This window comes from Urocitellus parryii, chromosome 8 (assembly GCF_045843805.1).
Source record: "Urocitellus parryii isolate mUroPar1 chromosome 8, mUroPar1.hap1, whole genome shotgun sequence".
NCBI lineage: Eukaryota > Metazoa > Chordata > Mammalia > Rodentia > Sciuridae > Urocitellus > Urocitellus parryii.
In genome coordinates, this window is record NC_135538.1 from 152,121,644 (window position 1) to 152,193,272 (window position 71,629).

General features: G+C 41.9%; 3 protein-coding genes across 3 annotated transcripts; 1 reads left to right on the forward strand and 2 right to left on the reverse strand.

Moving 5' to 3' along the window:
* Positions 1 to 13,025: 13,025 nt before the first annotated feature.
* On the reverse strand, positions 13,026 to 28,665 carry Tdp2 (tyrosyl-DNA phosphodiesterase 2). Its single transcript, XM_026407699.2, has 7 exons — positions 28,503 to 28,665; positions 28,341 to 28,426; positions 22,298 to 22,471; positions 21,459 to 21,550; positions 18,412 to 18,530; positions 16,922 to 17,092; positions 13,026 to 14,611 (listed from the first exon to the last, which is right to left on the reverse strand). The coding sequence occupies exons 1-7, from the start codon at positions 28,656 to 28,658 to the stop codon at positions 14,330 to 14,332; spliced, it is 1,080 nt and encodes a 359-aa protein (XP_026263484.2). The 5' UTR covers positions 28,659 to 28,665; the 3' UTR covers positions 13,026 to 14,329.
* Positions 28,666 to 28,907: 242 nt separating this feature from the next.
* Positions 28,908 to 46,367, forward strand: Acot13 (acyl-CoA thioesterase 13). The gene is made up of 3 exons (XM_026407701.2): positions 28,908 to 28,990; positions 39,377 to 39,561; positions 42,710 to 46,367. The coding sequence occupies exons 1-3, from the start codon at positions 28,910 to 28,912 to the stop codon at positions 42,864 to 42,866; spliced, it is 423 nt and encodes a 140-aa protein (XP_026263486.2). The 5' UTR covers positions 28,908 to 28,909; the 3' UTR covers positions 42,867 to 46,367.
* On the reverse strand, positions 45,936 to 57,206 carry C8H6orf62 (chromosome 8 C6orf62 homolog). The gene is made up of 5 exons (XM_026407700.2): positions 55,594 to 57,206; positions 53,883 to 54,059; positions 52,614 to 52,736; positions 49,247 to 49,381; positions 45,936 to 46,632 (listed from the first exon to the last, which is right to left on the reverse strand). Exons 1-5 carry the CDS (start codon positions 55,720 to 55,722, stop codon positions 46,507 to 46,509), a joined length of 690 nt encoding a protein of 229 aa, XP_026263485.1. The 5' UTR covers positions 55,723 to 57,206; the 3' UTR covers positions 45,936 to 46,506.
* Between the last annotated feature and the right edge of the window lie 14,423 nt (positions 57,207 to 71,629).

Genomic DNA, 71,629 nt, shown 5'->3' on the forward strand with positions numbered 1-71,629 from the left:
AGAAGAGCCTTAATCTAACAGTGCATTAATCCACTGCTAGAGATTAACTGAGTGAAACCATAGGCAGGTAGGGTGTGGCTGGATGAGGTAGGTGGATGGGGTTTCTCTCTCCTCACCCCCTTCTCTCTCTCCCCCACGCCCTCTCTCCTCCTATCTCCCCCTCCCTCCCTTTCTCTCTCTCCCCAGTTTCCCCCTTTCTCTCCCCCCCCAATCTCTCCCTCCTCCCTTCCTTTCTCTCTCTCTTTCCAGCCCTCTCTCCTCTCTTCCTGGCACTGTCAGTCCAGAGCAGCTTTCCTCCTCCACACCCTTCCACCACGGTGCTTGGCCTCATCTTGGGCCCAGAACAGTGGAGCCTGCTGTGGGCCAAGACCTCTAAAACCATGAGTGCCAAATAAACTTTTTCACCTCTAAAAGTGTTCTTGTCAGGTCTTTTCGTCATAGCAGTGAAAACCTGACTAAGCAGACTTATGGTGACCAATGGTGATATGGCCAGGCAATGAAATGTTATGCTGATGCATATACATATTGGTGTCATTGAAATCTCTGGATATTATTTGCGGAAAAGACAAGCAACATGGGTGAGCACGGTGAATCAAGCCCTTGTTCTGCTCTGGGCTTCCGAGCCACGCAGGGAGCAGCAGGCCCACCATGGCTGCTGAAAAGGTGCATGGAGCTGGAGGACCTGGGGGGCTGGAGCTTCAGGCTCTGGCCTGAGGCTCTGCGAGCAGCGAGCAGCGGCTGAGGCCAGCGGTGAGCTGCCCCAGGCAGGCCCAGCCCACTGGGGAACTGCCAGCAGATAGAATGGGGGCAGAGCCCAGTGAGGATAGGTCAGACTCCAGGGCTAACAATAGTGTTGATACTTCCAAGACCTAATTAGCATACATTTGGACTAATAGCATGACTAAGAGCTATATAAACCCCTAAACTAGCACACTCTACCTACAACTTGCTGTCTTGAGTTTTGTTTTTTTTCTTTGCACTTAAATAAATTCTTTTACATCGCTCTTTCTTCTGTGGTTTTCATTCTTTGAATTCCGGAGACCAGAACCCAGAAAGAAGCTGGCAGTGAGCGCTACAACACAGGAGGGCAGAGACCCTCCGAGCTCACCAGCTGGCATCCCCCTGCTAACACGAGAACGGCTTTCTGCCAGCTGCAGAGGCCTGCAGCTTACACAGACCCACCTGGCAGCAGAAGGGAGATCAAGATTCATTTCAAACTCTGATTTCAAAGGCTTGCCACCTCAGTGAGGAAGAGAGGTAGATGCTTGTTTTTACAGAACCTATTTGAAAAACAAAATTCATGAAAGAATACATAATTAAGAAACGCAAAGAAGGAAAAGGAGGCCCGGTCAGGTGAGAGCCAAGGGAGCAGACCTTTCTGTGTTCATGTCCACTCTGGATGACGTGGTGCTAACCAGCGGTGTTGCTAGTTAGTCACTTAAAAGCACACAGGGCTATGAATCAGGAATTTGGTGCCCATTTCCAGACTACCCAACACTTCCAGCTCCTCCTGTGGTTACCGGCCTCTGGTTTTTAACGCATCGCATCTACGCACAGCTTTTTCTTGGGCTTTCCATTTCATTCATCCTCCTATCCCTCTTACCACGCATTCTGGTTTGGATCTTTAATGTCCCCTGAAAACCTCGTGGGTTAGGCAAAGCAGGGTATGGCTGGAGGAGGTAGGTCACCAGGGGTGTGGCCTGGGGCTAATGTCTGTCCTGACCCCACCTTGCCACTGTCCTTCCTGGGGGCCAGGAGCTGAGCAGTGTCATGCTCCACACCTTCCCACCAGGACCTTCTTCCTCACCAGGGGCCAGCAGTAACAGGGTTGGCTGGCCAGGGCGGAAACCTCCGAAACCCTGAGCCCCAAATGGCTGTTCCTCGACTGGTTGTTCTTGTCAGGCGTTTTGGTCACAGTGAGGCAAAGCTGATCGACACTAAGAGGACCCAGCAGCCGCACACTGTGCTCCCCGCTGCGCACACAGTACAGCCACCAGGTCACGCCACCTGCTGCCAGCGTCCCCAGACATCCTTCTCACCTCACGGAAAAACATGACCATAGTGTGTTTCTCCTCCAACAGCACGATGAACAGCAGCTTCTAAGCTAGGAGAGGAGGCAGGAAAGTCTGAGAAGCAGTGGTCAAAGAGAGTAACTTTCCAGATTCTTTCACAGAAGACATTGTGGACATAAGAAAAACTTTTATGCCCTTTTGAATTGTTGTTCAAATATAAATATTGACCAAATGGATTGGCATCAAGTTGAGGATATGAAAAAGGCCCAATTAAACATGCAAAGGATTTGGCACGATTCCCTTGAGAGGTTCTTAGAGATGCAGTGTACTCAAGGACCTTAAAATTTTGAGATAGTAAAGGGCTGATCCAGTAAAGATATTTAAACAACCCAAAACTGCCATAGGACTGGGGGTCTGGCCCAGTAGGACAGCACTCGCCTCCTATGCACAAGGCCCTGACTTTGGTGACCGGCACCACAGAAAAAATATTCAAATAATGCCAAGTGTGGTGGTGGATACCTGGAATCCCAGCTATTCAAGAGGATGCAAGTTTGAGGCCAGCCTTGAAATTAGTGAGACCCTCTCTCTCAAAGTAAAAACCGAAAAGGGATGGAATGGGGGGCTGGGATTGTGGCTCTGTGGTAGAGTGCTTGCCTAGCATGTGTGAGGCACTGGGTTCCATCCTCACACCACCGCATATAAATAAATGAATAAAATAAAGATATTGTGTCCGTTTACAACTAAAAAATATTTTTTAAAAAAAGGATGGAATGTACTTCAGTGGCATAAAACCCGGGTTCAACCCCAGTACTGCAAAAAAAGAACCATCACCACAATTAAAAATATACGTGTATGTGTATACATATATATGTGTAAATTACAACCATTTCATTAAAAAGTTGATTATCTTAGTACCATAAATGTCAGAAGGATATAATCTTATAATAATGGACAACTGTCGCAATTTGCTAATTTGTCTAAATTTGTTGAACTTAGCCTTGTTAATAACTAGCATATGCATACATACCTTTATATAACGAGTCATGAGATCGTCTGGTTGTGTGAATGATCCAGGAGCAGAACACTTGATACCCTAATGTCCCTGATATATAACTACCTGGAAAGCACAGGTTACAAAATGAAGAAACAATAAGTCTAGATTTCTGTATTAAAGTCTAGGTTTCTGTATTAAAATGGTAACATAGCCAAATCTGGAGATTGCTGGGAAAATACAATGAACATGCTTTTAAATATGGAACTCAATCACAGGTGAATAAAGGAGACCCCAGACAGAGGCCAGAACCAAAGCGGGAGCCGGCAGCGGTGGAAAGCGGGCATTGAGGCAGCAGCTTCCAGAGACATGTTCCACCCCTGCTCCCAGGACAGGAGCCAAGGTGAGGTGCTGCTGTGAAGCGTCCCATAGAGCCAGAACCTTTATAAGGTAGAACCTTGTGTGACGAAGTGCAGACTAGAAAAGAAAAACACGTGGCCCCCAGGCTGTGTGGAGGAAAAGTCTCCCCGGGAGATGGCGACTGCCACAGGCTTGCTTCACACTATGGTGGGCCGACTCCCCCAAAGGAGAAATTACCTTCAAGTGGTCCTGAGAGGCCCCAGGGACCCAGAAGAGGCAATTATAAATCTTTCCTGGATTGAGAAACCCTCTTCTTGACCAAGAAAGAACTGGACAAACCGGAAGTTTCAATTGAAATTGCAAGACACATGGGCACGTGCCAAAAGGCAAGAAAGAAGACAGGACAATTAGGTCCTAGAGCCTTTTAGATAATGGATTCTGACACACAAAAATGACAGAGTGCTTGAAATGTTCAAGAGGTAAAAGGAGTTGTGAAGTAAAAGATTTTTCCAGAAAAAAGAAAAATTCTGTAAGATTTGAAAAATAACCAAGTACAACTAAAAATAAAGTTTTGCTATCTAAGGCCCATGGATGGGTTAAACAGTGGACTGGACGTACTGAGAGAATTTGTGAATTTGTGTATATATATATATATATATATATATATATATATTTTTTTTTTTTTAAGAGAGAGAGAGAGAGAGAATTTTTTTTAATATTTATTTTTTAGTTTTTGGCAGACCAACATCTTTGTTTGTATGTGGTGCTAAGGATTGAACCCGGGCCGCACGCATGCCAGGCGAGCGCGCTACCGCTTGAGCCACATCCCCAGCCCCAGAATTTGTGAATTTAGAAAGTCACACTGAGCAAAGGCTGGAGGAGAACAGGGGGGAGTCACAAGCAGGCCGAGAGGAAAGAGCCCCAGGCCGGGAGTGAGAAGGGCAGGCCGGGAACGGACACCACAGGCAAGCCAGGGCCACGTTGGGGAGGGCAGCCCACCGGAGGCCAGTGTCGCCACTGCAAGGGACAGGTGGCTTTCCCCTGGGATGGGACAACTGAGCAACCATGAGAACAGGGCCACATCGTCCAAAATGGAGAATAATGCCAGAGATACTCGAGCAGAGCTGCTGGGCAGCCACAGTGTATGTGCTCACAAGTTCAGGGGAGAACGGGCTGGAAATATGAACAGAGACAGTGTTCAAAGCCCCAACACAGGTCCATACCACCAAGGGAGCCAGGCAAGATGGAGAAGGAAGGAGAAGGGTGCCTGGAGCGGGAGAGGGGATGTTCGAGAGGCAGGACTGCCATAAAGAACATTTCTCTGCTTGCCTGGCACGCATAAGGTCCTGGGTTTAATCCCCAGGAAGGGAAGAAAAGGAAACAAGGAAGAAAGAAAGAGGGGAGAGAGGGAGTGAATTCTTGCCTAGTTAGATGGACCTACAAGGAAGCTTTACTGTGCAAGAGAAGAAACTTAAAATAGTGTCTCCTGATCTCGAGGTGCCACATTCTGTTGGCAGCAGGAGTGTAAATCACACAAGGTAGCAATTCCCTGCTGCTTCAGCCAGAGCAAACCAAATATAGCTCCTGCCTGACTGAAAAGACCCACTAACAAAATGACAGCCCTGTGGACTCCGATTGTTGTTAACGGCAATCCTGCCAGATCAGTCTGGCCTAAAATCCTGCTCTGTATTTTCTTGGTCAATAATTTTGCCAGGGTTGGTAGGGAGTAGGGAGTAAAGCCTCCGGAATTCAACATCCAACATGCAGAAATATGCAAAGTGACTTCACAGGTTGGTACAGTTGTTTTTCACTGCACAGAGCTCCATTTTAATCTTAGGAAGATCCTAAACATGAGGGCTCTTCAGCTTTTACCTGAAGGAAACGCTGTCAAACCACAGTGGGTTTTACTTCTGTCTTCAATCTTTTCTTAGAGACAACTGTATTATTCTGCTGTCTGCCCCAACAAGATCTTGCAGACAAAGTGGGTGGCTGACACAGCTCCACTTAGTTGGTGTGGCCCAGCAGCCTGGAGGCTGGGAGGCCCCCTTGAGCTCTGAAGCCACCATTCCCCGTGTCCCCTGTCATATGGACACTCATCCTATGGGAGCATGGGCTCACCTCACAGTTTCATTTAACCTTAATACAGTGAGGGCTGAGACTTGACCCCTGGTCCATGACAGCACCCATCCATTACTGTAGGCAGCCTTTCTCCTGCCAATTCTACAGTAATTCTTTTCAAAGCAAGAAACAGGGCTGGGGATGTGGCTCAAGCGGTAGCACGCTCGATCCTCAACACCACAGACAAACCAAGATGTTGTGTCCGCTGAAGACTAAAAAGAATAAATATTGAAAAATTCTCTCTGTCTCTCTCAAAAAAAAAAAAAAAGGCAAGAAACAGAAGCGCTGTGACATCAGCTAGGTGGGCACAAAGAAAAGGTGAGAAGCATGCAATTATGTCCACCTCCTCTTCTAAGGAGTCTTCTCAGATGCTCCCACCCTCCCATCCATTACGTCTCTACAGACCCACACTTCCAGGTGCAGATGTGAAAGTCGGAGAAGAGATGGGGTGGTACTGATGAAAAGGACGAGAAGAAACCTGTTCCCTAGCCGAAGAAAGCATAGGCTTCAGGAGTCAGCGCTGGAGAAGGCCAAGCCCTGAGCCATGAATGCAGTGTCTCTAGAAGACAGAAAACTGAGCAAGACATACTGAAAAAATGTAAGGAGTAATCATTGGGGTGAGGCACCAAACGAAAACCAGACCTCAACTGAAGCCAGATAACTTCCTTCGAGAGATTTACCTGCATAAGGCCCCAGAAACAAAGGGGAGTCAGCGGAGCTTGAGGATGCACAACTCTGCCCTGGTATGCAATACTCTAGTCCAATCCACCTTGCCCCTGAGCAGAGGTGTCCTTCCAGTGACCAAGGGGGTCCCGACCCACACCTTGCCAAGGCCGTTGTTGTCAAACTGTGCCTGCTCACGCTCCTTCCCCTGGGCAGCCTGCCCCTGGAGAATGGTATGGAAAAGGAGCAGTTCACAGTCCCAGCTACTCTGCAAGCCAAGGCGGGGGATGGTTAGTTCCAGGCCATCCTGGACAACTTAATGAGGCCCTGCCTCTAAATGAAAAATAAAAAGGGCTGGGGATATAGCTCAGGGGTAGAGCATGCCCCTGGAGCTCAATCCACAGTACCAAGAAAGAAGAAGGTGTACAAATTGTATTGCCAGACCTACCAAAACCAAAGAAAAAGCATCATGATGAACATTAAAATGTAAATTTTACTGCAGTTGAAGGTGCAGTCACTTGAAAATGGTCAGGGAACAGTAACTAGCCAGTGTGCAAGTTCCTTATGCCCATATTCATACCTGTCTACCTTCTTCCCCACTCCCCTGCTGCTGGTACTTGACAAAGGGGTTTTTGTAGATATAATTAAAGTTACTAATCAACTGGATGAAGAGAGGGAGACTCTGAGCAGTTCTGACCTATCAGACCTGCCTTTCAGGAGCAGACTTGTCTCACCTGGAGACGGAAGGGGACGTGAAGGAGAAGGTAACTGAGGAGAGAAATACAGTCAGTGCTCCATGTCCTTGGGCTCCATGCCAAGTGCAGGCAGGACAATGCCACATAATAGCCATTTATAGTAATCAAAATACGGACAGGTATGAATATGGGCATAAGGAATACCACTATTGTGTAAATTGTAATGCACCAATTAAAAAAAACAATTATTTCCATAGCATTTCCATCATATTAGAAATTATAAGCAACCTAGAGATGAAGGAAGGCATATGGGAGAATTGCTAGGTTCCATGTGAATACTATCTCCTCACTCAGGGCACTGTAGAGTAGTGTATCTGTAGGGGCCCAGGAACTAATCCCTCAGGGACATTGAGGGATGATTATTCCACTGAAGAACCTGAGAGCAGCCTAAGGGGGCTGAGAGCACCCCTCACCCCCACCAACAGCTGGCCAGAAACAGGAGCATCTGGCACCTAGAATTTGAATATTGTGTAGATTTAAGATGGGGTAGAAGATACTGAATTAACAAAACATTTTGGTCTTCTGGTAAATATAATTATACTGAAAAGATGGTAAAGATGACTTATATTGAAAATAAGACATCTTAATTTATTTTGGAAAATTTTGAAGAAAACCAAGCTGTGTTGACAGGATAGTGCAATACTCCCTATGCTTGGTCTCCAGGATGAAAGCAAAAATATGGTAAGGTATGCTGATATAATCAATCCTAGAAAACAGGATCATTTTCCTAGAAGGGGAAGCCCATACTACACTATCACCACATGAAAAAACACATAGTATGTTAGGAGCCACAGCAAAAATATTGATACAGGCACCTTTGGATTTTATGACTGCCAGCCAGCAATTCACATTCATATGGTAATTGGACTCATGCTGTCTAGCTGGGCCCATTTTCAGGACTCAGGTTACTCATGTCACTCTTGTAATGGGAGAGTTCCCATTGGTTGGGAAAGGATGGTAGGAGGGTGTTCCGGGGGAAGGGGAAACCCCCCGGCTCAGGTAGAACACACACGTGGCGGACCCACCTGTTAGGGGACGCACACGGCCTCTCTCTAAATAAAACTTTGTCTCAGTTTGACTGGCTTGTGTTTTTGTGCCCAACCGGGCTTGTTGCAAGATTGCAAGCCCGCGTGCACTGACAGCTCAGCAGGGAATCGCTCAGCAGGGGTGCCGCAGGCAGTGCTCGGCAGCAGGAGCGGGGACTCAGCCCGCCCGGGGCCGGGCAGTTTGCGGCAATAGTAGACTCTAATGCTTAAAATTTGTGGTGGCAACACTGGAGTTCATTTGCCCTTAATACTTATTATTATTTTTAAGAATATTTTTTTAGTTGTAAATCGACACAATACCTTTATTTATTTTATTTATTTATTTTTATGTGATAGGGGGATCAAACCCAGTGCTTTATACATGCTAGGCAAGCACTCTGCCACTGAGCCACAACTCCGTCCCCTTAATACTTACTATTCTGGCACTTTATAGCATGGAATTACAATCATTTTGAAAATTTGTCTTGAAGTCTAAGTTACCCTCTTATTCTAGCTACACTGCTAAATTAAACAGGTTATACTGAAATCCCTTGCTTTTTATTTTTTTATTGATTTTATTTTTTTTGAAAACACAACAGCGGAATGTATTACAATTCTTATTACATAGAGGACAATTTTTTATCTTTGTATAAAGTCCTTGCTCTTTTGAACTTACGGAAAAGAATGACCACTGAGATGAAAGTACTGAAACGCTCCAACAGGAAAAATAGCTCTACAATATTATCTGAAAGGAAACAGACCTAAAACTCCAACATTCAACCTCTACCATCTAAAGCCTTACTCTGAAACTCACATACTGTCAAAAGACTGCAAGATAGGGAGCTGAGGTGGTGGCTTAGTGGTAGGGCGCTCACCTAGCACATGTGAGGCCCTAGGTTGGATCCTCAGCACTACATATAAATAAATAAAGATATTGTGTCCAAGTACAACTAAAAAATAAACATTTAAAAGACTGCAAGATAATACAAAACCAGACGTTATTTTATTTTGGCTCAATCAAAATCATTGCTTAATAGAAATAAATGAGAAGATAATTTTTTGTCATTGAATCCACAGATTAAAAAGAAAACAAATAGAATAATAATCTCCCCATTATTCCAAGCAAAGCTCTTACCTGGATGTCAAATTGCCATGCCTTTATGACTATCATGATTGTCAAAAGATCTTAAAAGTGAAATTTTATGTATTTTCTTATGATTTGACTTTCAAAATATATTTTAAATTAATCAAAATAATTTTTTAGTGCTAAATTATTTTGAAGATATAGAAAATATTTTCTGAAAAACAAAAACCTATCTTAAAAATTACAACCTTTTCAGTAAAATGTTACTGCATGACTGAATGCCAGGCAACTAGAGCTCTAACATATATTCTTTTTTTTTTTTTTTTTTAGACTGGGGTGGAGTGATTCTTCTACACTGCCCAGGCTAACTATGTGCCATTGCACCCTATTTTACTCAATTCTCACAGGAATTCTACTGAGTAGATCTTATTATTTTCTCTGTTTTATAGATGAGGAAATGGAGGCTGAGAGAAGTTATGGAATTTCCTATGACACTGCAACAAGCAACAGAGCCACAGAAGAACATAGGCCATCTCTCTCATCTGGCATCTGCATCATTCTTCCCCAGAAAAGGACACACCTGGTTCTGCATATTGACTTAGAATTATTCTGTTTGACCAGGGGGAAAAATGAAGTCAAAAGAAAATGTAACAGAAAGCCCATTCTTTTATATATCAATAACTTACTGAAGTTTCTCTTGACTATTTTTAATACACAAAGATATTATCATGTGCTGTGGCACATACCTGTGATCACAGTTACTCAAGAGGCTGAGGCAGGAGGATCACAAGTTTGAGGCCAGCCTGGGCAACCTGGAGACAGCTTGTCTCAAAAAATAGAAAGGGCTGGAGACATGGCTCAGTATACAGCACTGCTGGGGTTCAACCTCCAATACCAATATATATATTTTGATATGTATATGTGGGATATATGTATGTCTGTGAGTGTGTTGAGTGTGAATGTGTCTTATTTTTGATATTCTAGGGAAGTTAAGGCTCTACCTCTGCATTTTACTTGATGTAAAGTTGTGATGAGTTGTTCTAAAATGTCTTCATACGTTTACATTTTTTTTTTTCAATTTACAGGGGAATTGGCTTTCTCTATGACTCTGAAGTCTATAACTGAATTGATACCTCCACCTTTCCTCATTGGCATTAGAAGTAAGGTAAAATAATAAGCACAAAATTAAATTTCACATTTGGCATAACTTCAGTAGTATCCATGACTGACTGTGGTCTTTTAATAAACAAATTGAAGCATTTGAACAGTGAGCATGCTTTTCAGAAGTAAAGAAATAAACATTGACATTCACTTCGAAAAATCCATGTTTTCTTGGGGGGTTGTTGACAATTTTCTTTATTATCATCATCATCATCATCAAAAACATCACCACCAAACACAAGAAATAGAACTGAGTATCAATAAGTGGGATGCCATCAAACTAATGAGCTCTGCACAGCAAAGAATAATCAAGAGCATGAAGAGGGGGCTTATAGATTGGGGGGATCCTGGCCAACTATTCCTCCCCTAGGGATTTATATCCAGAATATATAAAGGTCTCAACAAACTTAACCTCCCACAAATAATTAAATGAATAACTCAATCAATAAATGGGCAAAAGAACTAAACAAAAACTTCTCAAAAAAATAAACATAAATGGCCAACAAATATATGAAAAAAGTTCAACATCTCTTATAATTAGGGAAATTTTTTAAAAAAACCTACACTAAGATCTCATTCTAATCAGAATGACAATGATCAAGAAAAGTAATAATACACATTGGCGAGGTTCTGGGGGAAAAGGTACACTTGTACATTGTTGGTGGGACTGCAGATTAGTATAACCATTCTGGAAAGCAGCGTGAAGAGTCCTCAAAAAGCTAGGGATGGAACCACCATATGACCTAGCTCTCCCACTCCATGGTATTTTCCCCAAAGATCTAAAACTGCATCCTATAGTGATAAAGCCACCTCAATGTTTATAGCACCACAATTTACAGTAGCTAAGTTACGGAATCAACCCAGGTGCCCATCGATAAGTGAATGGATTAAGAAACCTTGGTGTTTATATATACAATAGAGTTCTACTCAGCCATAAAGAATGAAATTATGGCATTTACCAGTAAATGGATGGAAATGGAGAAAATCATGCTAAGTCAAATAAGCCAAACTCAGAAACTCAAGGGTCAAATTTTTTTTTCTCTCAAATGCATAAGCTAGAGAAAAATAAAGGAAAGTGGGAGGGAAAGATAGGATATTATAAAGATCAAGGGAAATATCAGTAATGTGGAAGGAGATTGAGAGGCAGGTTAGAGGGATGAAGGGGGGGCAATGCAGAATGAATTCATAAAACACCACCTTCTGTGCATTTAGTGCCACAGGGAATTCCCCCTTTATTTTATAAGTAAAAGGAACCAATTAAGTATAAATAAATAGCTGAGCAAAAGGCAATCTAGTAGAGGAAGGAGAACCAGGAGGGGAGGGAGGACAGCAGGAAAAGGGGCGGGGAAAGGGGGAACATGAAAAAATCCAACTTTTCTATTCAAGCCCTGGGAAAAACACTAACATTTCAATCACAAACAAGAATGTTTAGATGAGCAAACCAGCAATAAAAATGTGCATGGATATAATATTCTTTCCTCTCCCCCTATAGGAAAACAAATGATCTCAAGAATGATGATTCATAATTTCAGGTTTGTGCTGATTAATTTTTTTACATTCTTTGCAGGGAATTCAAAGAGTAGGAGAGACAGTCTTCAGCAGGGTTTAAGCTTCAAATCACAATATGGAATAATGACCATGCATTTAGTAAATGAGAGCAAATACCGCATAAATAGCATTGAACGAAGTTTAAAGACAATGATACTTCAAATCCAAGAAATGCAATTTTCGAGGTTGGGAAAAACACTCAGTTTCCCGACTCCACCCTGAGAAACAGCCAGTCATCGCAGCGACCCCGGAAACGCCTTCTTTCGGTGTCTGGAAGAAGCCATCTCCCCAACCCTGGGCGCCTGGGGCTGGCCGCCCTCCCCGCGCCTCCACCCGCAGGCTGGGAAGAAGGGTACCATCTGGCGTGGCTGCCCCCAACTCTGAGCTCCGCTCCGCCTGCCGGAGCCTGGGTCGCGCCTTACCTGCTCCTCTCCCGGCCCCAGACACACCCCGGCAGCCCGGCTCGCACCTGTCAAGGTACCTCCCTGCTGGGTCGCGCCCTACCTGCTCCTTTCCCGGCCCCAGACACACCCCGGCAGCCCGGCTCGCACCTGTCAAGGTACCTCCGAGCAGGGATAAGCGCTGCTCGGTGGTCGCACCAGCGGTGACAGATGCAGGCTCCGCTGCCTCGCGGTTGCCACGGCGACGCTGGCGCCTGCGCAGCAGCAGAGTCCCTGCCCGCCCAGGAGGTGCATCCCACAGCGCAGGGGACCCAGCGGTGCAGAGTGGCCCCTGCTTCCCGCCTCCTTCCCTCCCCACCGCGGCTCCTTCCTGAAGAACAGCTGCCACGTGCCTTCAGAGGCTGGGGCCCAGCACCAGGGTCAAAGGCCTGGAAACTGCCCCTCTCTCCAGCCCAGCCTCTGGGGACCCACTGGGTCACGGTGCAAGCTGACGACTTGCAGCTTTCGGGCGGCGGATGGAAACTCTGATACTCAAATAACTGAAGAGATGGGACGGTTAATGGTTTGATTTACTACACATTGATACATGCATCCATTTACCACCAGCTATCCTTCAAGATATACTGTCTCAATTAAAAAGATTAAAAATGAGTGATTTGCTTATTCCTACTCACTTCACTACAGCTTCTTTTTTAGATTTGTTCATTATGAGCAGCAAACAGGTACTTCACGCGGATTCGTGTGTTATGTAAAAAAAATGATACTTGCAGAGTTTTAAAACAATCTGATCATCCTTTAATATACCACACAGCACATTTTACCATTTTAAAAAAAGTTGTGATATGCTTCTAAATTAATTTCAAGTGAATAAGAAATTTATCCCAGATCCATTCTTTTTTCCCACAGAAATGAACCATTAACTCCATAATATATGCTACTAAAATATTACACACCAACTTTCACTTGTGATTAACATGTAAAACTCCTTTCCAGAGTCATTGCAAAGGGAACATCACATCAATCAAATAGGTGTTTCAGTTAACTTTGGCACCACTGATGAAAATAGGTCCTGTAACTTCTCATTCTAGTTTTTCCCACGGCATTTTTATGTTCTAAGAAAGAAAATTATTCTTGATGATTCCTTGAGGGGGAGGAAACAAAGGAAGCTGTTTTCTTTCATAAAAGGTCGAAGTAACAGCAGTGGAGGCAGAAATAGGGAACACAGAAACATACTAAACTATAAACACAAAATTCTTTATTTACAGTATATTTCTCTTGGGGTCACCCCCCTACATACATACACAGACAAACTTTAAAGCACATTTTAAACTTAAAAAAAAAAGAAAGAAAAAAATACTCTTAATTCACTTATAAGATAGAGCTATTTTACAATAAGTAGCAAAACTAAAAGGTTATTTCTCTTTATGTATTTATTTTTCTCTTAGGAAAAAGGATCCATGCTGTTATAAATCTGATTTTAATCATTATCAAGACTAATTTTGCCTTTGTTAGCAACATACCTACACCATTAATCAGAAAAAAGTTAAGAAATTTTAAATCATAAGACTTCATTTATAGCTTACAAATTATGTACTATTTAAGTTCGATGCAGGACAGCTGTCACTAACAACAGAGGAGTGTGGCTTTTTCTTTTGAGATTATCTAAACTTGTGAAATATGATAAGAGATCCAGGTCCAGGAACTAAGTAATCTGTTTTTTCTTTCAGTGACTTTTAAAAATTATTACTATTTTGGTGCCTGATTGAAAAACACTATAAAGGTTAGTCCCGAGACAAGGTGGCCCCTGGTGGGAATCCATCTGGAAGCTATGAACACTGACAGAGCTCCCACAGAATTTATGCCCTTTCACTAAATGACCTCACATTCTGAACACAGGCATGTTTACATTAAACATACATTATTATTATTATTATTATTACTGTGTGTGTGTGTGTGGTGCTAGGGATTGAACCCAGGACCTCATGCATGCAAGACAAGCACTCTACCAATTGAGCTATATCCCCAGCCTCAGACATTAATATTTAACTCAGAATTCTGAGAACATAATCTATAAAATCTTTTTTTTATGAAACAATTTTCCAGTATATTAATTCCTCTATATGAAACCTACCTTTCCAGATAGGTAGAAACGATACCTGCAAAAAGTTCAGAAGTCTACTCAAAACATTTAAACTCACATGTGAAAACATTTCACAATATCACATCTAAGTTGCATAGAAGACCCCAGTGATCACTAGGAAATCTACCACAGTCCAGTTTCTCCAACCCAAGGAGGTCCAAACTTCGGGGAATAATGTGGCCCTCTTCTGCTGCTGCTCTGAAAAATATCCGATCAAAACGAAGCTTACAAGCGGCAGATATTCCAAGATTGGAGTTCATCTGTGTGTCCCAAGTGTACTGGCAATGCTTAGGTTTGCCCAAAAACTCCCACACATCCAAGATGTTGTCAGGTAACCCACCACATTTAGTGACCTGAAAAGAAGAAGAAGAAAAAAAAAAAAAGGATGATGATTCACTCTGTTTTTTTTTTTATTTAAAAAAATGTTTGCTATTATCATATCTATGTGTAACATTTTAAACCAGAATGCCAAAAATGATTTGTTAATGCTTAATGTGATATAACTAGAAACATAATAAGAAGCATAATGCTACAGGGTAACACATAGGTAATATATAAATATTGAGAGAGCTACAGAGGTTCAAAATTTGTCCCTTCTCTTCTGCCATGAATACTAATTCTGGGTGTCAGATAAAACACAGAAGGCTGAACACTAAGGCTTTAGTTATTGCTGTTAGTTTTTGAAAACTGAACTTACATGAGAAGAAGGAAAAAACTACTACACTACAAATTTAGACATAGAGCATTTATATTTTAAGTGTACTAACAAAATTGAGCTTTCTCCCATTCAAATCCAGGATTTAAAAATTTTTTGTGGCCTGGGCATAGCTCAGTAATAGAGTATATGTTTGCATGTTTGAGGCCCTGGGTTCAGTTCCCAGCACCAAATAAACAAACACAAAATAAAGTTGTATCTGTTTATAGTAGAATCTGTACTACACAAAGTTTATCACTCTAGCCATTTTTAAGATTAAGATATTAAGTATATTCACACTGTTGTGCAACCATCACCACCACCCATCTCTAGACCCTCTCCTCTGTATGAAACTTTATATCCATTAATAACACCAATTCACCATTTCTGTGTCCTCCCAGTCCTTGGCAGTTGTTATTCTACTGTTTTTCATGTAAGAGAAATAGCATAATATTTTGAACTGCGTGGATTGGCTTCATTCAGTTAGAATAATTTAAGATTTATTAGCGTGTGGCATGTGTCAAACTTTTTTTTTTTTTTAATTTTATTTTTGTGGCACTGGGGATTGAATCTGAGCTACCACCGAGTTATATCTGAAGCACCCCTATCCTTTTCTGAGATAGGATCTTACCAAGTTGCCAAGGCTGGCCTTGAATTTGCAACCTCCTGCCTCAGCCTCCTGAGTCACTGAGATTACAAGTGTGAACCACCACCATTAGCTAAAATTTCCTTCCTTTTTAAGCCTCAATAATATTACACTATATGTATATATTACATACAATTACACTTGGGTTGCTTGTACTTTTTTTTTAGTATTTATTTTTTAGTTGTAGGTGGACACAACATCTTTATTATTTATCTTTATGTGGTGCTGGGGAATGAACCCAAGGCCTTGCCTGTGCTAGGCGAGCGCTCTACCACTAAGCCACAACCCCAGCCCTGCTTGTACCTTTTAGGGACTGTGAATAACACTGCTGTGAACAAGGGCATACAAATATCTGTATAAGTCCTTACCTTTCACTTCTTCTTGGTGAATATCTAGAAGCAGAATTCTAGACCAGATAATAATTCTTTTTGTTGTTGTTGTTTAAGTTTTTATTTTTTAGTTGTAGATGGACACAATACCTTTATTTAGTTATATGAGATGCTGAGGATTGAACCCAGTGCCTCACATGTGCAAGGCAAGTGCTCTATCACTGAGCCACAATCCCAGCCCCAGAGATCATATAATAATTCTACATTTAATTTTTTGAGGTCCTAAAAAATCCCTATGTATCTCAACTAAACTGAGGGGACAGAAACTTTTAGTCCTGGACACAGTGACGGCAGGAAAAGGGAGTAAATATATTGATAATTATTATGACATATCAATATAAAGATTTTTGTCTAGAAATATACCATTACATTTTGTTAATTATTAGTGTGACTGAATATCTTTCATGGTTTTAAAATCTCAAATTTCTAAGTATGCAGAATAAAACTTGACAAAATTGGGGGGATGGGGATGTAGCTCAGTGGTAGAGCACTTGCCTTCCATGTGTGAGGCCCTGGATTCAATTCCCAGAACCACTGGATACATAAATAAAATAAAAAAAGAATTTCAGAAGACAGAGGGTTAAGTAATATGGTCAAACTTTTCAGTAGGAATGATGCAAATAAACTTAACCTTTTCTAAATTCCTCTAAACATTTTCTCTATATGCCTCTTATTAAATCCCATATATACATTTGTTTCATGTTATCTATTTCACATGCTACATTTTTTTTTCGCTAATAAGAGTCTCTCCTACCCCTAGGTATGTATATATTCAGCAAAGGCTAAAAAAGTATTTTCTGCCTTGCATTTACAAGGTTATGTATACACTTTGAGTGATCAAAGGTCCTAGTTTCAACCGCTTTGATCAAAGGAACCTAAATTAGCTTCCATAGCAATAACTTCTTCACAGACACTGGACTGACTGGTTACTCACTTCCTGATCCCGTAAGTTTGTATCTCCTGCAAATATAACCGTGGCTGACTCTGGAGCCTCTTGCATTTTCTTTAATACTATTTGTAACTGACTCATTCGTTCCTTGGCATGTCCTCTGGTGCTCTCCAAATGGGAAGTCATAAGGTAAAGGTCATTTTCAGACAAACTCACCTGCAACAAGATGCATAATTATTAAAATGACCAATGATCACTAATGCTGAACGATGGTAACAAAATTGCACACTATTCAATCAACTGGTAAATATTTTACTACTCCTCTTGATTAAAGGAGTATTCAGTACTAACCCTGGCACCAAGAAGGCTGTGTAGCAAGCACATGCTACCTGCACTTCCCCACGGCCTCCAGGCCACCATCATTAGTTCTCTCCTCTAGATGCCTACTGCACACTGCACAGGCTTCTGTTAAAGCCTCCAGACTAAATTAAGACAGAAATTTCTCTCCAAAGCTGTGAATTATTTTCAAGCACAAATGGTTCTTATTTATTGTTATATTATTTAGGACCTGGCACACAGGTACCCAAAAAATGACACTCAAGCTGGGTGTAGTGGTGCACACCTATATAATTCCAGTAATTTAGGAGGCTAAGACAGGAGGATCACAAATTCAAGGCCAGCCTGGGAAACTTAGATACACCCTGTCTCAAAATTAGGGGCAGTGGGGAGAAGGGTGTGTGTGTGTGTTGGTGTGCTGAGGATATTGCTCAACGATACAGCACTCCTGGTTTGATCCCTAGTACTGAAAAATAAATAAAAAGTCACTTAATTGACTGAGAACCATTTACCTTTTGCATTTAAGATATTAACAACATAGGATCTGATATTAAAGTTTGCAGAACCAAGTATAATTCTTTCATATAGGATTCATGCCCTTCTATAATCTGGACCATGCTTACTTGTCAACCTCCTGTACGATACTGACTTCATGCCTCTGCACCCAAATGCAGAGAAGGCTTGTCCATACCTGTACACAAACACCTCTTGTAACTCCTAAGTGTCTGTACATGGTGATTTCCCCACCTGTACAATAAGGCTAATAGTCATTTCTCCTTTCTCTTAATTTACACATAATACCACTTATACCTCTTTATTCACTATATACACAATCTCTCCCTCACTAATCTATCAACTGTATAAAAGCAAGACCTATTTGATCACTTTTATAAGCCTCACAAACAACAACAGAGTCAAATAGAATTACATTGAGTATAAACGGTTTTTAGGAAGTAAATGTACAATGTTAGAAAACTCTCAAATATTTTTAGGAAAACATCTAACAGGTTAAGAATTCTATTTTTACATGCCTATCTATAATTCAACAAAGTTTTTTAAGACTACTTAAAAGACTATATATATAAGGAGCAAATTTTTCTGTAGTGGTTTAAAAAATGTTTTCTAAAAATACACAACATCATGGGATTGCTTTTAAAAATTCTTAAAAAAAAAAACAAACTTAAATTTAAATGACTTACATGAACACACAAAAGGTTCCTCATCATTTTGGTACCTGGAAAAGGAATAATCTCTTGGCTTTTTAATTTCACTCTTGATTTCTTCAACATTATAGCTGTGAAATATCCCTCTTCATGACCTTCAAATGTGTGAGGGGAAAATTCAGTTTATACAAGTTTCTTTACTGAAGATTTTATAACAAAAGGTAACATATTTAAATGGATCTAAATCTTTAAACTTCTTCAAAATAGCTCACGGCCAATCAAGCCTATGTTTACCTGTCCCATCCCAAAGTTTAATCAGAAGCATGGAAGATATAAAAAAAAAATAAAAATAAACAGAGATGGGGATGTAGTTCAGGTAGTATAAGAAGAGAAGCACAGCAAATTAAAGTTTCCAACAGCAGAAAAGAGAAAGCACAGAAACAAGTGGTAAATGGTTTATCAGCACAGCGGGGAACCAGTTGAGTGCAGATAGAGGACCACCAAGGAGAAGCAAGCAGGCTTGTTCCAGCAAAGTGTGGAAACAGGACTGGATCATAAAGCTACTACAGAAGACAGGTGCTGAGCTCAGGCCAGGAGGCCAGGAGAAGGACTGACTACGGGGCTAAACACATCCCAAAGGTCTTCCACAGCTCTGGGCAGCCAGTGGCCCCCACTCTAATAGGAGACTAGAGATCACCAGCTGTTACGGGAGGGGTGAGAGGAGAATGAGTGAGGTGTGGACTAGAAATAAGGATAAAGTGAAGGTGTGTCTACTCAAGAGAGGGTGCCTCAGCTGCTCCCTCCCACTGACCACCTACTAGCAAGAAGGCAATAGAAGCACACCACCAACACCAGAAGACAGAGCTAAGGAATTTATTCCTCTTATTTTGTTTTTCTTGAGATGGAGGTCTCAGGTCCAGCTATGTTGACTAGCCTAATCTTGAATTCCTGGACCTAAGCAATCCTCCTGCCTCAGCTGGAACTACAGGCATGTGCTACACACAATCCTGGCTTAAGAAGAATTTTTTCTTAAAACAACTGAATGGTTTCAGGTTAAAGGCTTCTACACACTGACACACAGACAATCGGGGATCTCCCTCAACTCAACAAGCAACTGGCTCTAAAATGAACGAATGCTTCCCTCACCTCTGGTGAGGTGTACTACCCAAACTTGCCCAGAAATATTAAGTTGCAATCGGTTCTTTAGTACCTTGCATTTAACTGTATCAAGAGCCAAGGATTCCTCGACATTTAAGTATCAGGTCTAAGGTAACATGACTGACACAAAAATAGATGATCAAAAGAGATGAGAAGGAAGTGAAGGCACACAGATTAAAACCTAAAACCAACAACAAGAAGAAAGAAGGCTCTTAGAAATAAGCTGCAGTATTCATTAATCAAGAAGAAACATAAGGGGCTGGGGCTGTAGCTCAGCGGGAGAGCACTTGCCTAGCATGTGTGAGGCACTGGGCTTGATCCTTGGCACCACATAAAAATCAATAAAAAACAAAAACAAAATAAAGGTATAGTGTTCATTTTTACAACTAAAAAAGAAAGAAAGAAAGTATATAAGAGAACTGTTCAGTGAAGAGAAAGCCTATAAAATTAAAATAAATATATCCCAAAAGTTAAGATAGTTGCATCACCTCCATTGTAAACTAGAAGACACTGAGGCAGTATCTTCAAAATTCATGGGGAAATGACTTTCCTACCTAGAAATCTACATCCATTTAAAATTATCAACCAACTACATGAGGCTAGAACAAAGGCATTTTCAATATTCTAGGATTTAAAAACTTCACTACTCAATGTACTACTTCTTTTTTTTTTTTTTTAAAGAGAGTGAGGGGGGGGGGACAGAGAGAGAGAATTTTAATATTTATTTATTTTTTCTTAGTTCTTGGCAGACACAACATCTTTGTATGTGGTGCTGAGGATCGAACCCGGGCCGCACGCACGCTAGGCGAGCGCGCTACCACTTGAGCCACATCCCCAGCCCAATGTACTACTTCTTAAAAAGTAATTCAAGGGATCGGCTCCCCCAAAAAATGAAGAAGTAAACTGAGGAACAGCAAGGCATGAGATTCAGAAAACAAGAAATCCAAAATAAGAGAGACATGAAGAATCCCCCAAGAACATGCCAAAAAGAAGCCCACAAAGAGGAACAAACAGAGATTGAGAGACTCTTTTCCTTTACAGTCATGGATTCAAGAATAAACTAAAATTAAATACTGCATACTAAGTAAAAGCAAAAATTAAAAACAACAACAACAACAAAAAAAAACAGAAAACACTGAATATCAAAACCAGGAGATATGGCCAAGTGCTACGATAAACATACTTAGCAAAAACAAAATAAATGGAAAATTTTAAAAAATCAAATTATTCAGGGCAAAAAGACAAGGGGGACAAAAAAAAGAATAAAGACTCTGAAAAAGCATAACCACAATGTAACTATCATGCTTAAAATGACTAATAACTATGCTCAGGGGGGCAGCTCAAGTGGCAGAGCACATGTTCAGCACAGACAGGCCCTGGTGATAATCCAGCACACACAATTTAACTGAATTCCACCAAAAACACAGCCAGTGTTTCAAATTGTAGCACATTACATTTTTCAAAAAAATGAGACATTTCAAATACTTTTTCACATTTGTTAACCCTAAACATTATGTAATATTCTCCTATAATTCTTTTAGTAATCTTGTACCTTTTTTCCCTGAAACTTATATTTGTGCTTTTTCTTCTCTATACTCAATTAGATTAACTTAAACTTTGCTCTATCTCTTTAATCTATTTTTTTTTGGGGGGGGGGCGGGCAAGGGGAGGTACTGGGGATTGAACCAAGGGTGCTTAATCACTAAGGCACATCCCCAGCCCTTTTCATTTTTAAATTTTGAGACAGGGTCTCACTAAGTTGCTTAGGACTTTGCTAAAATGCTGAGGCTGGCCTCAAACTTATGATCCTCCTCTCTCAGTCTCCCAAATTGCTGAGATTATAAATGATTATAAAGATGTGCCACCCTGCTCAGCTCTTTCATCTGTTTTTCAAAGAAAAAGACAAATAACAGGAAAAGTGTTACCTGTAATAATTTTGTAACTCCTTGCTCTCTTCTTTAGATAGCTATAATATGGGGGAATAACTTCCTGTAGAAATATTACATCTGGGCTGTACCTAATTAGAAACATCAATTGAATGTAAATACTAGGTATACCATTCATTTTCAGCTACCTCAATGAAAGAAACTCCACAGTGTAAGAAATGTAAAACTGTTACCCTCTAGGGCACTTAATATCCAACATTTATACTGACCTTTGAGTCATGATAAAATGAGAAAGACTTATGTTACTTAACACTCAGCACTATTATGATCAAATTAAAAAGAACAAAGGCCAGGGATGTAGCTCTGAGTCAGAGCACTTGCCCGGCTTGTGTGAGGCCCTGGATATAATCCCTAGCACCATAAAAACAAAAATCTACCACCAAAACACACTGAATGACTGAAAGTAGAAACCACCATATTGAGAGCCTATAATGATCTTGCCCTTTAACAGATGCTTTCAATGTTATCTCTGTTGATTCTCTTAAAATAGTGAGAAAACTAAACTCCAGAAAACTTAAGTGGTTTGTCCAAGTCACTAAACTGGTACAGGGTAAAAACAGATCTTCTGAATTTTAATTTCACAGTAGTTATAGTAATTACACACAAAGTTCACTGTGTAAAATAATTCTAGAAGGCTTCTAACAAAAATTGATATTTCCTATCTGTCCCACCTCAAGATGCTACTCTTGGAGGCAATCACCTCACAAGTTTCTCCTGTGAACCTAAATCTAATTCTAAAGCCCACAACACTGAGCTGTCATTCCATAGCTATATAAGACACATTGTCACAGTAAATGATCAACAAAAGTAATACTTACAAAGTTAAGTAGGAACACACCCCACGAGCCCTCTCCTGCAGACTGTTTAGATCCAATCCATCAATATTCCACGTAATGAGAGAGAACATGCTGCCATCTTCTTGCTGAGTATTTTCAGATGGGTTGATTTTTGAACTAGTGGAATCAGTTGTTTCTTCACTGGTTAGGTCAACACTAGCAAAGATCAGATAATACACAACTTTGCAAATAATCTATATATTAAAAATTCTTTTGTATTTATAGCCCTTATTTTGCAGATATAGACTAAAAATACCTAACTAGAAAATTCAAAATGTCCTCCCAGACGGAAACACTTCTTGTTCCAAGCATTTCAGATAAAGGGTACTCAGCCTATAATTAATTAATTATCATTTATTTTGTGGTGCTGGGGATTGAACCCAGGGCCTTATGCATTCGAGGCAAGCACTCCACCAACTGAGCTATAGTCCACCTTTATTTATTTATAGGAAAAAAAAGTTTTCTAGCTTTGCCAGCAAAAGAGCAGCACAGGCAATTCCGGTCCCAGAGGCTGTGATTCTGCCCACCAGGAGGAACGGGGGGGGGGGGGGGGGGGGGGGGGGGGGGGCTTTTAAAGAGGTGATTCAAAGGCTACATTCCAGTGCTCTGACTGCATTTGAATTTCACTTGTTAATTTGAGAGGGTCATTTCTGAGATTTCTGGTACCATCCCCAAAGTCTGAATTACTTTGTTCCTGTGGTGGGTGAGTGCTCGAGGACAGATAACCCTGCCTAGGATGGGGAAGAAAGGTAACCCTGTTTCCTCCAAGATTAGGGAGGAGCAGGCAAAGAGGAAGAAAAAAAAAAAAACATGTCCATTTAAAAAATAAGTCACAGTGGCAGAGTAACAAGGGCTAATTCAAAGAATAAAGTGGACCACTGTTAGATTTCTACATTCTATTTCTACGAAGAAATCTCTAATAAGCTACTCCTGCTGAGGCAAGGTTTCGGGGATTAACCCGTAAGTGAAATTTAAGAAAGCCCTAAAAATATCTATTCATAGAAGACTAAATGTTAAATGACTGAGGAAAAATAGATTCTGTGTTATCCAAATGTTTGCTCACTTACATAGTTATAACCAATTCAATATCCTTCAGGTGTCATTAAAATAATTTTTTAAGAGGGCTGGTGATGTAGCTCAGGGGTAGCATGCTTGCCTAGCATGTGCAAAGTCCTGGATTGGGGCCCCACATCATACATGCGCATAAAACAACCAGAGCCTCAAATTAGACTAGGAAATGTAAGAGTTCCAAATTTATTTGGATTATGTCATTTAAAGTAAGAGCTCACTGTTTTAGAGTAGAAAAACAACTGCAAATCCTTTTCTATTTCCTTAGTTGAGTGGGGAAGTCTAGTATTCCTCCCCTTGAATTGGACTTTAGTGACTTGACGAATAGAGGACAGTACAGTGGAAGGGATATGCTGGGACTTCTGAGGCTTGGTCATAAGCCCTGCAGCTTCCACTCAGGCCTTTTGGAACCTTGAGCTGCCCCTTAGAGGCCGGACTACCTTAAGACTGCCACGAGAGGCCATATTTAAGTTCTCCAGTCCATAGTTCTACCCAAACTCTATTGCACCCACATAAAGGCCCCAAATAAATGAGTGGAGAGAGAAAACATTAAAGATGACTGCTAAGGGGCTGAGGTGTGGCTCAGAGGTAGAACACTCGCCTAGCATGTGAGGCCCTGGGTTCGAACCTTAGCACCACATATAAATAAATAATATTAAAAAAAAGATGACTGCTAAGTATTTATAAACTATAAGTTCAAGAAATCTATAGTTTTAATTAACTTAATGCCGACTGCTATGGCTTAGATGTTGTTTGTTAAGCATATATTCATGTGTTTGAGGCTTGGTCCCCGGGGCGGCAGTACTGGGATTTTTAAGGAGTGGGCCATTGTGGAAGTACTTAGGTCAGTGGGATTCCTGTCCTTAGAAGGAATAATGGATTCAGGGAGCAAGTTCTCACAAGAATGGGTTCTTTAAAAAAAACCCTGAGCCTACCGAGTCACTCTCTGGCTTCCTATGTCAAGATGTGATTGGTCCGCCTGCATGTACTCCTGTCATCCATGTGCCATAACAGGCCCTCTCCAGAGCCTGTGCCCTGTTGTTTAGACTTTCAGATTCCAAAACTGTGAGCTGAAAAAAACACTTTTTCTTTATAAGTAGCCTAACTTGCCTTTGCTCTGGAATCACTCATTTCTAAGAGACCCTTGTTCCTTTTTAGTGAAGAACTGTGTTTAGAAGCCAACATCTATCTTGGTGCCAGATGAACTTAATGACAATTTTGAAACAAATTATAAATCTTTTAAGTTGTCTTTTTTATACATCACATTTGAGAGCATAAAAAAAAATGTGTAAGTGCAAAACTTTCCTTTGAGTTTTATCCTCCCCAAAAGCTCTTTCTTCCTCAATAATTATTTACTATTGTATATTTTTTCAAAGTCTTATTGCAAAAGAGAAAAAGCTAAATGATTCTAGTATTTTGTCAAGAATGTTAGCACCTTCCTCTTTCATTGGAAGCATTTAAAAAAAAAAAAGGCAGGAATATCAGCCCTTCACTTTTGTCTAATTTTTTCATCCACAGTTATATATTTTGAAATGTGTATAGTACTGAACTGGGCTGCATAAATGACAGTGATCCCATAAGATTATAATGGAGCTGAAAAATTCCTATCATTTAGTTACCCTGTAGCCATCTTAAATTTATTTTTAAAATTTTTTTAGTTGTAGATGGACAAAATATCTGTATTTTTTAAAATTCATTTTTATGTGGTGCTGAGGATTGAATCCAGTGCCTCATGCATGCGAGGCAAGCGCTCTACCACTGAGCTACAGCCCCAGCCCCAGCCATCTTAAATTTAACATCACATTACTTGGGTGTTTGGGGGTGATGCTGGTATAAACAAACAGTACACTCAGTCATGTAAAAGTACTACATCATACAGCTATGTAAGGTAAATTAAATACTTGATCATTGTTTTAGTCAGCTTTCTCACTGCTGTGACTAAAGGATCTGATCAGCACAGAACCCAGGGGTGCTCTACCACTGAGTCACATCCCCACCCCTTTCTATTTTTTTGAGTCAGGGTCTTGCACTAAATTGTAGAAGCTGTCCTCAAACTTAGAATCCTATTTCAAGTTGCTAGGATTACAAGTGTGCACCACCGTGCCCAATCTTCCCTTCAAAGTTTAAAGATGACTACCTGTAACTACTTAATACAAAATGTAAGCACTCTTTCTACTCTCCTCAATGGAAGACAATCCAAAGTCCCAATAGATGGGATTGTCATGGAGTGCTGTCATGAATAAAGCACAATAGTGTTCTTAATCAGAGCTGACATTTACTGACCTCTTCCTAAGTGCCAGGCCTATTCCAAGGGTCTTATATCTATTAACTCATTCAATCCTTAGAACAACCCCAATGAGGTAGGTACTATTACTCACCTCAAGAGAAAGGTTATCAGTTACTAAATGGCACAGGTGGATTTATATCTTTGCATTTTGGCTCCAGAATTTATGATCTTATTTACTGCACTATTAGTTCTTCTCCTTGTTTCACTGTAATCCAACACCATGTGTGTAATTTATGCATAAATATCCATAATAAGTTCCATAAGTATCCATAATACTTAATGTGGGAAAAGTACCTAAAGAACTGCAATAAAAACTTCCATTCAGAAAAATGGAGAGAGAAACAAACTCCAAAACTAGTGTTGAACAGAAATAATAAGGAACTGAACTTGACTTCCTCTCTAAGTAGTAAATGCTTTAGTCTATTTGATGCCTTAGGTTCTATGTTTGAGAACAGAGTTCCTCAGCTTTAAATCACCTGAGGTCTTGTCAAAATGCAGATTATGATTCAGCAGGTTTGGGAGGGGACCTGAGATTTGGCATGTCTAACAAATCCCCAGGCAGTGTCATGCTGTTGGTTAGGAGTAAGAACGCTGTTAACAGAAATATGCAAGAGGCAGGCTCTACATCAGAATCAACAGAGCTGCTTAAAAAAAAAAAAAAAAGCTCTTACCTCGAATGTGTGAGGCACTGGGTTCGATCCTCAGCACCACATAAATAAATAAAATAAAGATATTGTGTCCATCTACAACTAAAAAATATTTTTAAAAAGTCGATAAGGAATAAATAGGTCCCACTTCACACTAATTAAGCTCTCTATGGAGTGAGGCCCCAGGACAAAAATTTTTTTTTTAACTCCCCAGGTAATTTTAATCAGTAGCTAAGATTCAACACAGCACACCTGGTTTTAAGAAAAATTTTCCTTGTCTCTCCTGAGACACACTAAATATAGATTCTAATGTAGAGGCTAAATCACTTTAGTGTTGTTTGTTTTTGCTAATATCTTAGGAATTTACTGAAGGTTCTACCCACTGCTTTAACATAATCAAAGCCCTTGTGCAGCGGCTTCAATTTTTCTGGTCACAAAATCTTCCTAAAGCCAACATCAAAAAATCTAATCAGGTCATGATACATGAATATTTACGAATTAGAAACACCCGGAAGCTTGACCTTTCTCCATTTTCCTCAGGAGAGCTGAGAAAACTAAAGCCGCAGTCTTCTCAGTAGTTGCTCAGAGGTTTAAGAGACAACAGACTACAGCCTTATAACTTTTTCCCCCCGCCAAGGTACCATTCTAGAGTAGGGGACTTCTAATAGCTCCAATGTCACACTACTCAACTCAGTACATTTTTTGTGAGGACCTATATCAAGGAGTTCACTTACTTTGTTTTGATTTATCAGTCTGTTACAAACAACAGACAATGACTCAGAAAAGAGTCTGCACTGTGACTAGCCAACAGTACAGGCTATCCATAAAGTGGTAAGAACTTCATAATTCAACACACACTAGCTGAGACTATTACCTGCCAAATATTGTGTCATATTTTTGAGAAATCAATAGTAAATAAAACAGATATGTCTTTACCAAACGTGTAGTGGAGTAAAAGATATAAAATACTGAATCACAGTTAAGAGTATGGAGCAACTTATGACAAGGATCACCCAAGATGCTATATACAAGTACCTAAAACAGGAAGCTTATCCAGACTTGAAAGGTCAGGGAATTTTCAGCAGGTATCATGCCTAAACTGAGTCCTCTAAGATAAGTATTAGTAAGCAAGGAAGGAAAAATAGAAAGTCTCAAGCAAAGGTAATAAAGAAAAACAAAAATGGCCCAATGGAATAAATGAAAGTTTGATGTCTGAAATTCTTCCCGTAATAGGAAAAAGAGGGTGGCAGATGAACATCCTGGAATGATAGGCAGAGTGACAATGGAACTTATAAGGCAAATGGGCTTTATTTTATGAGCAATAAAGCAGGAACTGGGGACAGGTCACTTAAATAAAAGGAGTGTGGATTAAAACCACCACCAAAACCTACCGTTCTGGTTGGCCAGCAGAGAGCAAATAAAGAGAAAACGAGGTGACTTCAAGTTACCATTCTTGGGAGGGAGGAGAGTAGCAGGGTTTGAACCCAGGAGCGCTGGTGTGACCCGGGGCCTGGCTAAGTTGCTGAGGCTGGCTTTGAACTGGCGATCCTTGCCTCGGCCTCCCGAGCTGCTGGGATTCCAGGTGTGCATCACTACACCTGGCAAGTTACCATTTTTTGAAAGAGGATCTAACCTCATTCCTTTCCAATTTCGTACAATTCAGGTGAAACTGTCATCAGAGCCAGGCGCAGTGGCGCAGGCCCGTCAGCCGAGCTTGCGGACAGCGGGTAACAGGCGGCCGCAGTCTCCCAACAGGGATGCAGGACGCAGGCCCGTCATCCCGGCGGCTCGGGAGGCGGAGGCAGGAGGACGGCGAGTTCGAAGCCAGCCTCAGCGATGGCGAGGCGCTGAGCAACTCGGGGAGACCCTGCCTCTAGGTAAAATACGACAGAGGGCTGGGACGTGGCTCCGTGGTCGAGTGCCCCCGCGTTCAATCCCCAGAACCAAAAAAATAAGTAAGTAAATAAATAAATATGCAGGGAGGTAGCTCGGGACGCCCGCCCCCGGCCGCCCGCCCCCTCACCAGGCCGCGGGCGGCGACGCCTCCCCGGGGCGGCCCTCCTCGGCGCTCTCCTCCACCGGCGGCTCGAAGTAGGAGTTCAGCGCTCTCTGAAAGGCAAAGGCACAGGCTGCAGCGGGGGCGCCGCGGCACGGCGAGGCGCGGGGCGCGGGCGGCCGAGCGTACTTCCATCTCCCAGTCGTTCTCGGCCAGGTAGCACTGGGCCACGCCGGCGTCGCAGCGCGCCACCGAGGCGAAGTCCTCGCACAGAAGCTGCCGCTGCCTCTTCCCCTCGGGTTCCCCCTCGTCCGGCGCCACTACCACGCTGTCCTCCCGCTCCATCACTCGCGCCACCCGTCGCCCGTGCGCGCTCTGCGCAGGCGCCCGACGCGCCGGTGCTCCCAGTCAGCAGTCCGGCCGGAAACGCGCTCGGCTCTCCGCGGCCCGCGGCCAGGTGGACACCACGCGCCTGCGCGTTCGGTCCACAGCGCAGCGGGCGGGGCCCCTGCCCCCCGCGCTGCCCTTGGCTCCAGGGAACGTCTCGTCCGAGGTCGGGGCGTGCGTGGCACCCGGAGGCTCGCAGTGCGTGCACGATGAGCGGCCTGATGCAGAACGCGCGGGAAGTGATGAAGGCCCTGTTGAGGTCGCCCGGCTTCGACCGAGTTTTGGAAAAGGTATCGAGGCGGAGCGACAGGCGGGTGGAGCCCGGGGCGTGCGCGGCGAGCCCCGCAGCTGCACGGGTCCGAGCGGCCGCGGCCGGGGTGGCGCGCACGACGGGCGCAGGGAGGCGGCTGGAGCCGGGCGGAGCGCAGACGCAGGCGGAAGTCGCCCTCTGCTGGGTCCGGCGGACGTCACAGAGGCGCTCCGGCCCGGCCAGGCGCTTCGCCCACCCCGGGGGCTGCGTTCCGCCGAGCTGCCCGCGCCGCGTGCGGAGACGGGGAGCCGCGGGAGGCGCGCCGCCCGGCCCGGCCGGCCCTGCCCGCTCGCCCGCGCGGTCTCCGGCGTCCGGCTCGCAGTGCGGACCCCGCTTACAGTGGGCGCGGGTCACCTGCTGCTGTCAGTTGGAAGAACCCGACCCAAGAACTTTTTGAGTCTTTCCTGAATTAAATGCACCGTGTTTTTCTGGTTGGCATAGGGTACTGGGGAACTTGGAAATGACTTGGAAGTGGAGTTTAAATACTGACCAGCTGCAGCCCTTCCTGGGTCTCCGGAACACACTCCTCAGATGGTATTTAACAGTGTGAATAACTTCACTTTCGTGAAAAACAGGGAGTCATACCAGGACAAATGCATTTAATGTTTTCAAGTAGAAAACGCTATAAAATCCAAGGGCATGTTATTTGACAGTGATTTTTGGAAAGATGGGTTATCTAAAAGATGATGTATTGACTTAAAAAGAAATTCGAATTGCTTAATAATCTGTAGCAGGGCTGGGGATGTAGTGGTAGAGCACTTGCCCAGCTTGTGAGAGCCTGGGTTGAATCTTTAGCACTACAACAAAACAAAACAAACAAAAAAAACAAGCCCTTGATATGCCTGTTGAACCAGGGGTTCCCAGAAGTTGGGTATGCCCAGTATTCACTGTGTATAAACTAACACGGTCGGATAGCAATGTGATGCAGGCCACAAATGCTAATGTTATTATAAATTGTAAAATAGGCACTTTTTAAGAAGCTAAAAGAAATAGGTAAAAGTGAATCCTGTTAAGTATTGAATTTTTCACATGTAATCTTTGAAATCCAATATGAACTTTACACTTCAACATGAACTTCTCAATTCAGACCAGACACATGCTCAGTACTGATATGTGGCTATTCAACCACACAAGTACTGTAATAGCTGTTCTGTGTTTGCTAATTTGATCTAAAAGAGGATTTGCAGTTGTTTATATTTCATGTGGGCAGAGTTGCTAGGGTTAAAGTATAAATTTATGTGTAGTAAATCATAAATCTAGTTGTGGACATGGTCCCTTTCCTTTTATTGTAAAATTTAAAGTCATTACCTGGACGCAAGTGGTTCTTGCTCCCCAATGTACATTTACAATGTCTAGACATATTTTTGATCATCACAATTTGGATGTAGTGGCGTCTAATGGATAGAGGCCCAGGATAGTGGTAAATATCCTACCCCATAACAAAGAATTGCCCAGTCCAAATGTCCATAGTGCAGTATTGAGAAACCTTGACTTAGAACATTCTCCTGGGGCAGCCCTAAGTAAATTTCTAGTCTGTTCTTTCTAACTATGCGTCTTTGCACTGAACTTTTGAGTTTGTTCAGACCATGGTATCTGCACATCTTGTCATGGAACAGAACATGATCCTTCTTTAAACCTCTGGTTTACGATTTTTCTTATATTAAGGATTGGGGTGTGACTCAGTGGGAGAATGTGCAAGACCCTAGGTTCAATCCCCAGCACCCCACCAAAAAAATAAAACATAAAGGAAACCTTGACATTAAATTCTGTCCGTTAACTGTATGGTTTTTGTCGCTTCACTGGACCCTTGTTATTTTATGAGAAAATCATTCCTTCTGGTTATTTAAATGTGACCAGAGATTTTTCTGGGAAGAAATGCTCACTTTTAAATGCAAGTTTCTAAAATTCACATTGTTAAAATTATTAAGTTGGTGTAAGGATGTATATGGTTCCCCTAGAAACGGGTTCTAACTGCGTTGCTTTTGCAAAGATGAGAAGGGACACTGTCTCTGAGATTAAGAAACAAGTGAGATGTGAAGACTGTGGTTCAAGCTTCCCCATCATCCACTCCCACTTGTATGCTCACTGGTTGACCAAATACCCCCATAGACCCAATGTATTGCTTCATCCAAACAATTTTGGGGTGGCGCACACCTGTAATCCTGGTAGCTCGGCAGGCAGAGGCAGGATTTTCTTCCTGGTTGTGTGAGAGTTTTATTCTGAGTGCTAACTTTTGGCAGGCTCTTTTAATGATTTTATTTTTTTTTTTCATTCCTGGGGATTGAACTCTAGAACACTTTACCACTGAACTGCATTCCTATCTCTTTAATTTTTGAGACAGGGTCTCTCTAAATTGCCCAGGCTGTCTTGAAACTTGCAGCCCTACTGCCTCCATCTCCTTAGCAGCTGGATCACAGACCTCTGCCTGGCTGTTAAGTCAGTGAATCAAGTAGAACAACAATTAAAATTTGACTAATGATATTCCAAAGGCAGTTTGGGGTTTGGACAGATGTTTTGACCCAGTATCTGTAATCCAGTAAATGATGGTGATTTTCTATTCTTTCACAAATGATTTGTTGAAGGTACTTTCCCATCACTAATGGGATAGCATTAAGGCAATGCTTGAGTCTGTATTAGAACTTCTTTATTTTGTTTTATTCTTGTGTTTGTTTTGTTTTTGGTACTGGGGATGGACCTCAGGGGCACTGTATCACTGAGCTGTATCCCCAGCCCTTTTATCTATCTATCTATCTATCTATCTATCTATCTATCTATCTATTTATTTATTACTTTGCCCAGGGTCTCACTAAGTTGCTCAAGGCCTCACTAAGTTACTGAGGCTGGCAATTCTCAAACTTGGCAATTCTCCTGCCTCAGTCTCCTGAGGTACATGTGCCACCATGCTTGACTAGCTTGTTCTCTTTTTTAAAAATTTTGTTCTATCAATGTTTACACCCACAAAAACCCAACTTAAACCCTGATACAGAACAATTTAGCAGTCAAAATAAATGTCCTCCTATTCTAAAGATCACTTTCAAATCAATCAACAAATTAAATGCTGTGGGATTATAAAGAGATACCAACCATACTTCCTTGCCCCCTAGGAATTTATAACCTAGGAAGGAGAAAAGTATATTCCAAGGAGGTTCCATCCAGTGCACTGTGACAAAATAAAAGCTCCATGAATAAGTATTGATGTGTCCTTTCTTTAAAAACAGGAAACGGGGCGGGGGGGGGAGGTGTTGTCAGCAGGATGGCACTTGCCTGTGATCCCCTCTATTCCAGAGGCTGAGGCAGGGGGATCACAAGTTCATGGCCAGGATGGGCAACTTAGCAAGAACCCTGTCTCAAAAAAATAAAAAGGACTGAGGATGTGGCTCAGTGGTAGAGCGATCCCCAGTAGGGGGTGTGTGCGCCTACACACACACTCTTACACAATTTGTAAAATACACATAAAATTTGGCCTCAGAAATTTTGTGACCTGAGAGCTCTAATAGAAACTTATGTATTTAAAAATTAAGAAGCCAGGCACAGAGGCACATGCCCTGTAATCCCAGCCCTCAGGAAGCTAAGGCAACTTAGCGAGATCCTGTCTCAAAATAATCAGAAGGGCTGGGGATCTTGCTCAGTGGTAGAGTCCAGTCCCCAGTAGTGAAAAGGAAAACCAGAATGCTAAACTTTTTATTCAACTACCAGAGGAGGTCTAGGACTTTCTGGCCTGTGGTGAGCAGAGGTTGTTTGAACTTTTTTGTTGCTGTTTGGTTTGTGGCTTTACCATAAAACACTTGACCTGTGCCCTGGCCTGTTGTACCAGGTTTGCAGCCCAGGCATCAGCCCTTCCTGGGAAGTACTCTGTATTCAGGTACTTGGTTGGAAACATCAGTTGGCTGCAGAAAAACAACCTTACACTTTCCTGGAAGGGAAACTGGAGGTGTGCATGGATGTGGCATTCTGAGTGCGGAAGAGTGGGACGAGGACCAGGAACGATCTCCGCCAGCTCCTCTTCTCCAGGTTCAGACCACTGAGGGTGGTCTTGCTGCCTTGAGTGATGTGAGGAGCCCTCCCTGTGCTGGGTGCAGTCTGCCACTTGTCTGCCTGCAGGTGCAATACGGTGACTGCTTTGTTCCTCGGGGCACCGCTACCTCTGTGCCAGCGGGACGGGCAGTGTGTTCCTCCAGCTGGCGGGACTTCAGGGATGTCGAGTCCGCCCCTCTGCCCTCCTGGGGCTCTGTTTTGTACCTGGCACTGGGTGCGGCCTTGTTGCCTTCGACCTCCTCAACACCTGACTCATCTGGGGATCCTTTGCCTGCCCCAGTTGCCTGCCACTTTCACTTTTTTCTTCCGAAGTCCTTTTCAGGGACACTTGCTGTCACTGAGAACGCCTCCCTGGCAGCTCCTGGTTCCTCTCCCGATCCACTTGTACACCTTGACCAACGTGTGAGACAGGACGCACTGTGTGTTGCCTGGCCTGGCATCCCCTCCACACAGAGCTCTTCGGGAACAAGTTGTGGTAAGAGCCTGATAAGCATCTGTCAAAGGGACTGCAGTGCCCTTGGAAGGGCTGGTTGGTGGCTTGCCTTCCACATGCAAGAGTCTCCTGTGGTTTGTTCAGTCTGTGGCTGAAGCCACTAAGTGTTGGGCATATTTTTATAGAATTTGTAATAGAATGCCCTTCAGATGGGAATGTATTCATTTAACAAACATTGGAGTGCCTACTATGTGCCAGGCACCGTGCTAAGCTCTGGAGATAGATCAGGGGACAAAACTGATAAGAATCCTTACACTTATGAAACTTATATTTTAGTGGAACAAATAAACCATCAAGCAAAACAAGAAAATACGTATGTTAGATGGTGGCCAGTGCTAGAAAATAAAGCAGACAGAATAGGGAGTATTGGTGCAAAAGAGTTTAAAGTTTTTTTATCCTGAAGTATTTGTGCCTGTGGAGTTCTGTCCCTCTCCCTCCCTCTTATCTTGCTCTGTTGTCCAGGCTCCCTGACTCCTGGACTGAAGTTGCCCTCCTGCCTCAGCCTCCCAAGTATCGGGACTACCGGTGCACCCACCATGCCCTCTAGCATTCATTTTTTTGAGAGTTCGATTTTAAATAATATCATCTGGGAAGATGTCACATGAAATAGTGACATTTCAATCAAAACCTGAGCATGTCACGAATGTCGAAGGGGGGGGGACCTTCCAGGAAGGGAAGAGCCATTGTGAAGTCCTAGAGACTTTAAAGCTCTGTGCTTGCAGTGTTTGAGGGGTTGTGAGGGGCTGGCTGTAGCTCAGGGGTAGAGCACTTGCCTAATGTGTGTGAGGCCCTGGGTTCCATCCGCAGCACCACGTACACACAGAAGTGTTTCTCAGGGAGGCTAACTTGAGGGAGCACTGGAAACTCGCGAGGGGCAAGTTGCAGAGGAGATGAGATCAAGTTAAGACTTTGCAGGTCACAAAAGGGACTTGACTTTTTCTTTAATGAAATGACTCTCCATTAGAAAGGTTTTAAGAGTGACATAATTTGATTTGTATTTTTAAAAAAGCACTCTTGTTGCTAATATTGAGAATAGACATAAGGGGGTAAGGGCAGAAGTAGGAAGATAAGTTGGGACGCAATTGCAACAACTTAAAAGAGGGACGGCAGTGGCTGGGACCAGAGTGGAATCAGTGAGCAGCCTAAGGCAGTGACTGGGATTCAGGATGGCTTTTCTCATTATCTGAATTGCTCATGACAAGGGACACTTACTAGGTTTACCACTTGTCTCCACTTCCCAGAGTTCATGTTATATACATTGTGATTGTTAATATCAGGGGACTCTGCTGTCTGTCTGGTGGCTGGGACTTTTACACTTGCAGACTTGGAGGTCTTCTCAAAAAGGACATGAACCACCAAGTACAAGTTGGGAGATCTGAAAGGATCATAGTTGTCTCCATAGTTTCCTTGGATATTCCGTTTGTTCAAGTGTTTTAAGCTAAGCAAAGTGAAAAAAAAATAATAAACTAAGCAAAGTGAAAGTTCCAATTGCAAGGATAAGAGCAGGCAGGCAGAAGTCATTTCCATAGTCCTAGCACTTGGGGTAGTCGTGGATACTTATTGAGCACTCTGACCAGACCCCACATTCATCCTTTATTTTCCCTACATGGTTTCTTTTGAACCTGTGTGGTATGCTCTTCTTGCTATGACTGCTTTACACATGAGAAACCAGAAGCTTAGCTTCCCTAAGGTCTTAGAGCCACTAAGGGATCTACACCCAAGTGTTCTGTTCCGTGGCTCCTGCCGGCAACTGTGTAGAAAGCTCGTCCCGTATCCTGAGTGACTTGGGTGCCAAGTGTTCACTGAGATCATTGTGCAAAGTCAACGATAAATTAACCCCGGAGACTCCTAGTAATTAATTGGCACCAAGACTCCCTACAGAATGAGAGCCAGCAAAGGAGAACGTGGAGTGGTGAATGGAGGAGGAGAAGACCCAGAGGAGTGGTGTATTTACATGCATTTACAGTCCTGCAAATTGGCTTTAAGGAATTCCTCAGGGAGAATTTTAAGCTTTACGGAGCTCTGTGAAGGCAGTGCTGCGATTATTATCTCCACTTCAAAGACGGGCATACCTCAGTTGTGAGTTTTGCCTAAATCTACTCTTTTTTTTTAAAATATTTTATTTATTTTTTAATATTTATTTATTTAATTTTCGGCGGAAACAACATCTTTATTTGTATGTGGTGCTCTTAACCATTAAGCTCCAGCCATCAGAGTGATTAAATGAAGACATACATTTATTTTGAAGCCCGTTCTGGGCTGATGGTGGCATGGCTGGACACAGTGGTTTTGTAGCATGTGCCCTCATAGAGTTCCCTTAGCCTGACTCCATCTATTCTTTTTTTTTTTTTTTTTTTAAGAGAGAGTGAGAGAGGGGGGGGAGGGAGAGAGAGAGAGAGAGAGAGAGAGAGAGAGAGAATGAGAATTCTTAATATTTATTTTTTAGTTCTCGGCGGACACAACATCTTTGTTTGTATGTGGTGCTGAGGATCCAACCCGGGCCGCACGCATGCCAGGCGAGCGCGCTACCGCTTGAGCCACATCCCCAGCCCCTCCATCTATTCTTGTAGCTGTAGCCACCCAGTCACACAGCCGCCCCTGTCTTGACACCTTCCACTTCCTGTGTGAAGGCACATTCGTGCATTGTCCTCAGACACACCTCCTGGCATCTGCAGTGCCATGCAAAAATCAGCATCCATCCATCGTCAGGGCACATTGCTTGAGAATGGCCCCTTTCACAGATGCACACAAAATTCTCACCTGCTGAGACCACCTGCTCTCTGGGCTTTGTGTGGTCTTTCCTGTTCAGTCTCTTCTCTCGTTTTTACACACACATTCTCATGCCACATTCCTGTCCTTGAGGCCCATCACACACAGACACCCTTGCTGAGCAGAGCTGTAGTCCTTCTCTGTTGGCCAGAGGTGGTGGCCATGAGCTGTGCACAGCAGCAGCAGTCGCAGTGATGGTGGCGACTCTCAGGATGATCCGAAATGCCAAGGCCTGAGCAGAATTCTCAGTTCTGGACAGACCTTTGTGTAAGGGATTAACAGCATCTTGGGCCGGGGGCATGGCTCGGGTGGAGTGCCAGTCTAGCATGCACAAGGCCCTGGGTTCCATCCCCAGTGCCATAAAAAGAGATCTTCATGGCTGTCATCAGGCAGCCCTTCTCACTCTCCTTACTGAAAAAGCGAGAAAGGGGAACTGTCACCTGGAGTGTGTCTGTTTGTAATGGCACTTGGGTCCAGATGTTGGAGACGGGGAAGGTAAACTCATGTGGATGCATGAGGTGCAGAGCAGCAGCACACTGGCAGCCGTGAGAGAAGGGCAGCTGGCTGCTTGTGCAGTAATTTCCAAGGTGAACTATGCCAAGGCTCCACTGCTTCCCACATGATGAGTCAGTCAGGACCAGCAGCAGAGAGGGGAGGCTAGCCTGAGACTGAAGGGTAGGCATCACTAGCTGCTTTGTGATCTGTAAGACAGATGATGAAGGGGTCTACTTCACAGATTTGCAGGACTGAGACGATGCATGTAAACTTGCTCACCTGTCCTCTAACAGTTGTTCAGCTGCTAACTGAAGACAAGTGTTGCACCTTAAACTGACAGGCTGAGTTTTTTCTTTCCAGTTTCCTCTCTCAACCCCTTTCTTCGTGAAAGAGCTCTGCGTGAGCCTGTCCCCACAAGTCTACTTTTTACCTCTGGGGGCTGGGTAGGACATTCCTTCGTTGTCCATTTAATCCCTCTATTTTACTTAGGGAAACAAGCATTGGCAATAATGAAAGCATGTCTTTGCCATGTCAGACTAACCAGTATAAAATCGTTTCCATTTAATGTAAATTTTAAACTAGTTTTGAGTGTTGGCATGTTCTTTGGCCTTTAGCTGAGAAAAAGAAAATTTTACACTGAACCCTACAGGAGAAAATGAAAGACGGTCAGTTATTTCACTAGTCATCCCAGCAGTCAAGAGAGCAAATGAACTCTCAGAACAAAGCTCTGCTGGCACAGGGGCCTCAAAGACACTAAACCGCTTGGTGTCTGAGGCTCTCATTTGTATTCCCTGACTTCCTGGTTTCCCCCTTTACCTGGCTCCTGCCTGCCAGGATTCCAGTGTTCTCCCAGAAGCCTTGGTTAATGCCTCTTCCCCAGAACATACGTGTATAAATGAGATATCTTGAAAGAAAACAAAGGCTGGCGGACCTTACTAATGTTAGATATCTTTACTTCAAGAAACAGGACTCATTCTGCAATAAGTTCCTCCGTTGCAGTGTTTTATGTATTTGCTGTTATTTAGACCCAACCCTCTGAGAACAGGGATTCAATCTCATTTGTTGTTGCCAGTGCCAGACTTCAAGACCCACGTAGTGCTGGGGCACCTCCCTATCATGCATGAGGCCTGGGTTCAATCCCTAATGCTGCTAAAAATAAAGTAGAAATGGTTGAAGACTGTTTCCTCCTTGTTCTACCTTGGTGTATGGTATTAGTTTATGAGGACATCTTGTGGCTAGACCACTTACTGCGGTAAACATTTTCCATTTATCTGTTGTGTAAAACATGACACGGTATTGTTTGGAATGATTTGTTTGTCTTCCTTCATGTCCTCTTATAGAATACACAGCAAGACCAGTAAAGTTGAATCATATCTTCCTGGAGGGAGTCAGAAAGGCTTCTGTGTGTCTCCAGAAGAGTAACTAAAGGGACATGAAGTTATGTGTGTCATATATTGCTGGTCTTGAAAATAACCCATAAAGAATATAATACCTAAATGGCAGTTACCCTTCCTTATTATAGTCTGGTCCCCTGTCACATGACATTTCATTCAACAGCAGTAGCACATACTGATGGTCCCAAGAGTTCATAATAGTGCTAAAAACTTCCTGTTGCCTAGTAAAGGCATAGCTGAAGAAGTGAGAAGAAAACTGCAGAATAAAAAGAACCCCCAAAAATTCAACAAGGGGTTTAGCAGCTTTTGCACACCCCAAAAAAGTCCTTAAAAAGTTTGAAAACAGTGATCCCAACACCAAAAAGTTTTCATGGGTAGAGAGGAATGTCTGTGCTACATTATCTGCTTACAGTCAGTGATGAAAAGCCAAGCAAGGCAACAAGGACCTCTTTATGGCATCATGCTCTTTGGTAACACCTTTTCATTGTGGTGCTTTATGTAGGATAGGACATAAAAAGCAGTCATTTAATTTGGTTGGGTTCTACTGTTAAACTTTTATATTAAAATGGGTATGTGGAATAAGCTTCTAAAACTCATTAAATTACTGAATTTCTTCCAGCTTGACTTTCAGGTTGTTTCGAACGATTAAGTCATTTGAAAATCACCCTGCTTGTGCAAAAATTAAGGAACACCTAACTAAAAATGTGTTATTGAAAGATCACAGGTACCAGGTGGCTTGGTTGATGCAAAAATCAGACCATTAAGAGAAGTCAGGTGTTCCACATAAGGATGAAAAGTTTAGCCTTAATGTTTGAATTATGAAGGCGTGAAGATTAGCAGAAACTATTCACTCAACATACTTTTTCTTTTTAAAATTTTTTTTATTTTTTTTGTTTTAGGTGGACACAATATCTTTACTTTTTAATTTTTATGTGGTGCTGAGGATCAAACCCAGTGCCTTGCGCATGCCAGGTGAATGCACTACCATTTGAGCCACATCCCCACCCACCTTTTTCTTTAAAGACAACTTGCACAAGTATTTATTTATATCATAGATTGACAAATTGAATTCCTGAGACAGTCTTTTTTGGAGGAGATTCAGTTTAATCCAGTGATTGTTTTTAAATTTTTCGTATACCACAGAATGAATGTCCACTTTTTTTTTTTTAAACACATTTAGGTGACTCTCGTCTCTGCTGCTCCTGAGAAAGTGATTTGTGAAATGAAAGTAGAAGAGCAGCATGCTAATAAAATGGGCACACTCCATGGTGGTTTGACAGCCACCTTAATAGACAGCATATCAACTATGGCTTTGCTGTGCTCAGAAAGGGGTCTGCCTGGAGTCAGCGTTGACATGAACATAACGTACGTATACAAACTACCCCAGAGGCCTTTTGCTTTGATAAATCACTTCAAACCATTAAGACACTGTTTGTAATACTAATGAAGTATGAAATTCAGTTAAACGCAACTAGAGATTTTCCCTAAAATGTTATGTGGCCTTAAAAACTAGAACTAAAACACAATTAATTTCAAGTATAGTTACCTTGATGTTTTGAGATTGGTTCCAGGACTCTGCTCAGATCCCTCATATGAAAAGTCATTTTTATTTGGACACAGTGGCACACGACTATAATCCCAGCTACTCAGAGGCTAAGGCAGGAGGGATGGCACGTTTGAGACCAACCGTGGCAACTTAGCAAGACACTGTCTCAAAAACTAAAAAGGGCTGGGAGGTAGCTCAGTGGTAAAGCTCCCCTGGGTTCAATCCCTCATATTAGAAAAAATAAAAATGACAACTTTATGTATAATCTATACGTTTCCATGCATTCCGAATCATCTCTAGATCACTTATAAGACCTAAATAAATGCAAAATGGCATGTAAATAGTTGTTGTGCTGTATTGTTTGGGAAATAAGATGTGTGTTCAGTACAGACACAACTTTTTCTTCAAACACCTTCAATCCACAGGTGGTTAAGTCTGAGGGTGGGGAAGCTACAGACAGAGAGGGCCAGCTGTACAGTCAATAGTCAAAGGTAAATGACCCCAAACATCCAAACAGCACACAACTTCTAATATTCTCCTAGTGGGGAAAAAAGTGACACACTCAACGGTTTGTTTCATACAGTCCTTAAAGTACTACTGGTATTGCTGCAAACATTTTTATATGTATTGAGTACATACATAAAGAAAAATCTGAATAAAATTAAAAGCAAAGTTGAACCTTCCACATGTGTGTGGTGAGCTTGTCATGAGGTGAACTATAGTGTCAGCAGCAATCCTGGATCTCATGACCTGAAACCTGCACAGCAGAACCAGAGAAGCAGGCCCTAGATGTCTGTCACTCCATGTTGTGAAAATGCCTTCAGGGACCCAGCTACCAAATGTGAAACATTCAGTTTTCCAACATGAACTAGTAATGTCAGTCCTGTTCAATAAAGAGCAGGGCCCAGGATAGTTTGAAGACAACTGGGCTTTCTCTACTGAAGCAACAGAAAATGTATTGAGAAGAAAGGCAGGTATTAGGGTGAAAGCCAATGTCCACCAGACATAAAAGTAATGGAAATAAGTAGGTTATTGGGTCTTAAGTAATTTATGTCTTTTATTAGTTTCCTTATGACTCAAGTTAATTTGCCTTTATTATGGGGATAAGTTGAGGGTGCAATAAGCAAGCGACAGGACAAGATGCAGACTAGTGTTCTTGTGAAATTAAGATGTGCAGGGAAAAAAAGGCTTTCCCTGTGAATGGGTTCGGCAGTCCTTCTCCATGGGGCGGGGCGGGGGGGGGGAGGCCAGTTGCTGACAGTGCTTTTCCATAGTGTTTTATTAAAACAGAGATCTTCAGAGCTAGTAAGCATGAGACACTGGGTTCGATCCCTGGCACCACATGCAGATAAATGAAATAAAGTCATTGTTTCCATCTACAACTAAAAAAAAAAAAAAAAAAATCAGACCAGCACTGCATTTTATAATCTTCTAAGATATTGTGGCTTTCTCAACTCTATAGAGTTTTAACAAGGCAGACAGCTCTGGCCTTCTGGGTATGTGTGGTCAGAAGCCTTGAACACCATCCAGAGCTGCCTAAACTTTAAAAATTGATTCACTTGAAACTAAAGTAGGACATAGTCTCAAAGGTTGTAGGTATTTCAAAAGTAGTCACTGAACACTTCTTCATGAATCATTCTCATACTACCACTAAACACGATACCAAATTAAGTTCTACATTACACAAACCAAGGATGTCTGTTTTAGACCATGACTGGTAGAAAACTGGCATTGCAGGACAATGAAAGAAGAAATTCTAAGGTACGAGCACTGTTGAAATGTCAGTTTCCAGATCCCCCAGGACTAATGCTTGCTGATCCAGCCTTACAAGGAGTTGCTTGCCTTCACTTAGTTTCATTTAAATTAATGGCTAGTAGCCAGAGCTCTTAATTTATAGAAGTTTAGGGGAAATAATTAAAAGAAAACAGTAAATTACTACTAAGCACTCCGTTTTCATTTCTTTAAATTGAGATCATGAATTCAAGACTAGCTTGTTTTTTCCAGCAATGAACTCTCAACTTTCTTATACTTCCCAGCCACAAACACGTAAGACTTTGTTTTGAATTTGGCAAAAACATGTAGTCTCTTCTACAGCTCCTTGTTCTATAAAAACCCAGACACACGAAAGTAAATTGTAAGGGTTTCCCTTTAAAAACATTAGCTTTACCAGGGCCCTCAACCCTATTTTTTAGGGAACTACAATAATTGAATTAAAGGAACTTGTCATCACAACTGGGAAGGTAGTGTATTTCAGGAACTGTGTAGCCAGCCTGTCACAGGTCCCCTGCAGATTCAGCCAGCCTCAGCTGGAAAAACGTTTAAAACTATCTGTACTGGACACATGCAGACCTTTCTCTTGTCGCTGTTCCCTAAACAATATACTGCAACAACCTATTACGTGGCATTTGCATGTATTAGGTACCCTAAGCCATCAAGAGGTTTACAGCTATGTACCTGTTATATATGGACGTGAGCACTCATGGATTTTGGTATCTTAAGGGTACAGGCACTGATCCCTCATGGATGCCAAGCCATAATTAATCATACTTCATTACCAGGACTGTAAGGTCCTTGTTTATTCCTTGTAGTTCTTATATTAACTCTACATTTTAAAAGCTAAATATAAGATGTAGACACCAATTGATATTTCACATAGGAAATTACGCAGATGGAATGAAAGCTAGAGGAAATCTTTCATTAGCCTGAATAAGTATGAAGTAAAAAACTTAAAGGAAAAATAGGGCAAGAACATCCTCAATATTTATGGGAGAAGAAAGGTGTGGATTAAGGAATGAGTATGATAGAACCTGCTTAGGTAGCAGCCATTCAAACTTGATAGCACAGAAAGCTTAGCAATTATTCCTAAACTATTAGGAGTAAAGTTACACAGGAAGGTTGTTATGAGCTTGTCACAAATTTTCCTTTTTAAAAATTATTTGCTATTAACTAAATTTGTTTCCTTTTAAGGTACATGTCACCTGCTAAAATAGGAGAAGAAATAGTGATTACAGCACAAATTCTGAAGCAAGGAAGAACACTTGCATTTGCTTCTGTGGATCTGACCAACAAGGCCACAGGAAAATTAATAGCACAAGGCAGGCATACGAAACACCTGGGAAACTAGAGACCCGCAGGTGCCCGAAGATACCCAACAGTGAACACCAAGTGTGAACTTGAACAAATTTTTCAAAATAAATTATCAGAACCACAAAGTAGCTTAAGACATTTTCTTTGGGTGAAAGACCTAGAGACCAAGTAGGGTAAAGCTGGGGTTGTCTTGGTTTTTCATTTTAAACATCTTCAGAATTTTTTATTCATATGCATGATAATTGTATTTAAAAAGTTAGCTCAAAGCAAAGAAGCAAGCAGAGCTACTTGAAGGCAAGATTAAAGTCTAATATTCAGCTAAGTGAGAAAAATTAATGGTGTCGCATCTGTTTGGGCTTCTGTAACACACTATAGGCTAAGTAGCTCATAGGCAGAAATTTCTTACCATTCTAGAGGCTGAGAGTCCAGTCAACAGTCCAGCAGGTTTTCCAGTGAGGGCTTGCTTCCTGATTTAGTGTCTTCTAGCTATATTCTCAATGTGGTACAGAAGGCAGCTCTCCAGGGTTTCTTAAAAGGGCACCATAGCTGTACCCACTAAAGATCCCACCTCCTAGTACCATCACTTAGGAGGGTGTGGTTTTAATGGGACACATTGTGGAGTTAGGTCTTCCCCAACTGTAAAATGCCTTTTTTTTTATGTGGGATTATGGAATTTCAAAATAGGTGAACTCTGGATTGGAAAAATTAAATTATCATACTGCATGGCCTTAAATAGTTAAGATTGAAGCAAAGACATTAGCAAGATAGGAAATGGTCCATATAGTTCTCTCTGATAATTTATTATAGGGCTGGCAACTTTTTTTTTTATAAAAGGGGAAAAAAACATACTATCAGCCCCTTTGGATCTCCCTGTCTATAGTAATATCCCTAGGTCACAAAACTCAGTCTATTTCTCAAAAGTTCTGTGTACTATGGCACCCTAATATTTGATTTCTACATTGGTCTTAGGGAACATTTCATGACTAAAGATGGAAAAGAAGCACTTTAAATCAGCAAACAGTCAAGCTGGCTATCCTTTTCCTGTACTGGAATGCATGCTGATCTGTTCATAGGACACAGACTCCCTGCTGGCAGTGAGCAGGCTAAAGACCTGGGTCTCCATTGCCAGTGCTTCCTACTAAAAGGAACCTGTGGCTCCTTGGAGAATAACTGATTCTGGTGCTGGGAAAACACATGTCCCAAGATCTTAACCTGAAAGTAAGGATTATTCAAGAAAATAAGAGGCAGTCACAAACTGTGCATGGGGTTTAGGAGTTTGAGTCCATAGCTTTGGACAATAATGGCAGAGGCTCCTTACAATAAAACAATGGAAAACATGGAGGGAGGGTAGATTTAGAAAAATCACCTCTTGGAACCTTCATAAGATCAACTTGGTTTGGCAGCAAGAATCAGAGGTGAAGTGCTAGGAGGATCATTTGCATAACTCCACATAGGTCGCAAGTAGTGAGCACACAATGCAGAAGTGGGAAAGCACTGAAGTCAACACCACCAAGAGACAGATGTGTGCCTCCAGATACCAAATGGAGGAGGACACAGGCCTGTCATCTAGCCACAGGCAAACTATGTCAATGGCAAAACATACCACAGTTTATGTGAAAGTCAAAACCAAGACCATGAACAAAGGAGGCCAAGTCACTGTGCTAAAAGGACACCAAGGCTATGGCAACCAAATGCAATTACCTTGTAACATAAAGGGGATTTAAAACTATCAAAAATACTGACAGCAAAACAAGAATATGGATGGTAAAGTATATCAGTGCTACATTTCTTGAGATTGGTGATTTTACTATGCATAACACCTTGACCAACAACCAAAATAACTCAAAATGTTAATGATCACAAATATATACACAAAAGAGAAAACAAATATGGCAAGATGATAAAATGGAGTACTGGTTACACAGGAACTTTCTGTATTTATTCCAAAATAAAATGACTGCTGAATTGCCTACTATGTTGAACAAGTGTAACTTAACATATGATTAAGGCCTAGGGCTCTGGAGATCAACAGTCTAATTTAAATCTTTCACTCTTAGGATGCAAGCTTGGGCAAATTACTAACCTCTGCATCTGTTTCTATTCAGAATTAACAGGTTAAGATACGAACCTAATTCAAAGTGTTATTTCAAATGGATTCTAACTTTTAACTGATCAGAGAACATGTGAATGCACTTTGAAATTAAGAATGGTGTTTTTTTTTTTCATGAAGCAAGTGTAACGGCAGACTATGAACTTTTGAAAGCTAACCAAATATCTTTGATTTCTATTCTTGTTGAAATTACAAATTGCCAGGGTTTTTCTTAATTGTTCAGTTATGGACCATAAAATAATCCCCTAAGAGGGTCAGTAACATCTACTCAGTGACTTGGGATAATAAAGTTACCACTTCAAGCTTTGTGTATTCACCTGAATAGTCAGGGAACTTTCACCTATTTTATTTAGGTTTTCATTTTCTTCAAATTCCAACCAGAAGCTAAATACAATTGGAAATGGTAAGCACTAGTTTTACTCCAAAGGAGTAGGATCATTCAGATTTACTCCAATAAAAGTATGCAACCCTTAAGCAAAGCTTTTCTTCATTTAAAAGAAAAAAAAAACAAAGGAAAAAAAAAAAAACTATACAGTAGTCTTTCCTCATGTTCATTGCACAAAATGAGTTCTACTAGAACTTTGACACTCTGGTCATTTTTACAATTTTAAATCCCAACTTTAAAAAATGTTTTCCTATTCCAAAAATCCCTCATAACTTTTTCTTTAGGATGGTGTAGAAACCAGTATTTCTGCACAATTTATTGGAATTTTCTTTGTAATTAAAATCTCTTCTCTTTAACACCAAAAAACAAAACAAAAACCAAAAGTAAAGTCCTCTACCTATCACGGTTTCTGCAGCTATGAATGTATTTCTCAGTTTTATAGCTGCTTTTAGCTACTTCAGACTCCAGATCTGCTTTAATGAGTATAAATGCATCCACACTCAGCAGAATACTTTTATAACAGCAACTTGGGGAAAGAGATCTGGGAAAAAAATACATGTATTTATGAGTACCAAGAAACATAAACATGGCCCAGTAAAATGAGGCAAGAATGCCTATAATGAGATGCTTTTTTCATTTAAGATTTCTTTCCCACGGTTGTACTTTAAACAACCACTTCTGGTCATTAGAATGAATCTGATAGTGCTCTGGAACAATGGTGATCATAGCAAAGCTATTAAGTTTTTTTCAACGTTACTTATACCTGTTACATTCATTTCTCACCCTCTCAATACTGATGACAGATGTCAAAGAGGCAAAACCAGCACAAATGGGAAGACCATCAAAAAATGAGTATCACCTTGTGCTTTCAGATACATTTAAGCATGTCAGTGTACAACAGTCCTTCACTTCACATTTTTAGTAAGATGCTGATGCAGTGCAGCAAGTATGCAAAGCATCTTCTTTCACACAGTCCGTGCAGAAGACATCTAATTTTTTTTTAAGTTCTGAGATACAAATGATTAAAAAAAAAAAAAATCCAGGATGAACGAGTTTCAAAATGCATAGTGTTCTGTGCATGAGTCCATTTTCTTCAAACTCTGAAAAAATAAAGTGGTAAGAAAACAAGAAAAACAATTGCTGCTGCATTCTCTAATCTTCTTCATTTTGCTGGTCGGCCCTTTATTCTGGCATGTAAGGACGGAGGTGATCCTCTATGGTGCCAACTGCCCAATGGGTGAGCTGTTCCTGTGGCAGGTAGAGGCAGATGCTGCATAACTTGAAGATTGTAGCTTTGTTTTTTGGAGTCTAGGAAGGAAAAATTTTTTAATATTTTTAGTAAGACTTGTATCTAATTATTATTTGAAGGTTAAATTTAGGGAGAACCTATGGCACAGTAAAAGCCTTCAGAATAAGTGATAAATTACCATTTTAGCTAGTCTAGCAATCTAGTAAGGGAGATCATCTTTCCATACAAGGCACCAAAAAAAAAAAAAAAAGTAAAGATTATTGTAAACTAAATGCATAGAAAATTTATGCAGAATTAAATTATAAAGTTATTAAGTCAACCAAAGGCTGCTTGCTAAAAGAAATTAATGTTAAAGGCATTTCATGGAAACAGATCAGACTTCTAGTCATGTTTTTGTGTATAGGGAGTCAGGAGGAGTTGAAGCCAGGGAGATAATTAGACATGGGTTAAGCTCTAAGCATATCCTCTGAGGTTAGGGACCGGAAAGCCAAAGTGTGACCAAGTAAATCAAACTCTTTTCTTTTTTTTAATAGTATTTACCACTCAATCATCTAACTTATGGATAACATGTACTATGTGCTAGAAAGCCAGTAACTATGGCCAACTAGTAAAACTGGCTGAAGCCATTTACTGGCTAACTATGGCCAGTAAATGGAAGATAGGATCTAAATAAAACTGATTGCAAAGTTCATCTTTTTACTGAAGCATCTAAGACCGACTTGCTCATGAGGCAGTCTATTTATGTCAATGAATGTATTATATGTATATAAACTAGTTCATTTTGTAGATCTTTTGAGGTGCTAGGGATTGGAAACGGGGCCTTGTGTATACTAATGAGCACTGCAGAGCTACACTCTGGTCCCTCAGTTAATTATGAAGCTCACAGGAAGCTTATGAAAATTATTTGCTCAACCGAAAGAACATGTTCACATAAGTTTATTTGTCCAAAATCACATAGCCAGCAAGTGGCTGCTCTAAGAATCCACCAACTCCAAGGAATGAGAAGTTGTGCTCCATTTGTGCACTATGTCAAAATGCATTCTACTGCAAAATAAATTAATTACAAAAAGGAATAAAAAGAATCCTCCAACTCTAGGCCTGTACCTTTCTATCACCTGGCCATCCAAGATTATCCTTTGGTTAACCCTTGTTACTTATGAAAAAAATGCACAAGCAAGATGATTTTGATCAATTTATTTGATTTATTTCCTTAGCTATAATTAGGGGAGTTAATACCGATATTCTCAGGATTATCGAGAGTTAAATGAGTTCATCCATGTACAGCTCTTAGTGTAGAGCTGGGCACAAAGTGTTTTGGGCCACTATCGTTTCAATTTCCTTTACAAATTAATGCTGTAGTTAATTCTTCTAAAAGGCAAATGTGGCCACACACATGTTCAGCTTATGAAGATCAAGAACAGAATCTGAATGGAGGAAGAGGACTAAGAGCATCAAAGACCAAGTTTGTTGACAACCATTCCCGTTTCCTGGGACTGAAGAGTTTCCAGGACTTGAGACTTTCAGTACTATACTGGGATACTCTATGCAATACGAGACAGTCACCTACCTACAACCCAAATTTGGTTTATAAAGTTAAATTTTTCATCAGGATTCAAGCTGCTTAATTCATAGAAAAGATGTGTCCTTGACTCCTAACAGGAAATAATTTATTATAATAAGTAGCATCCCAAAGTCATGGCTGTATAGTGCTAATTTTTCTTAATACATTCACATGAAAATGAAGTTTGGTTCCTCTATACTAGCTATTACAGCTTCTGTGAGAAAAATCTGTGCTTTAGAGTCCACTATAATTCAGGAACTTTTAAAACTGAATAAAACTAGCAAAACTGCCTGCTATACAGAAGACTTCCTCAACAAATAATTTAAAGGACACATAAACAATAAAAAAGGAAAAATAAAAGAGTCAAGCGTCCACCAATATTAACTTTCCTTTTAATTCCCAGTTCTTTGATTTGCTCCTGTACCATATACTTACTTGATGTTCTGTAAGCTAAAAAGCACATATTGAATCTTCCCAAGCAGCCTGTTAGCTCCTCAGAGACATGCTGTGATTTGACATTGTATTTTTCAGTTTGCACACATTCTCTCTTACATAAACATATGGTCTGCAATGTAATGAGTACTAAAACATACTTTACTTACATCACCTTCTCCATTATGTCTTCTCTAGTGCCCTACCTTAAAAATTTGAGCCACAGTTTATCTTTTCTTTTTCTCTTGCACTAATTTTTTTAATATAGAATGTACCTCATCCTTTTAGATCTTTATTTTAAAAGGCCTACATCATCAGTACTTCTCAAAATAGTGTTAGGAATCACTTGAAAATGCAGATTCTGATTAAGCAGGAGTAGAGTAGGGACTGAGAGTCTATATTTTAATAAGTTCCTAGGTAATACTCACCTGTTGACCATATACCCTACATTGATCTTTGCGTAAGAACTTTCAAAATAGTTCACCAGGAAGTTCTAATATACAGCACAATTTAGGAACTTCTAGAATAAGTAGTACAGTATTTGTTTCTTGTTTTTAAAATAACTTCAAAAACAAGGCAGTGTTGAGATGGCAAAGCAATTAAGTATCTTATTTAGAAAACAGTTTTAATAACCAACAAAGCCTTTCATGAGTTCCAAAGTTGTTCTCAAATTACCTTACCTGCAAGTGCTGTCTGTCAATGAAGAGAAACATTGACTGGTTGGGATTGTTGACAACAATTCCAGTCTTGTCCTTGCGGCTCAGTACATGCAGAAACTGTTTCTCATAGTCACCGTGATGAAACTCAAATTTGGCCTAGTTAAAACATACAAATGTTTATTTTTTTATTTATTTTTTATTAGTTGTTCAAAACATTACAAAGCTCTTGACATATCATATTTCACACACTTGATTCAAGTGGGTTATGAACTCCCATTTTTACCCCGTATACAGACTGCAGAATCACATCGGTTACACATCCACGTTTTTACATACTGCCATACTAGTGTCTGTTGTATTCTGCTGCCCTTCCTATCCTCTACTATCCCCCCTCCCCTCCCCTCCCATCTTCTCTCTCTACCCCATCTACTGTAATTCATTTCTCTTGTTTTTCTTTTCCCTTTTCCCTCACTTCCTCTTATATGTAATTTTGTATAACAATGAGGGTCCATACAAATGTTTATGTAACTACAAATGTTAAGACTATCTGAAACACTTGCTGAACTCATTCCCACATACCTGTGCTGTCCAATATATAGCCAACAGCCACACATGGCTACTTAAACTAAGATATATTAGCCACATTTGGCTACTGGCCACTACTTTGAACAATCTCAGACAAAAGACATTTCCTTCAATGTAGAAAGTTCTACTGGACAGTACTATTATATAATTTGATCTTCAAAGAAGCTCTGCATCAACATGACTAAATCCTAATAACGATCTTAAAGCGAGGTTTCATAAAAATCTTACTTGCAAACCTACTTGGCCCAAGGCTCACACCACAGTACTTTAAACTCCAATGACCCTTGGGAGACAAACTCTAATTGCTCTTAGGATTACAAGTTCAAGCCCAGCCTCGGCAAAAAAGCAAGGCCCTAAAAAATTTAGTGAGACAACACCTCAAAAAATAAAAAGGGTTAGGGGATGTGGCCCAGTGGTAAAGCTTCCCTGGGTTTAATCCCCACTACAAAAAAAAAAAAAAAAAGGGAAAGAAAAAAAATCTGTCTTTCTATCCCAGCTGTGTATCTCAGCAGTTATGTAACTGTTTCTAAGTATTCTAAACTTCTGTTTCCTCATTTGTAAGGCTCTAACCCATTTTACTCAAAGACAGTCAAGGAGCGTTAACTGAAATGTGATGCCCAGGTGTGAAATACACTTCCACTTCTCACACAGATGGACTTCTGAGGGTGTATAAACCCCTTCAATATTTTTTCACTTGGTACTGGGAATGGAAACCAGGACTTCATGAATGCTAGGCAAACACTCTACCAGGCTGGTAGAGTGCTTGCCTCACATGCACAGGGTCCTGGGTTCAATTCCCAGCACCACCAAAAAAAAAAAAAAAAATTCATTAAGAATATTCTTTCAATCTTAATGTGAGGAAGAAAAAACTTCATCCTTCCACAAAATGTATCTGGGCAACAAGAAGGGACAAATGATGAGTGAAAAAGACCAAATGGAGAATTCAAGAAACTATGAAACCTTTGATGATCTCTGTAAATAATACTGAAGTGTAAAAAGTTGTTCCTTTTTGCATTTCCTGAAGAACTAAGTATTTATATTTAAGGCCTTCCTTTCTAGATATTCACATACAGCCCACCCTCTGTATTCATGAATTTCCATGTCTGCAAATTCAACCATTCCAGATAAAAAAATATTTGGGAGTTCAACTTAGTGAGACCTTGTCCCAAAAAATAAAAGGTAAAAATGGCTGGGAATGTGGCTCAGTGATTAAGCACTCCTGGGTTCAATCCCTGATACCACCCCCAATCCCCCCACCAAAAAAGATAAATTAGATATCTTTCAGAGGTACTGTGATGGGCTGGGCATGCAGCTCAGAGGTAGAGCACTTGCCTTACATATGCAAAGCCCCTAGGCTGGATTGCGAGCATTACAAAAATCAAAAAGAAAAAACACTGTGCACAATAAGGAGACCTTCCTTTCTTCCAATCGGAAATCAAGAACTAAAGAACAAAAACTGGCCTGGGAATATGGCTTGGTGGTTGCATGCTTGCCTACCATGTGCAAGGAAGGCCCTGGGTTCAACTGCCCACACCTCGAGGAAGAATAAAAAACAAAAACCCTACCAACACCTCTGACGAGCGGTTAGAATTGAGGCACACTGCTCTGCAACTACACACATTCCTTCTCTATTCTGATTCTCATCCTTTTTATATTCAACTTATATTCTCTAGCATATTCATCTCACTCAGATACTATCTATTAAAAACAACTAAATATGATATTTGTTACCATACTTAAACTATGACCTATCTATAAAAATTATTATGAAATGAATCTTAGATGTATAGTTATATTATCATGGAAGTAGATGAGTATAACAACTTCTACAGTCTATTCACACACAAAAGCACTACAAAGACACAAATATTTTAAAGTGACAAAATAATTTTCATATTCCTAAATATTCAGCTTTTAGAATAAACCTTCCACTATTAAGTTTAGTATACTTAAAATGGTTCCTGAAATGCCATTCTTTGACTGTGAAAGCATGCTCACTGTAGAAAATTATGGAGATGTACCCACCTGGTTTACCACAAATCATAATTAATATTTTTGCAGACTTTCTATGTCTACAAGAAAGTAGGACCAACACATAAGTGTCTTGAACTAACATTAGAAATTGTCTAATACACCAAATGACAGAAGTCAGCACAATGTTAAGGTCAATTAAAACCTAATACTAGGGGGCAAGGAGTGTAGAATACATGAATTAGGGCCCTGTTTCAACTTCTAACACCAAAAACAATACTAAACTTATTTCTCTCCTGTATAGTTTCAGATACACATCAGTTTCTAGAACACTTTTTTTTAAAAACCCATTTTAGGAGTATGCACGATGCGGGTCAGATATTCTGAAGCTCATCCATCAGCTCCCTCTGTAAATAAAATGTCTACCTTAAAAGATTTTCTCTGTCCAGACATGGTGGCAAATGCCAATAATCCCAGAAATTCAAGGGGCTGAGGCAGGAGAATTTGAGGTCAGCCTTGGCCACTAAGTGAGACCTTGTCTCAAAAAATAAGGGCAAGGGGTGTAACTCAGTGGTAATGTATGCCTGTGTTCAAACCTCAGTACCATGGAGAGGAAGACTTTCTCTGTCCACAATTTCAAAGATATATTAGACAAAATAACCTCAATCTCAAAGGGTCCAAAACTTCAAATACTTTCCTTCTCTTACATCATAATAGTCAAAAGAACAGGAAGGACTCATGAAATAAAACTATTAGGAAGTATATACGCAAAGAATTTCTCAAGTCAGACCTTACTCAACAGTTTTAACTTGTTAATTTTAGAATAAAATACCTGAACAGGCCTAAAAGGCTCATCAGATTCCTTCCATCTGGAAAACAGGAGACAGACAATTTTCTCAATATCATTCCGAGGCCAAAGAATGAAATCCATCTCCTGAGTACAGCCAATTACATCCTATAAAATAACAATTTTTTTTCTTTTAAAAGAAACAAAACCGTAACAAGCAACAATTATAAGTTTGACTACAAAAACACTGTACAAAAGGCCTATCATACCATTTTATATCTTAAGAGATAACAGTAATAGGCCTACACAATCTGAATAGATAGCTCATGACCCAATTTCAATTTTTATCTTGTGTTGTCCACACATTCAGTTCAATGTTCCTCATATAAAGTCCCAGATTCAGCAGTGCATGACATAAACCCATTTAACAAAGGTATCTTCAAACTCCTAATATTAATCAGTTAAAATGCTATTTTTTTTGTTAGGTTTGACAGCGAACCACTTTTCTTCATTCCTGCTCCTACTCTCCATTGACACAGCTGTTGTTTCCATCTCCATGCCTATTCTCCATTATCATAGCCAGTATATGTACTCTCAAAGGCCCAAGAACCTCTTACAGGTTATCTCTAATCTCTACCATTCCCACACCCCAACTAATTGTGGGTATCTCTTGCTAAAGTATGCTCAGATTAACTTTCATTGTATTACCCAAGTTTAGAAGGTTGGCAGGAGAACTACTAAATTTCCTATTTAAGAGAAACCCAAAACAGTATTCTTCTCAATAACCGTGTACACCCTGAACAGCATAATACCACATAAGCAGTTATTCATCTTTTATCTGAAGTCAACTTGGACTAGATTTAAAGCATCTTCAACTCATGCTGGACTGTCATCATTGACATTACCTGAACTTTGTCTTGTTTGGTTAATTTATTATTCACTTTTATCCCTTTCCCCTATTGTCAAGCTGTTTTATATTAATATATTCAGTGTTTATCATATAGTTTTTATATATGTTCTTATAAACTATATGTGAAAGAATAAATTAATTGTAGTAAACCTATAGATGGTATTATTCTTTTCTCTTTTTTCTCTTGGCCCTTTGATTTTATGCATGCACATCTAGTCAATTGCTTTTAAGTTATACTTATTACAATTCATAATTATAAGAAATACTTTTACTAAAAAAACATACTTGGTAAAAAGAAGAAATCCATCACAATAGTCACTACCCATTTTCAGGGGGGAAAAATGCAAGTTTAACTCACAAACCTTACCTCACCCACTAGGTCACAACTTGACAACAGAACTCACCCTTCTCATAGACTGGTAACGAGGAGCATGGAGCTGTACCACATCCTTTTGTAAAAGCTCTATGGAACTTTCCAAGGAATAGCTGGAATCTCGCACACCTTTCAGGATATTTTCTTCATAATTATTTGTCATGACTGGTATAACCTCAGACACTTCAAAAAGTGCTGATTTTTTCTTCTAAAAGAAAAAAAAAAAGGTATTAACCCATGGGGAGTACAGTCTTTAAACACCCAGCTCATAATGTTAAGTATCTTTATTTTTCAGCTTTGCTTCTCATTTTTTTAGTATTATGGTTTTCATAACAAGTACTTAGTTTAGTAATTTTTAAATACTATGAGAAACACACAACTCTAAAGTTTAAAAAAAATACAATTACATGTCTTGGTATAATTTCACTTAAGATTCTATAAGCAGCTAAATTTAAAAGCAGCCATTCAAATATTTTCATCTTTTAAATGGGTCAATTTTACTATTCTTTCTGAATATTATATAACCTCAAATATCAATATTTGAAGAAGAAAATGTACACCAAATTATGTTTCAATGTTAGTCAAGATCAAGTGCTCATCACCAACTAGTTTATAAAGTTCTTCACTATTGAAGTATAGGTCATGAACTATTCAAGGCAATTGTATGAACATCTATTCATAGAATATAAGCATATCTTCACAAAAATTAAAACAGATGATTCAAAGATCTAGTGTCACCACTTGGATTTAGAGAAGCTACGTATAGCATCTCCAATTAATATCTGGTCTTTTGAATTCTGCAGTCCACTTGTTAAAAATAAAAAGCACAAGAGGAAATAAGTTCTCAGTACTTCGAAGCAAATTACTTTGAAACCACTTTGCAATGCTATTTATCACTCCAGTAATTGTGTTCTTAAATACCAATAGCTTTCAGAGTTAAGAGTACAGTAACAATTCATAAAACTTCCAAATACTCAATGCCACACAAATGCTTTTCTGATTTGAAACTAGTTCATCATTTAAAGTGAGAAAAAAAAAGAAAGAAATCAAAGCAGCACTTCTTTACATTCATAACCTAATCTCTCATCAAATAGCTTTGTTGATAATTTAAGAAACTGTTCTTTAAGGTGCCAAAAAAAATTGTGCTTCCATCACTTTCACCTTGACCAGCTAAACCTCATCATTTACTATTTAGCTGTGAAACTAATCGAATAAGACAAAAAAAATTAAACTTCATGTCATTTTGAATTTAAAAAATAAACACTTTAAAACACAAACTAACCATTTTCAATATTTAGCTAATTTTAAAATTAAAGTCTATATTCTAATTCATTAAATGAACCATGAATAAAGAAACAGGCTAACTTTAGAATATGAACATTGATTCCAACTTAACACTTTCAAACATCCTATTTTACATTAGATAAATTTAGTTCTAAAGTTCCCTGTGTTGCTCCACATAAGATTTTACAATGTTACACAGTCTGTGTCAACTAAGTGGATACTACTAAGCTTTAGAAGTAAGCATATCCAAACCAATTAATACTTCAGGCCCTTCCATTGATAATTTTACCACAACTGCTCCAATAGCAGAAACAGCCATAAGGGTAAAAAACAAAGCATACAAAATAATTTTCTCCAACCACTCTTTGAACTGATATTCATAAATTATTTAAGAGTAACAACTAATATACACTTACAATAATCACTTGTGCTAATTCACATTAAGAACTTTAAATTACCTTCTCCTTGAACACAAAGGCAATATACATCTTGAAGTCAAACTGGTCAGCTAGAGATTCTTTTTTCTTTCTAAGCTGAGCACGAAGTCTGTTCAGCGCTTGTTTCTTCCGGGAGTTTGGGTCCCCCATTTTGAAATACAGGTGGTACTAAAGCCTTTGGAAATTGTCACTAAACTATGGGCACTTTTTCTTAAGACTCAAGTACAACAGAAACAAGTCATTTTTTTTTCCTGCTAATATGATTGAATAGCTAAAATCACGACTGTAACCCCAAAACTGCACCTTCTGGCAATATTAGCAGACTGTCATATTACAGGGTCAAGAAACAAAAGCTGCTGTCCAGTCATGTCTGGACAATAATGTTTGGGGATTGATGGGAAAAAGGAAGGGGAATAAGAAAGAGGAGAAAGTATTTGAACTAACTTTCTGGAAAACACATTTGGCTTCACTGCTAAAATAAAGGCTTTGAGGGGAAATGAAAAGCCTATTATCAGGATTTAGGTGTGCAGTAAAACACAGCTGACACCAGTCCAATCCTTGAAACCCATTCGAATTTTCCCCTTTTAGAAAAGGGATTAAGAAAAGGAATGGGGAGGGAGAAAGTGTGATCCTTGTTTTTCAAATACCAAAACAAACAAACAAAAAAAAAAAAACACCAAAACAGGGTAGGTGAATGAAACTGAAATATCCAATTGGATTTTACCCAGCCAGATCCATGGCTGTAGTACCTAATTAGTTCTTAGTTATTTCAGATTTCACTATTGCTATGTATCGTCAGTGCTTGTTATTGATTACACTTGGTGGTGAGCAAAGAGAAAAGTGCAAAATCAGTAGAGAAAGAAGGGGAGAGGTACAGAGTTTCCCTGCAATCAACTACAGTGTACACCGGGGGCGGACAGCTGTTGCCCAAAGGAGCCATGAGAAAAAACAGCGGAGTCATTACCAACTTCCCCATCACCCACATTTTCACCCTCAGGCGGCTGCTAGTGCTGCTGCCAAGGAGAACCATGATGGCAGAGGGAAAGGGGGTGTACTGCAGGACAACAACTGCTCCGGCTCTGCGGTCAGACCTGGTCGATGCCCGGGACCCCAACGCGCTCAGCCCTGCGCCCGAGTCCTACATCCCCCAGGGAGCCTCCCTGAGCGTGCGCCCCGTTCGGGATGGGGGAGTGCGACCTATCTTCTCGAGAGCATGGCTGAGGCCAAGGTGGCGGGCTCTCCCAAATCCCGGGCGGCGCCCGGGGACCACCTGCCGTCCACCCCCCAGGTCCCGCCCCCGCCCTTGCCTTCAGCGGCAGCGACTCACTCGCACCACGGGAGACACAGGAGCACTCGGGTTCTCACTCATTTCATCGTGGAAACAACTCCCGCCCGGGTAGAGTAGGCGGGAGAGGGTAAGTGGGGAGGGTCAGTGGGAAGAAAAGAAGATAATCGTGTTAATAGCAGTGACTTTGTGAAGTAGGCCCACCCCCCACCCCCCAAGAAAATCGAGCTCCCGGTCGGGCCGCCTTCGCGCTCAGCAGACCATGTTGGCGGGTGTGCGTGGCAGGGCGGGTCGCGGGCGGTCTCGGGCGGGCGGGCGACCGTGCCCGCGGCAGGGGCTCGGCCGGCGGGGCGGGCGCGGCCTCTAGCCGCAGCCTGCGGGCGGAGCGGCGGCGGCGGCGGCGGCGGAGGCGGCGGCGGCGGCGGGGGCGCTGCTCGCGGCGCGGGCGGGAGCCATGTCAAGAGAACACCACCAGCCAGCTGCGCCCCTCCATGCCCGCTGCGCAGCGCTCGGAGGCCCGGCCGCCCGCGCTGCTGCCGCCGCTCGGCCCCCGCCTGGGACCCATAGTCTGCTCGGCGCGCCGGCGGCGAAGGGAGGGCGGCGGGAGGAGGAGAGGGGAGCCCTGCGCTAAGGTCTGTCCGCGAAGCGAGCCCCGCAAAGTTATTTCAGTTCGAGCATCGGATCGCAAGTCCGTCCCCCCACAGTCGCTGGCGGCTCCGGAGAGGCCGAGCGGACCCGAGAGCGGGCGCCGGAAGGCGGGTGCGCGTCCGCGGCAGCACAGCCTCGTCCCCACCGGTGGCTGCGGGAGCGGCAGCAGCGTCTAGCGCCTCCCGGTCCGGCGCAGAGTCGCGTTTGAGGAGAGCAGCAAGAACAAACAACTTAAAATGGCAGCGACGGCCGCTGCGTCACCCGCCCGCACCGGCACCGCCCCGCGCCCTCTGCGGCTGCGCGCCGGCGGATTGCACCACCTGCGCGAGAACGAGGGGGGGAGGACCGGAAGCCAGGAGGCGCGCAGGGCTCTCTCAAGAATCGGGGAAGAAAAAACGAGAGCAGAATAAATAATAAAGGTTATAAACTGGAGCGCCTCCCTCCAAAGCGAATTTGAAAAGAGAAACGCCCCTCTTCGCCGACATGGAATCTCCATGGGGCGTGGAAGGGCTCCGGTCACGCCCCCCGTAGCTCCGTCAGGGCGTCCCAGTCCTCGAGTAGGCTGCTCGCCCCTCCCCTGACGCCACAAACCACGCCCCATCCCCGCCCCACAAAGCACCCGGATGCAGCCGCTCTCCCGGCTTCTCGCCCTCCGCGAAGCCTTGGGCGGGGCATGGGTCGGGTCTGGGCGGAGCTGAGCTGGGAGCCGGGAGGGTAGGGAGGAGCGGAGAGGAGATGGGGCGTGTACTTGGGAGGCCACGGCACGTCCCCGCTTCACTTAGAGCGTCTGTGGTCCTTGTGCGGTTGTGCGCCGTGGTAATTTGCGGCGGGAACCGAGAATTCATTTCCAGTGCTGCAGTTTGAACAGTGCAGCGGAAAGTGGCCGCGTTGGTGCCTCGCTCCGCGGCCCACGTGCGCGCACCGGAGGGCGCAAGGTCACAGTCGCCGCTGCTGCTGTGACCTCGCGGGGAAGTTGGCCCTGGGTGCCCTGCAGTCAGAACATTGCCGCTAGGATCCCCCGACCTCAGCCCCCACCCTACCCTTAGGTCCGCAGGGTGAAGCGGGTGTGGCGGGGTCGGTCCCGGGTCCTGGGCCACTGAGTGTCAGCGCCTCGCCCAGAGCGCAGGAGCTGGAGGGAGCACAGCCCGCGCCTGCCGCGCTGGTCCCGTCCTAGGAGTACTGCTGAATGTGAAATCAAAACATAATAATTGTGATAACTCTGTTTTTAACCCGTGAGCCAAAGGTATAACTGGAACCTCAATTGGGTTCAATATAAATTGGAGCCCTCAATATAAATTATCCAAAACCAAGGATGAGATTTCTAGGGTTTCCAAAGTGTTTCTAACTTTGAAAGGTCACAGCTTGCAGTGCTAGTGTTGTTATGCTGATTTATTTTCACTATCATATAGCTGTGTGGAAATGGGTAAAACTGAAGATTTCACATAATTTATGACATTGATTTTTTTTTTTAAAGAGAGAGGGAGAGAGAATTTTGATATTTATTTTTTCTTAGTTCTAAGAATATTTATTTTTTCTTAGTTCTCGGAGGACACAACATCTTTGTTGGTATGTGGTGCTGAGGATCGAACCTGGGCCGCACGCCCGCAGGCTAGGCTAGGCGAGCGCTACCACTTGAGCCACATCCCCAGCCCCTATGACATTGATTTTAAAAAGAGAAACCTGTGTGTAAACACGGGCTCGTTCTTGACTGGGCCCTAATTTGTATTCGTAATTATTTTCATGGATGAAAACTTATTTTTTAAATATTAGCTTTACTGAAATAGTCACATACCACTCCCCTATTTAAAGTATATGATCTAATGGTTTTTAGTATAGTCACACTTTTGCAACCATTATATTATCCTCCCCAGGAAGACAACCCACACCCACTAGCAGTTATTCTCTTTCCTCTCTTCCAGCCCTAGGCAACCACTAATTTATGTTGTTTCTATAGATTTACATTTTTTAAAGTTTCATATAAATGGAGACTTTCAGTATCTGGTCTTTTTTGACTAGCAGAAAGTTTCCATGTTGTACCATGTATAAATACTTAATTGCTTTTTTATTGTTGAATAATATTATCCATCAGTTGATGGACTTTTAGGTTGTTTCTTTTTAGCTATGTACATGTTTTTAGTTCCTTTAGGAGTATATATCTAAGGATGTAAATATTAGGTCATATGTTAACTGTTTTTAATGGTTTGAGAAGGGGGTGGGGATGTGGCTTAATGGTGGAGTGCTTGCCTAGCATACAGGAGACCTGGGTTTGATGCCCAGCACTGCAAAGAAACTGCCTGATTTCACCAAATTGGTGGCACTAATTTACATTCCCACCAGCAGCATATGAGGGTTCCATTTTCTCCACCTATTTGTTAGTAGGTCTTTTTTTATTACAGCCTACCTACTGAGTATAAAGTGGATCTTGTGATTTTGATTTCCCTTCCCCAGGTGATAAATGATATTGAGCGGCTTGCTTATTGGCCATTCTTCCATCTTATTTGGAGAAATGTCTATTTTAAACTTTTGCCCATAAAAACAAAAAACAAAAAACACTCTTAAAATGTCATAAAAATAGGATGGAACAGATGTTGAGGGAGAACGTGAAGCTTCTAGCCTCAGCACCTGTGAAACAGAATTGGAGTACCTGGAACACATGTAGAACAAATCTTACAACACTGTGTGCATGAAACTGCCAGGTCTTAGTGGGATGAGCCAAAAACAGCAGCCATGTGTCCTGGAGGAAGAAGACTCTGCTAGTTCAATTTTCTCTGCAACTTGGTATGGCCACGGAATAGGAAGGGTAATCCACAAACTTTTTCTTCCTGAAGATTGAGCCCAGGACCTTGTACACACTAAGCACACTATCACTGAGCTACGCCCCCAGAAATTCTTTGAAAACCATGACCTTAATGAAATTCAGAAAGAACTCAATTAAGATTGAACTTTACCAACTATGGAAAAGAGTGCACTTCATTCTATAAGAAACGGCTTATTAGAGGTATGCTGTTTCCAACATAATGGGATTTGTGGAACAAAAATAGTGACACCTTGACTAAAAATATCTGCTTAATTTCCCCCTCAGGAGTTCTAAATTATACCATTAGGAATATTGTATCAGATTTTCTTCTTTGAAATGAGGTACCACAGCAAAGTATTAGTGCTTTAATAAAATAACACCTTGTAAAGATTTGGTGCCATGCTCCTCCCTGAAGAAACACAACCCAGACCAGTCTAGGTGTCCCAGGCTCCTGCACTGAGGACAAGCTCAGAAATGATTACTCTTGCTTGTGCTTTGGTAGCCTACACATGACAAGAGAGCCAGCAAGTGCTTGCAGCTCCTCTTCACTCTCCTAAAAAGAGACAGCCTCTTACCTTTAGCACACCCGCTCTAGGATCACTCTATGGTGTGATCCTAAAGGCAGTGTCATGAAGGGTCTTGGCTCCAGTTTTCAGACTTACAGATTCACCATCTAAGGTAACTGTGACTCTGAGCTAATGGAGTTTCACTGTCCAGCAAGGATTAGTCAGCACATTCTCAGCACACACTGACCTCCTGTCCACAGCAGAGCCACAGGGGCTCATCAAGAATATAAAAACCGGGGGCTGGGGTTGTGGGTCAAGGGTAGAGCACTCACCTAGCATGTGCGAGACCCCAGGTTCGATCCTCAGCACCACATAAAAATGAATAAAAGATATTGTGTCCAACTAAAATATATATATAAAATAAAACCCAGAAACTTAGTTTGTTTTGAAGCCTTCATTCACTCTTTTGGGGGCCTTTGGTATCACCTTCATCTCACGTAGACCTAAACTATACAGTCAGCACTGAATGTTTTAATTGTAGTCTCACTGTCTTGCCCAGGCTGGCCTGGACCTCCTAAGCTCAGAAGATCCTCCCACCTCAGCTCCACAAGTGCTGGTGTGCAGGTGTGTGCCACCGTTCCTCGTTCTTGATGGTAGACTATTTACTGAGGACCTAAAGAAACTTGTAGGCTTGGTGGCTGATCGCAGGAGGCCTAGTATCTTTCCATGTGGGCATGGGGGCCAACTTCCTCCCTGAGTGAGTAGGCTCAGACAAAGTAAGAGGGAAGCTCTGATGTCTTTCATGACCCAGGCTCACATCACTTCCATAGAGGTCCTGCAGTATAACCCGGTTTAACCCGATCCAGTGTGGGAGGGACTGTACCAGGTGTGAATACCAAGGCACGGGGACCGCTGGTGTCATTCTAGAAGCTAGACACTATAAACAAGAAGCTTTTGTGTTGTGTACAAGACAGAATGTAGCCGAAAAAGGGAAATTGCCTAAGACCTCCAGTTCTATGGTAGGACACATTAGGTCAGAGGACAGTGAATTTTTTCTTTTTTTTTTTTTTCTAAAGAGAGAGTGAGAGGAGAGAGAGAGAGAGAGAGAGAGAGAGAGAGAGAGAGAGAGAGAGAGAGAATTTTTAATATTTATTTTTTAGTTCTCGGCGGACACAACATCTTTGTTGGTATGTGGTGCTGAGGATCGAACCCGGGCAGCACGCATGCCAGGTGAGCGCGCTACCACTTGAGCCACATCCCCAGCCCTCAGTGAATTTTTTCTTAAAGAATAACACTGAAAATTTTAGACTTGGAGGGTATATGATCTACGTTTCAAGGTCTCAACCCGGTTGCAGTTTGAAAGTGGCATAGATAATATTTAAACAAATGTGGGTGGCCATGTGCAGAACTTCACGAGGAAGCACCTGGCCTACAGGTTGTAGTCTGCCAACCCCTGGACTAGACTGTACTGAAATAGAACCCTAAAACTGGTTTATACATGGAAAACACTGTTTGTCATAAACAAAAGATTATCAGTCATACAAATCCGCAGGTGATTGTGGACTACAGACTCTCAGGACTTCAGAATCATAGGGAATTCCAGCTTCCATGATCAGCGGAGCAGGAAACAGACACAGCAGATCCCATTCAGCTTCTAGAAGGACAGAATCCTCACTCGTTCTTTGACCAAAGCAAGTTATGAGACTGCCTCTCAACTCCTGGCCATTTTCCCAGGTTGATCTGGTGAATGGCACTAAGGGCTACCAGAGCAGGCTGCTTCCAGTTCTTTTTGGTGCTGGGGATTGAACCCAAGAACACACCCTAACCACTGAGCTATGCCCCCAACACCTAATTTTTTGCTCTTGTTCTACCTCTATTTGACTTCTAACCCTTTTAATTGAAGGAGACACTTTTGGCAATTCCAGGAGAACTCACCGTGGAAACACTATAAGGCTATCTTTTAATCACACATGGTTGCCTGCTTTGCCTTTTCCCAAACCCCTCTTAACTCACTTGCTTAAACTGATGGTTATCTACTGCCATTGCTTTCAGCAGGCGATATTTATGTTGTATAACTTGTTTCCTTAGGGTAGAAGACAGCATTTTTTTCTGCCTGAAATGGAGCTTCCCAAATTCAGTTCCAGTTCAAATATGGGCTTCCTACTACTTCCAGGGAAAAAGAAAGAAAAGAGAAATAAGCAGTTATCTACCTACCTTTCCTGCAAACAGTAGAGAAGCTAATTGATAACAAATATTTATTGAATATTTACTATGTATTCACACTGTGCTGTATGGTTTGAAGGCTATAGAAAAATAACTACTTGTTCTCAAAGAGCTTTAAGTAGTTATCTACACAATAATAAAATCTGAAAAACAGTGAGCAATATAGAACATATAATTAAGAACAGAGGGCTGGGGGTATAGCTCAGTTGGTAGAGTGCTTGCTTTGCATGTATACGACCCTGAGTTCAATCCCCAGCAGGTAGAGAATAGTAGGAAAAGTAGGAGGTAAATGAAAGCAGGTTTAATAGGTTGGATTTATATGTTCCAGTTCAGCTTTGAAGGTTGGGAGGAGTCTCACTAGATTTGGGTGAGAGAAGAGAAGGAGGAGAAGAATGAAATCTGTGGAAGAGGACAGGTCAGCGAATGCTGGCCTGGTACATCCACGAGACAGCAGGACAGCAGCCTAACAGCGGAAGGTGCTGGTTAGAAAGGGAAACCACTGAGAAGAGCAGAATGAAGCTTTGGTTTGGGGCTGAAGGAGGCCCTTGTCACTGACATAACCAACTCTTCCTTTCTGACTCCTTTTGCCTCTTGTAACTTTTGCTTCTGCAGTGGCCTTGGATTCCAGGAACCACAGGCCCTATCGATAAGCATCTTTATGACAAAGGCTGGAAATACCTCCGAGCAACAAGGACCCTCAAGCCTCCCAGAAGGGATCGCCCCATGATGAAACTGCTCCCCACCCACACGTATGGAGCAATCCTGTCCTCTAGCCACGGTGACCTCCCCAGAGCTTCCCAGAACCAGTACTGAGATAATGATCCATCAGACTCAGCCTGACCAGGACGACACTGTCTCAGCCACACAAGCCCCCACCGTGCCTTCGCTTCCCTTTTCTGTAAAACCTCGGGAGTTTCTGTCAGTCCTTGAAGACAGCTCTTTGGTCACTGTTCTTACCAGAGCAGCCAGGCTGGTCAAAGTTCCTTTCCTGCCTTCACATGGCTCATCTCTTTGATTGGAATATTGAGACTAGTGCTGAGCCTGGTCTGTTGGGACCTCCCGGGCCGGGCCTTCACCCAAGGTCTCTGGTAATGAAACAGAGCTCCTTTAAAATTAAAAGCAACTTCATGTAACTGCTTCTCTGCATCCTGAACTTCCTCATGCCGAGAATGGAAACTAAGAAAACCACTCCCTGGCCTGGCTGGGGCAGGCACCAAGGAAGCTGAACTGTGACAAGTTCTCTGGCCAGTGTGGCTTAGCTGAATCCACACATGTGGGTGCCACCTATGTGTAGACCCCGGCTTGCTTCCGCAAATCATAACCACTTCTTCAGAGCTTGCAGAGAAGAAATCTGGCTGCTTTTTCCCCAGTTGGATCAAACTGCATTAAATTCATTTTTCCTTTTTATATCTTTTTTTTTTCTTCAATGTAGCAGGCTGCCAAATCCAGCCAAGGGGGACACTGGCAGGAATCCCAGCTGGGTTGCTGGACACACCAACAAGACGGCAACCTGAGCACAGGCGTTTGTCTCTCCTCTCTTGCAGGACACAGTTGAAGAGCTGTGGATACATGTTTAAATCAACAAGGACTAGAGCTACGAGAAGGAGAGGAGGACAGTCGGAAGACATTACTCTTAACTAAGTGCTGCAGGCTGGTGCTAGGTGGGTGTAGAGTTAAGGCCTCCTCTCTCTGGTTCTCCACACTCTTCTCCTACAGGGCAGCCTCCCTGTTGAGAAGCCTCTAACTGGGAACCTGGAACTTCCCATCTTCTGTTTTCTGGATAAATATCAGGCAGGAAAACAGCACTGACTGTAACAATAGGGAGAATATGAACAAAAACCAACTTGCTTCTCTATTTAAACATTTTAAAAAGCACCCCTAATTCACTGGGCACATAAAGGAAATCAGCTATGTGAAATTTTTTTTTAAAGTAGAAAAAAAAAACATAAAAGCTGACTGCAGGAGAAATGATTTGCGGAACAGAAAGAGAAATTTTCAAACCTCCAAATTAGTAATCTCAGAGATAACTCAGAAGACAATAAATACATAAAATCAAAATAGAATGCTAGAGGGCTGGTTTTGTGGCTCAGTGGTAGAGCAGTTACCCGGCATGTGTGAGGCACTGGGTTTAATCCTTGGTACTACATAAAATAAATAAAGTAAAGGCATTGTGTCCATCTACAACTAAAAAAAATACATAAATAAAATAAAAACAAATTTTAAAAAGAAATAAAATGAGGGCATGGAGCTCTTGCCTAGTGTGTGCGAGGCCCTGGGTTCGATCCCCAGCACCACATAAAAATAAACAAAATAAAGGTATTGTGTCCAATTACAACTAAAATATAAATATTTTTTTAAAAAATAAATGGAATGATACAAATAAAGCATGATTAGAGACCAAAGAAGAGCAATTGGGAATTAAAATTAGGTTATCACAGTTAAAAAATTCATTGGAGTGAAAATGTGACATAAAGGGGAAAAAAAAAAGACAAAAAAACTTAAAAAACCTAAAAGATCTGGAGATCTAATGCAGGTCCAGGTCTAAACAGGTAACCAGATTACCAGGAAATCATCAAAATATTCCCAAGTGGAGAGAGCCACAGATCTCCAGAGAGGACATGCTGAAAGACAGCAAGATGACATCAGACGGGATGGAGAGAAGATCCCGCATGCACCCAGAGTGGGGGAAACAGGCCGTCACTGTAAGGACCAGACTCCGATTGGCAGCAGGCCCAGTATCTGCGATTGTCAGACATCAGAGACCAACGTGCCTGTTCAGCCGATAGTGCCAGAACAACTGGGCATCCACTGGGAGGGGGAGAACCCTTGAGTCCTCCCTCACACCACACAGAACACTGATGAACCCTGGACCTGCAGGAGAAATCACAGGAACATATCTTCCTGAAAAAGTTTCTGAAAGCAAAAACCAAACCAGAAAGAACTGACTAATCAAATTTTAAAACTTGTTCATCAAAAACATTCTTAAAGATATGTCTAGGTACCAGGTACTGTGGCACATGACTGTAATTCCAGCAGCTCAGGAGGCTGAGGAGGGAGGATTGCAAGTTCCAGGCCAGCCTGGGCAGCTCAGTGAGACCCTGTCTCAGAACAAAAAAATATTTTTAAAAAGGGCTTGGGATGTGCCTCATGTTACAATGCCCCCAGATTCCATCCTCAGTACAAAACAACAACAACAACACAAAACACCAGGCTCGGCAAGCTACAATGGGGAACAAAATCCCCAAAACATACTTTGACAAAAGACTGAAACCTAGACTCTATCTATAAACCCTTGCAATATATAAAAAGATAACCTTTTTTAATTTGAGCCACAGACTTGATCAAACATTGCCCCAAAGAAAATACACCAATGGTACGTAAAAAGGTCCTCAAAATTATTGTCCATCAGAGAGAAATGAAAATTGAAATATCAATAAAATATCACTGTATGCTCACCAATACAACCAAAATTAAAAATTGTTGGCAAGAAGGTAGAACTCTGATATGTTGTTGATAAAATGGAACAACTGCTTGGAAAAAGATATGGCAGTTCTTTATAAAATGAAATCGACACCAACCCCATGACTCAGCAGTTCCACTCCTAGGTGTTTCACTCAAGAGAAATGAAAACTATATCTACAAAAAGATGTGCACAGGGGGCTGGGGATGTGGCTCAAGCGGTAGTGCGCTCGCCTGGCATGCATGCGGCCCGGGTTCGATCCTCAGAACCACATAAAAACAAAGATGTTGAGTCCACCAAAAACTAAAAATAAATATTAAAATTCTCTCTCTCTCTCTTAAAAAAAAAAGCAAGAGTTCTTTTCTATTAAAAAAAAAGGAAAAAAGAAATAAGCAGGAAGAAAAAAAAATTACAAAAAGATGTGCACAGGGACGCTTATGGCAGCATCATTCACAATAGTGAACACAGGAAACAGCCCATCAATGGGAGAGGGGATAAACACACCAGTACGTTCATTCAGTGGAGGGGACATAGGCCACAGCATGGACGCATCTCAAAATTGTTGTGCCAAATAAAAGAGCCCTTACAGGAAAGGGAAGATACTGTATGAACTCACCATGTGAAGTGCACACCAGAACAACTTGCCTATAGGGCAAGAACAGAACAGTGGGATGTCTGGGGGGAAGGAAGGCCCAGGGATTGACTGGGAAGGCAGAAGGAACCTCTAACCTCTCTCTCCATGTGGATTAGGGTGGCAGTGTCAGAACTCACTGAATTATATAATTAGCATTTGTGTGTTTTGTTGGGTATACATTTACCCCAAATGAAGAGAGTATTGAACCCTAGGTACTGATCTATAAGCTGAAATGTTTAAGTGCAGCAGTGAGTGCAACTTATGTCAAAATACATAAAAAATAAGATGGCTCAATCTGAGTAGAGGACTGGGTAGAGGGATGGACACTTGATTTTAAAATATGATGGTAGCCGAGCGCAGTGTCTCATGCCTGTAATCCTAGCGGCTCTGGAGGCCAAGGCAGAAGGATGGGGAGTTCTAAGCCAGCCCCAGCAACTTAGGGAGACCTTAAGCAACTCAGTGAGACCCTGTCTCTAAATAAAATACAAAATAGGGCTGCGGATGTGGCTCAGTGGTCACATGACCTTGAGTTCAATCCCTGTAACCCCCCCCACACCAAAAGAATATGGTAGCTGTTCCAGCTGGGTGAGAGGGAAATGGGTGTTCACTATACAATTCTTGCAACATTTCTGTACTTTTGAAATTGTTCATAGTAAAATGTTGGGGAAGAAAATAAAGGTCCAGAGATGGAATCATCCTAGGTTCATGGTGGACGCCACATTTAATGACAGGTGTCCTTACAAGAAGAGGAGAGGACAGACACAGAAGGAAGGACATGTGAAGGTCAGGCCAAGATCAGAGTGATGGGGACACAAACTCGGAAATGCCACAGGTAGCTGGGAGCCCAGAAACTAGGAAAAGGCAAGAAGGAGTCTTCCCCGGAGCCAGAGAGAGCACCACCCTGCTGGCACCTTGATTTTAGACTTCCAGCTTCCGGAACTATGAGAGAATATGTTTCTGTTGTTTGAAGCCACCCAGTTCCTGGCAATTTGTTACATTAGCCCTAGGGAACAAACATACCTCTTAGAGCAAAAGTACTGATTAGAAACTCTAAGAAGAAAGGTCCAAATATGAATCAGATTAAAATGTGGCATGATTTTTGAGCCATTGGTGGAGTGAATGAAAGACGATGTATATGGATGTTAACAAATATTCTATTTTGAATAGCCCAGGGATCATAAAAATTAATTTTAGGTGGAAAAATGATTCCTTTCATAATATTTGCTGTACAGCAAACAAGATTTATAGATTCACAAGAATGCAACCCTACATCGACATGTACCGCACTTTTAGAGTGAATCTACAGAAATAACCTTAAATATTGTCATCACAGAATATGAATGCTATCATCCCTGATAATGAGAAAGCAAAGACCCACGACAGAAGCTGAAATGTGGAAGGGGAAAGAGAAATGGAAGAGTAAGGGGGATCTCACTTTTACTCTGTAAGGAATTAAGAATATTCATAGCATCAATGTCACAATGGCTCCAAACTGATCTAAATATACATCAACAGTAGAATGGATGAATTGTCATGTGATATAGACATACCAAGAAATGCTTTAAAGTAATAAATGAATAATAGCCACATGCAATATCATGGATAATTGAAGCCAAGAGCCATTCCACCACTGAACCCCATCCCCAGGGTTTCTTTTATTTATTTATTTTTTAATTTTTAATTTTTTTTTCTTTTTGAGACAGGGTCTTGCTAAGTTGCTGAGACTGGCCTTGAATTTGCAATCCTCGTCCTTCAGCCTCCTGAGTCCATAGGAGCCCCATTTCTTGAAGAGGAGCAGGGCCATCTTGTTAAATGGCTGCTAGCTTTAATTAGAGCAGGAGAAGGTGCTTCTGGCATCCCGGGCTCTCGAGCTGGGCGGCGTTCTGTGCATGTGTCGTCACTTCCTGATGATTCATTAATCTGCACTGTTGTGATTTGTGCACTTTCCTGAACATATATTTTACTTCAATAAAAGGAGTTCTTTTAAAAGAAAAGTTTAAAGAGAATGCAAAATCTCTTTGTGTCCTGATACAGAACCACCTCTAAGACATACTCCCATGGTGTCACAGTTCAGTGTGAGAGCTCTGGGGTTGGCCTGCCTGAGTTTCAACCTGGTTCTGCCAATTCCCAGCTTTGTGCTTCAATCTGCTCATTTTAAAAATGGGGACCATAGCAGCTCTTATCCTTGGAGGCCGTGAGTGCAGCTTTTATCCTTGGAGGCTGTGAGTGAACACAGGCAAAGCCTTCACAATCATAGCAGAATGGTAGCAAGTGTTCAGGGAATGATTGCTGTTTTCTTTCTATTAAGTGAACAGTGCATAACTGTGCCGAGAGTGGTGTGCCGTCATTTGTGGGAAATGAGGAGACGTTCCCATTCTTTATGGGTAAGCGCTCTCTGTGAGACCCAGATAAACAAGAAACTAGGAGAAGGTTGCCTGTGGGAAAGCACCTGGGAGGCGGGGAAACAGGAGACGGAGGGAGACGTCTGGCAGCATAGACTGCGGGACCTTTGGATTTATGTTCATTGCCTCTGGAAGACGGGTGGGGCCGGGGGAGCAGAGCACAGGACTGTTGCTTTTTATTATTAGCATCCATATTTTTTTTTCACATTGTAAATGAGTTTCTCTGATTAAAATACTAAAAGAAAAGATAAGGTGGGTCAAATTTTAGAAGGCCTTATGAAAACCAGGCAGGGGAAATTCAGATTGAAGACCTGAAAGTGGCACTGAGAATGTTAAGAGATGGATTTTAACATTCAGTAGGAAAGATCTAGAAGGTGGAATGTCTGGCTGGAAGATGGGAGAGGTAGGGCAGGAGGACGTCTGTGGCCTGGGCAAATGTCAAAGACTCAACGGTGCTTCCCCAGGATTCACCTGTTGAAGGTGCACCCCCGGGGGCCTCCCAATGTGGCTGTATGTGCAGATAAGGCCTTTAAGGGTCCTTAAGGCTAAGTGAAGTTATTAGGGTGGGTGCTCACCCAGGACAGCTGGTTCCTTACAAGAGGGAGAGACATCGGATGCACCCATAGAAAGTCATCCTCGTGAGGACAGACCTCGGAGGCGGCCATCTACAAGCCCAGAAGAGAGGCCTCAGGAGAAGCCCAAACCGTTCACACCTTGGTGTTGGATATGTCCCTTCCAGAACTGTGAGGAAAGGAATTTCTTTGTTTTAGCTTGCCCCATCTGTGCGTTTCCTCATGGCAGCTGAGAAAACTAATATGAGGGACTCTGAGAAAATGACTTGCTGTGACCAGAGGCAGGGAGCCCGAAGGGAGGGCTTGAGAGGGGTCTCACATGCAAGTTGCAGTGCCAGCCCAATAGCCAAAAGTAAGCAAGTTGTGACGAGGTCATAAGGAGTGGTGGAGAGGGACTGGAGCTTGAGTGAGAAAACAGTACCTGCGGTTTCCAGCTCAGAGGTATTGGCTGTGGGGAAGACCATGTGACCTTGGAGTGAAAGGACAGAGAACCAGAGGGAGTCAGGGGTCTATGTGGTAAAGGTGCAGCCAGAGGAATACAGGGCAATCAAAAGAGAAGGATCTGTTAGCAAATGGGACAGGAGCCAAGGAAACGAGCATCTGAGGTGAGAGAGAGAGAAAAAAAAAAAAAAGTTTTTTGTTTTTTTTTTTTTTTTTTTGGTTTTTTTAGTGCTGAAGAGAAGTCAAGAGAACAAGAAACCAGAAAAAGAATAAAGGATTTAGCTAAAAAGAGGTCGCTGTTGACCTTTGGGAAAGCAGCTTCAGTGCACCAGGGGATGAAACCAGATTGCCAAGTGTGCAGCACATGAGAGCTGGGCGAGGGTCCCCAAGAAGAGGGAAACCGGAGGCTGGGGGCAGATGTGCTGCACGGCTGAACACAGCCTGGCAGCCCAAGAGGCAGGAAAGACAGATCTCACAGACGTCCTCTGAGGCTTGGGCAGGAGGGGTGGGAGCCCACAGGTGAACCTAGTTTGGAAAGCAACCCGGGAGCTGGGGTGCAGCCCAGAGACGAGCACCTGCTTAGCATGCATGAGGCCCCGAGTTGATCTCCAGCACCCTAAAAGATGAAAAATAAATATGCAGGGGAAAGGGTGGATAAGCTCCCAGGGAACTTGGCAGGTGAGAAGCTGGCTGGAAAATGCAGGGACCAAGAAATCAGAACATTCCTAGGAACTTGACATTTAGTCCTGCCACAGGAAAGAAAGTCACTGTGTGTGAGTCCAGAGGGGCTGGAGGAGAGGAAAAAGTCCCCTAGAGGGGTTCACAAGGTCCACCAGAAACCAGGAGGCACTGTCAAGCTGTAGTGATACCCAGTCACCTGAGCGTCCATAGAACAAAGCATCAAGGACAGACTGGAGAATTTTACAGACTCCATCTGTGCGACCTTACGAAGCTCCTTCCTGAGTCATTTTCTATCATTATCTATTTCTATTTCCAGTGTTCTGGAATTCTAAGCCACAATCTGAAACCAGGAAGATTCTCTGCTCGTGAGATTTTTAGAACAAAATCAACTCTTCTCTGCTCTTAGTG

What these genes read in the sequence shown, in the direction of transcription:
- Tdp2 (XM_026407699.2), bottom strand. Translation starts at nt 28,658, where the DNA reads ATGGAGCGGGAGGACAGCGTGGTAGTGGCGCCGGACGAGGGGGAACCC. An exon ending in GCGTCGCCGCCCGCGGCCTG is followed by an intron (nt 22,472 to 28,340) that starts GTGAGGGGGCGG and finishes GATCTTTGCTAG; the next exon opens with TGTTGACCTAACCAGTGAAG. An exon ending in CAAACTTACGGGATCAGGAA is followed by an intron (nt 14,612 to 16,921) that starts GTGAGTAACCAG and finishes TCTTCTTTTCAG; the next exon opens with GTCACTAAATGTGGTGGGTT.
- Acot13 (XM_026407701.2), top strand. Translation starts at nt 28,910, where the DNA reads ATGAGCGGCCTGATGCAGAACGCGCGGGAAGTGATGAAGGCCCTGTTG. An exon ending in TCGACCGAGTTTTGGAAAAG is followed by an intron (nt 28,991 to 39,376) that starts GTATCGAGGCGG and finishes AAACACATTTAG; the next exon opens with GTGACTCTCGTCTCTGCTGC. An exon ending in AGCGTTGACATGAACATAAC is followed by an intron (nt 39,562 to 42,709) that starts GTACGTATACAA and finishes TTTCCTTTTAAG; the next exon opens with GTACATGTCACCTGCTAAAA.
- C8H6orf62 (XM_026407700.2), bottom strand. Translation starts at nt 55,722, where the DNA reads ATGGGGGACCCAAACTCCCGGAAGAAACAAGCGCTGAACAGACTTCGT. An exon ending in GTTACCAGTCTATGAGAAGG is followed by an intron (nt 52,737 to 53,882) that starts GTGAGTTCTGTT and finishes GTTATTTTATAG; the next exon opens with GATGTAATTGGCTGTACTCA. An exon ending in TTGACAGACAGCACTTGCAG is followed by an intron (nt 46,633 to 49,246) that starts GTAAGGTAATTT and finishes TTTCCTTCCTAG; the next exon opens with ACTCCAAAAAACAAAGCTAC.